General features: G+C 40.2%; 1 protein-coding gene and 1 pseudogene across 2 annotated transcripts; one reads left to right on the forward strand and one right to left on the reverse strand.

Annotated features, from left to right (window-relative positions):
- Positions 1–27,390: 27,390 nt before the first annotated feature.
- TNFSF4 (TNF superfamily member 4) lies at positions 27,391–50,731 on the forward strand. Of its 2 annotated transcripts, none has more exons than XM_003410988.3 (3): positions 27,391–27,779; positions 45,239–45,290; positions 46,780–50,731. In XM_003410988.3, the coding sequence occupies exons 1-3, from the start codon at positions 27,627–27,629 to the stop codon at positions 47,127–47,129; spliced, it is 555 nt and encodes a 184-aa protein (XP_003411036.1). In that variant the 5' UTR covers positions 27,391–27,626; the 3' UTR covers positions 47,130–50,731. The 2 variants fall into 2 exon arrangements, 1 of the variants encoding a protein (XP_003411036.1); XR_010319399.1 differs by lacking the exon at positions 27,391–27,779 and adding an exon at positions 28,276–29,522 and having other exon boundaries at positions 46,780–46,835.
- A 16,332-nt stretch (positions 50,732–67,063) lies between these two features.
- On the reverse strand, positions 67,064–68,037 carry LOC100669568 (serine/threonine-protein phosphatase 2A 55 kDa regulatory subunit B delta isoform-like; annotated as a pseudogene).
- Positions 68,038–72,089: the final 4,052 nt, after the last annotated feature.

Here is a 72,089-nt window from a genome sequence, read left to right on the forward strand (position 1 = left end):
CATGGTGCAGGACTGGGCAGTGTTTCATTCTGTTGTACACGGGTTGGCTATGAGTCAGAACCAGCTCGACGACACCTAACAACAACAACAACAATGACAAAAGAATTTAAGTTCAGGGGGGTAATGATGATAAGAGTTAGAACACTTTAAGATCGGGAGAAAGAAAAGTATTTATGGAATTTAGAGTTTGGCAAGAATGCATGTTAAAAAATCAGTTCCTACTCTTACAGGACCATCTAGTCTAGTGAACTCTGGTAACATGCCAAAAATTCTGGTTCAAGGGCAAGGGGAAGCATGCATGCTTGTAAGAGAGAAAAGTAGATTTAAATTTGTCCAGAAATGAGAAGAAGAAAGTTAATGACCAAAAGAAAATGTGGGGATTATTCATGATTTTTCATTTTCAATGAATTTTCCATTTCATTGTCTATAAAAATGGAGAGTTGGTGGTAATTTAGAAGCCAGGAATGGCCTAGAGAAGATGTGTATGTGTGAGAAAGAGAAATTTCTGTTTCTCTTGTGGGATTCCTCTTTCAAATGTTGGGGCACAGGCAGGAGAACCTCAATAAATAGTCAGCCTAACTCAGTAGTATTTAACCAACTTTTTTACCATTTGGCTGGTACTTCCTTGTTGCAAAGGAAGTGTGAAAGTTGGTTACAGTTCTGAAAGTTGCTTACTGTCTCTATAGAAAGGAAAATTACAGCCAGGACTGGCAGGAAACAGAACTGGAAAATAAAGTACTGTTTAGGCAGGAAAGACAAGAAGTGTTAATTACTGTTTTTGTTAGGTGTCCTTGAGTTGGTTCCAACTCATAGCGACCCTATGTAAAACATAAGGAAAATACTGCCCAGTCCCACACCATCCTCACGATGGTGGCCGTGTTTGAACCCCTTGTTGCAGCCATTGTGTCAGTCCATCTTGTTGAGGGTCTTCCTCATTTTCACTGACCCTCTATTTTACCAAGCATGACATCCTTCTCCAAGGACTGGTCTATCCTGATAACATGTCCACAGTATATGAGACATGTGGCTGCACTTTTTCCAAGGCAGGTTTGTTTGTTCTTCTGACAGTTCATGGTATATTCAATATTCTTCACCAACACTATAATTTGAAGGCATCAATTCTTCTTTGGTCCTCCTTATTCATTCATTCCTTATTCTTTCACATGTATATGAGGTGATTGAAAATACCATGGCTTGGGTCATGCACACAATAGTCCTCAAAGTGACATGTTTGCTTTTCAATGCTTTAAAGAGGTCTTTTGCAGCAGATTTGCCCAATGGAATACGTCATTTGGTTTCTTGACTGCTGCTTCCATGGGCGTTGATTGTGGATCCAAGTGAAATGAAATCCTTGACAACTTCAATCTTTTCTCCATTTATCATGATGTTGCTTATTGGTCCAGTTGTGATTTTTTTGTTTGTTTGTTTGTTTTTATCTTGAGGTGCAATCCATACTGAAGGCTTTGTTCTTCATCAGTAAGTGCTTCAATTCCTCTTTGGTTTCAGCAAGCAAGGTTGTTTCATCTGCATATTGCAGGTTGTTAATGAGTCTTCCTCCAATCCAGATGGGGTGCTCTTCTTCATATAGTACAGCTTCTCAGATTATTGCTCAGCATACAGATTGAATAAGTGAGGTGAAAGTGTACAAACCTGACACAACTTTCCTGATTTTAAACCATGCAGTATCCTCTTGTTCTGTTTAAAGATTGCCTCTTGGTCTATGCACAGGTTCCTTATGAACAGAATCAAGTGTTCTGAAATTCTCCTTCTTCACAGTGTTATCCATAACTTGTTATGGTATGCATACTCGAAGGCCTTTGTGTAGGCAAAACACAGGTAAACTTCTTACTGATATCCTCTGCTTTCAGCCAAGGTTCATCTGACATCAGCAATGATGTCCCTTGTTCCACACCCTCTTCTGAATCCAGTTTAAATTTCTGGCAGTCCTCTGTCAGTGTACTGCTGCAACTGTTCTTGAATGCTCTTCAGAAAAATTTTAGTTGCATGTGATATTAATGATATTGTTCCATAATTTCCGCATTCTGTTGGGTCACCTTTCTTTGGGATGGGCACAAAAATGGATCACTTCAGTCGGTTGGCCAGGTAGCTGTCTTCCAAATTTCTTGGCACAGACAAGTGAGCACTTCCAGTGTCGCATAGGTTTGTTGAAATATCTCAGTTAGTATTCTGTCCATTACTGGAGCCTTGTTTTTCACCCAATGCTTTCAGTGCATCTTGGACTTTTTCCTTCTATACCATTGGTTCTTGACCATGTGCTGCCTCCTGAAATAGTTGAACATTGACCAATTCTTTTTGGTACAGTGACCGATTCTTTTTGGTACAGTGACCCTGTGTATCCTTTCCATTTTCTTTTGATGCCTCCTGCATCGTTTAACATTATGCCCATAGAGTCCTTCAATATTGCAACTCGAGGCTTGAATTTTTTCTTCAGTTCTTTCAGCTTGAGAAGTGCCAGGCATGTTTTTCCTTTTGGTTTTCTAATTCCTGGTCTTTGAACATTTCATTACTTTACTTTGTCTTCTCAAGCTGTTCTTTGAAATCTTCTGTTCAGCTTTTATTTTATCATTTCTTCCATATACTTAGCTACTCGGTGTTCAAGAGCAAGTTTCAGAGCCTCTTCTAACATCCATTTTATTCTTTTCTTTCTTTCCTGCCTGTTTAATGACCTCTTGATTTCTTCATGCATGATATCCTTGACGTCATTCCATAACTCTCTGGACTTGGGTCATCAGTGTTTAGTGTGTCAAATCTATTCTTTTTTTTTTTTTACCTGTACAATTTTTTTTTATTAACTTTTATTAAGCTTCAAGTGAACGTTTACAAATCCAATCAGTCTGTCACATATAAGTTTACATACATCTTACTCCGTACTCCCACTTGCTCTCCCCCTCTTGAGTCAGCCCTTTCAGTCTCTCCTTTCGTGACAATTTTGCCGGCTTCCCTCTCTCTCTATCCTCCCATCCCCCCTCCAGACAAGAGTTGCCAACACAATCTCAAGTGTCCACCTGATATAATTAGCTCACTCTTCATCAGCGTCTCTCTCCCACCCGCTGACCAGTCCCTTTCACGGCTGATGAGTTGTCTTTGGGGATGGTTCCTGTCCTGTGCCAACAGAAGGTCTGGGGACCATGGCCGCCAGGATTCCTCTAGTCTCAGTCAGACCATTAAGTTTGGTCTTTTTATGAGAATTTGGGGTCTGCATCCCACTGATCTCCTGCTCCCTCAGGGGTCCTCTGCTGTGCTCCCTGTCAGGGCAGTCATCGATTGTGGCCGGGCACCAACTAGTTCTTCTGGTCTCAGGATGATGTAGGTCTCTGGTTCATGTGGCCCTTTCTGTCTCTTGGGCTCTTAGTTGTCGTGTGGCCTTGGTGTTCTTCATTTTCCTTTGCTCCAGGTGGGTTGAGACCAATTGCTGCATCTTAGATGGCCGCTTGTTAGCATTTAAGACCCCAGACGCCACATTTCAAAGTGGGATGCAGAATGATTTCATAATAGAATGATTTTGCCAATTGACTTAGAAGTCCCTGCAAACCATGGTCCCCAGACCCCTGCCCCTGTTCCGCTGAACTTTGCAGCATTCATTTTATCCCGGAAACTTCTTTGCTTTTGGTCCAGTCCAATTGAGCTGACCTTCCATGTATTGAGTGTTGTCTTTGCCTTCACCTAAAGCAGTTCTTATCTACTGATTATTCAATAAAAAACCCTCTCCCACCCTCCCTCCCTCCCCCCCTCGTAACCACAAAAGTATGTGTTCTTCTCAGGTTTACTATTTCTCAAGATCTTATAATAGTGGTCTTATACAATATTTGTCCTTTTGCCTCTGACTAATTTCACTCAGCATAATGCCTTCCAGGTTCCTCCACGTTATGAAATGTTTGACAGATTCGTCACTGTTCTTTATCGATGCGTAGTATTCCATTGTGTGAATATACCACAATTTATTTACCCATTCATCCGTTGATGGACACCTTGGTTGCTTCCAACTTTTTGCTATTGTAAACAGAGCTGCAGTAAACATGGGTGTGCATATATCTGTTTGTGTGAAGGCTCTTGTATCTCTAGGGTATATTCCGAGGAGTGGGATTTCTGGGTTGTATGGTAGTTCTATTTCTAACTGTTTAAGATAACGCCAGATAGATTTCCAAAGTGGTTGTACCATTTTACATTCCCACCAGCAGTGTATAAGAGTTCCAATCTCTCTGCAGCCTCTCCAACATTTATTATTTTGTGTTTTTTTGGATTAATGCCAGCCTTGTTGGTGTGAGATGGAGTCTCATCGTAGTTTTAATTTGCGTTTCTCTAATGGCTAATGATTGAGAGCATTTTCTCATGTATCTGTTGGCTGCCTGAATATCTTTTTTAGTGAAATGTGTGTTCATATCCTTTGCCCACTTTTTGATTGGGTTGTTTGTCTTTTTGTGGTTGAGTTTTGACAGAATCATGTAGATTTTAGAGATCAGGTGCTGGTCGGAGATGTCATAGCTGAAAATTCTTTCCCAGTCTGTAGGTGGTCTTTTTACTCTTTTGGTGAAGTCTTTAGATGAGCATAGGTGTTTGATTTTTAGGAGCTCCCAGTTATCTGGTTTCTCTTCATCATTTTTGGTAATGTTTTGTATTCTGTTTATGCCTTGTATTAGGGCTCCTAGGGTTGTCCCTATTTTTTCTTCCATGATCTTTATCGTTTTAGTCTTTATGTTTAGATCTTTGATCCACTTGGAGTTAGTTTTTGTGTATGGTGTGAGGTATGGGTCCTGTTTCATTTTTTTGCAAATGGATATCCAATTATGCCAGCACCATTTGTTAAAAAGGCTATCTTTTCCCCAATTAACTGACTCTGGTCCTTTGTCAAATATCAGCTGCTCATACGTGGATGGATCTATATCTGGGTTCTCAGTTCTGTTCCATTGGTCTATGTGCCTGTTGTTGTACCAATACCAGGCTGTTTTGACTATTGTGGCTGTATAATAGGTTCTGAAATCAGGTAGAGTGAGACCTCCCACTTTCTTCTTCTTTTTCAGTAATGCTTTACTTATCCTAGGCTTCTTTCCCTTCCATATGAAGTTGGTGATTTGTTTCTCCAACACATTAAAAAATGACATTGGAATTTGGATCGGAAGTGCATTGTATGTATAGATGGCTTTTGGTAGAATAGACATTTTTACTATGTTAAGTCTTCCTATCCATGAGCAAGGTATGTTTTTCCACTTAAGTATGTCCTTTTAAATTTCTTGTAGTAGAGCTTTGTAGTTTTCTTTGTATAGGTCTTTTACATCCTTGGTAAGATTTATTCCTAAGTATCTTATCTTCTTGGGGGCTACTGTGAATGGTATTGATTTGGTTATTTCCTCTTTGGTGTTCTTTTTGTTGAGGTAGAGGAATCCAAGTGATTTTTGTATGTTTATTTTATAACCTGAGACTCTGACAAACTCTTCTATTAGTTTCAGTAGTATTCTGGAGGATTCCTTAGGGTTTTCTGTGTATATAATCATGCCATCTGCAAATAGTGATAACTTTACTTCCTCCTTGCCAATCCGGATACCTTTTATACCTTTGTCTAGCCTAATTGCCCTGGCTAGGACTTCCAGCGCGATGTTGAATAAGAGCGGTGATAAAGGACATCCTTGTCTGGTTCCCGTTCTCAAGGGAAATGCTTTCAGGTTCTCTCCATTTAGAGTGATATTGGCTGTTGGCTTTGCATAGATGCCCTTTATTATGTTGAGGAATTTTCCTTCAATTCCTATTTTGGTAAGAGGTTTTATCATAAATGGGTGTTGGACTTTGTCAAATGCCTTTTCTGCATCAATTGATAAGATCATGTGGTTTTTGTCTTTTGTTTTATTTATGTGATGGATTACATTAATGGTTTTTCTGATATTAAACCAGCCTTGCAGACCTGGTATAAATCCCACTTGATCAGGGTGAATTATTTTTTTGATGTGTTGTTGGATTCTATTGGCTAGAATTTTGTTGAGGATTTTTGCATCAATGTTCATGAGGGATATAGGTCTATAATTTTCTTTTTTTGTAATGTCTTTACCTGGTTTTGGTATCAGGGAGATGGTGGCTTCATAGAATGAGTTGGGTAGTATTCCGTCATTTTCTATGCTTTGGAATACCTTCAGAAGTAGTGGTGTTAACTCTTCTCTGAAAGTTTGGTAGAACTCTGCAGTGAAGCCGTCCGGGCCAGGGCTTTTTTTTTGTTGGGAGTTTTTTGATTACCGTTTCAATCTCTTTTTTTGTTATGGGTCTATTTAGTTGTTCTACTTCTGAATGTGTTAGTTTAGGTAGGTAGTGTTTTTCCAGGAATTCATCCATTTCTTCTAGGTTTTCAAATTTGTTAGAGTACAATTTTTCATAATAATCTGAAATGAGTCTTTTAATTTCATTTGGTTCTGTTGTGATGTGGTCTTTCTCGTTTCTTATTCGGGTTATTTGTTTCCTTTCCTGTATTTCTTTAGTCAGTCTAGCCAATGGTTTATCAATTTTGTTAATTTTTTCAAAGAACCAGCTTTTGGCTTTGTTAATTCTTTTGATTGTTTTTCTGTTCTCTAATTCATTTAGTTCAGCTCTAATTTTTATTATTTGTTTTCTTCTGGTGCCTGATGGATTCTTTTGTTGCTCACTTTCTATTTGTTCAAGTTGTAGGGACAGTTCTCTGATTTTTGCTCTTTCTTCTTTTTGTATGTGTGCATTTATCGATATAAATTGGCCTCTGAGCACTGCTTTTGCTGTGTCCCAGAGGTTTTGATAGGAAGTATTTTCATTCTCGTTGCTTTCTAGGAATTTTCTTATTCCCTCCTTGATGTCTTCTATAACCCAGTCTTTTTTCAGGAGGGTATTGTTCAGTTTCCAAGTATTTGATTTCTTTTCCCTAGTTTTTCTGTTATTGATTTCTACTTTTATTGTCTTGTGGTCTGAGAAGATGCTTTGTAATATTTCGATGTTTTGGACTCTGCAAAGGTTTGTTTTATGACCTAATATGTGGTCTATTCTAGAGCATGTTCCATGTGCACTAGAAAAAAAAGTATGCTTTGCAGCAGTTGGGTGGAGAGTTCTGTATAAGTCAATGAGGTCAAGTTGGTTGATTGTTGTAAGTAGATCTTCCGTGTCTCTGTTGAGCTTCTTACTGGATGTCCTGTCCTTCTCCAAAAGTGGTATGTTGAAGTCTCCTACTATAATTGTGGAGGTATCTATCTCACTTTTCAATTCTGTTAAAATTTGATTTATGTATCTTGCAGCCCTGTCATTGGGTGCATAAATATTTAATATGGTTATGTCTTCCTGATCAATTGTCCCTTTTATCGTTCTGTAGTGTCCTTCTTTATCCTTTGTGGTGGATTTAAGTCTTAAGTCTATTTTGTCAGAAATTAATATCGCTACTCCTCTTCTTTTTTTGCTTATTGTTTGCTTGATATATTTTTTTCCATCCTTTGAGTTTTAGTTTGTTTGTGTCTCTAAGTCTAAGGTGTGTCTCTTGTAGGCAGCAAATAGATGGATCGTGTTTCTTTATCGAGTCTGTGACTCTCTGTCTCTTTATTGTTGCATTTAGTCCATTTACATTCAGCGTAATTATAGATAAATAAGTTTTTAGTGCTGTCATTTTGATGCCTTTTTATGTGTGTTGTTGACAATTTCATTTTTCCACATACTTTTTTGTGCTGAGACATTTTTCTTAGTAAATTGTGAGATCCTCATTTTCATAGTGCTGGACTTTGTGTTATTTGAGTCGTTACATTTTTCTTGGCTTTTATCTTGAGTTATGGAGTTGTTATACCTCTTTGTGGTTACCTTATTATTTACCCCTATTTTTCTAAGTAAAAACCTAACTTGTGTTGTTCTATATCGCCTTGTATCACTGTCCATATGGCCGTTCAATGCCTCCTGTATTTAGTCCCTCTTTTTGATTATTGTGATCTTTTACCTATCGAATTCCATGATTCCCTGTTATGTGTATTTTTTTTTTTTTAATTAATCTTAATTTGTTTGTTTTTGTGACTTCCCTGTTTGAGTTGATATCAGGACGTTCTGTTTTGTGTCCTTGTGTTGTGCTGATATCTGATATTATTGGTTTTCTGACCAAACAATATCCTTTAGTATTTCTTGTAGCTTTGGTTTGGTTTTTACAAATTCTCTAAACTTGTGTTTATCTGTAAGTATCTTAATTTCGCCTTCATATTTCAGAGAGAGTTTTGCTGGATATATGATCCTTGGCTGGCAGTTTTTCTCCTTCAGTGTTCTGTATATGTCGTCGCATTCCCTTCTTGCCTGCATGGTTTCTGCTGAGTAGTCTGAACTTATTCTTATTGATTCTCCCTTGAAGGAAACCTTTCTTTTCTCCCTGGCTGCTTTTAAAATTTTCTCTTTATCTTTGGTTTTGGCGAGTTTGATGATAATATGTCGTGGTGTTTTTCTTTTTGGATCTTAAATGGGGTTCGATGAGCATCTTGGATAGATATCCTTTCGTCTTTCGTGATGTCAGGGAAGTTGTCTGTCAGCAGATCTTCAACTATTTTCTCTGTGTTTTCTGTTGTCCCTTCCTGTTCTGGGACTCCAATCACCCCCAGGTTATCCTTCTTGATAGAGTCCCACATGATTCTTAGGGTTTCTTCATTTTTTTAAATTCTTTTATCTGATTTTTTTTCAGCTATGTTGGTGTTGATTCCCTGGTCCTCCAGATGTCCCAGTCTGCATTCTAATTGCTCAAGTCTGCTCCTCTGACTTCCTATTGCGTTGTCTAATTCTGTAATTTTATTGTTAATCTTTTGGATTTCTACATGCTGTCTCTCTATGGATTCTTGCAACTTATTAATTTTTCCACTATGTTCTTCAATAATCTTTTTGAGTTCTTCAACAGTTTTATCAGTGTGTTCCTTGGCTTTTTCTGCAGTTTGCCTTATTTCGTTTGTGATGTCTTGAAGCATTCTGTAAATTAGTTTTTTATATTCTGTATCTGATAATTCCAGGATTGTATCTTCATTTGGGAAAGATTTTGATTCTTTTATTTGGGGGGTTGTAGAAGCTGTCATGGTCTGCTTCTTTAAGTGGTTTGATATGGATTGCTGTCTCCGAGCCATCAGTGGGAAACTAGTTTGTCCAGAAAATCTGCTGTGTCCAGTCCAAATCCCGGGGAGACGGTTCCCCAGCTGGGACGCTGCTCTCCCCGCTCCGAGACCAGTCACTGCCTCCCGGGGACTTTTCCCACCGGCTGCGTTGCCACGCCGCCCGCGCGAACCGGCTGGGCCCCCTCCTGGTGTTAGTTCAGGGGGGTGGAGCAGCTCTCTGTTCTTGTGCCATACCTGACTGGTACGCTGGCTCCAGGCTCTGAAAACAATCACTGCTTCCCCATATTAGTTCGTTCTCCGTCTCTAAATCTGTGTTTGTTGTTCAGGGTTCTTAGATTTTTGTGTACGTGATCGATTCACTTGTTTTTCCGTGTCTTTGTTGCAAGAGGGATCCGAGGTAGCGTCTGCCTAGTCCGCCATCTTGGCCCCGCCTCCTGTCTCTCAAATCTATTCTTGAATAGTCTCTAAATTCAGTATATACTTTGGCTCTCATGAATTTGTTCTAATTTTCTTCAGTTTCAACGTGAACTTTCGTATGAGCAGTTGATAATCTGTCCCAGAGTTCGCTCCTGGCCTTGTTCTGACTGATGATATTGAGGTTCTCCATTGTGTCTCTTTGCAGAGATGTAGTTGATTTGATTCCTGTGTATTCCTTCTGGTGAGGTACACACATACAGTCACCATTCATGTTGATGAAAAAAGCTATTTCCAATGAATATGTCATTGGTCTTGCAAAATTCTATCATGTGATCTCAGGCATTGTGTCTATCACCAAGGCCATATTTTCCAACTACTGATCCTTTTTCTCTGTTTCCCACTTTTCCATTCCTATTACCAGTAATTATCAATGCATCCTGATTGCATGTTTGATCAATTTCAGACCGCAGAAATTGGTCAAAATATTTAATTTCTTCATTTTTGGCATTAGTGTTTGGTGTGTACATTTGAATAATAGTCATATTAACTGGTATTCTTTGTAGGTTTAGGGGTATTATGCTATCATTGAGAGCATTGTATTTTCGGACTGATCTTGAAATGTTCTTTTTGATAATGAATAAGACACCATACCTCTTCAATTTATCATTCCTGGCATAGTAGACTATATGATTGTCCAGTTCAACATCGCTCATACCAGTCCATTTCAGCACACTAATGCCCAGGATATCTATCTTCAAGCATTCCATTTCATTTTTGACATCTATTTTTTTTTTTTTTAATTTTCCTAGATTCACATTTTGTTCATTCTAGGTTCTGATTATTAGTGGATGTTTACAGCTGTTTCTTCTCATTTTGAGTCCTGCAACATCAGCAAATAAAGGCCCCGAAAGTTTTATTTCATCCCCATCATTAATGTCTTCTCTACAGTTCTTCCTCAGTCATATTTTGAATGCCTTCCAACCTGAGAGACTCATCTTCAGGCACAATTATCAGACAATGTTCTGCTACCATTCATAAAGTTTTCATCGGCCCGTGCTTTTTTAGAACTACATTACCAGGACCTTCTTCCTAGTCTGTTTTAGTCTGGAAGCTCTGCTGAAACCTGTCCACCATGGATGACCCTCCTTGTTCTGAAATACCAGTGGCATAACTTCCAGCATCAGAGCAACAGGAAAGCCATCACAGTATGACAAACTGAAAGACTTGTGGTGGGAAGCGCTAACAGTACCAGACAAAGGATGGTTCATCCTGGGAGAGCTTAATGGAGAATGCAGAAATTTAACCAAACTATAATGAAGAGCAGTTTATGGATAGAAAGGGAGGAAGCAGAGGCAATTGTAGAACAGTGTGGCCAATTAATTGCAAGGGGGTGTCAAGGAACAAGGTGTGCAGAATGTCTAGGTTATAGGGAAGATAGGCCCGGATTGGACCAAGGTTTGAGTGGGAAAATTGACTTCTGTGGCCATTCTCTCTGTCTCTCTTTTTCTCTTGTGTTCTTGTGCTACACAGTGCTGCAAACCCACTCCTTGGTGCTCAGTTTAATTACATTACTCTTTTGTACAGCCTAGTGAGGAGTCAGAGTGCTGGTGGTGCTAACCAAAAGGTCGGCAGTTCGAGTCCAGCAGAAGCTCCTTGGAAACCCTATGGGGCAGTTCTGCTCTGCCTACAGGTCTCTATGAGTTGAAATTGACTCGATGGCAGTGGTCTTTTTTTTTTTCTTGGATTAGTGAGGAGTCACTGGGTGGCAAAAATGGTTAAGTTTGTTGACAGTTTGAATCCACCCAGAGGCGCCATGGAAGACAGGCCTGGTGATCTACTTCCAAAAGGTCACAGCTTTGAAAACCCACTGGGGTAGTTCTATTTTGCACATGTGGGGTCTCCATGAGTCAGAACTGGCTCAATGGCAACTAACAACAGTGAGTGAGAACACTGGTTTTAAAAGCAAACAGACCTCACTTCAAACTTTGGCTCCACCAGCTACCAGTGTGAGACCTTGGGCAGATTACTTAATCTCTCTCAGCCTTAGGTTTACTCATTTCTAAGGTTTTTGATGATTTAATTAGCTACCAAATGCAAAGCATCCAGCACAGAGTTTTCAAAACACTCAGTAAGAACAGCTATCATCATTGTATAGGGGTAGTGGTATTTCAGTGGTAGAATTCTCTCCTTTCATGCAGGAGATCAGGTTCAGTTCCCAGCCAATGCACCTTGTGTGCAGCCCCGACTTATCTGTCACTGGAGGCTTGCATGTTGCTATGATATTGAACAGGTTTCAGCAGAGCTTCCAGATTAAGACAACCTGGGAAGAAAGGCTTGGTGATCTACTTCCAAAAATCAGCAATTGAAACCCATGTGGGTCACGGTAGCCCAATTTGCAACTGATCATGGGTATGGCAGGATTGGACATTTTGTTCCATTGTGCATGACATTGCTATGAGTTGGTGCTGACTTGATGGCAACAAACAACAAGAAGAACATCGACATCATCATTATGTCCTACGTTGAGGCAATGCGTGCTGAGACCAAGGCAACAGAAGATTAAGTGTTGTAGCTGCAGATAGTCTTGAGTTCACATTCCAGCTACATCATTTCCCCTGTAATTCCCACTTTGCAGGGCTTTGGTGTGGATTACATAAGATCATGACTATAGTCTGTAGAACCCTGGCCTACCAGTAGCATGAAAACAAATCTTTTTCCCCACCCACTCTCCCCGTTTCCCCACCTTTTGTTTTTTTCTTTGTCCACCAGCATGTATCTTCTAGTCTTCTAATTTGTATTTATGAGTGGAATAGGACAATGGGCACTGACTAGGGTGACCAAGTCTTGGCTTCCCTGGACAGTACTGGTGTTTGCCTGTTGATGTATCATTATTATTAATAGTCCTTACTTTCACTTGCTAAGTGTTCCAGTTTGGACAATAAATTACGTTAATGCTACTTAGGGGTTTCTGCCTCCCACTCTAGCATTCTAGATGCCATCCCAGGCTGCCTTCTATGAAGAGGAAACCACCTGGGGGCTTCAGGCTGGGGCATATCCCTCCAGAGTCGCTGTTGTATTGACAGGCATCCCCCCAGGTAACCCCCTGGTTCACATTTTCTTCATCATCTGGGGGTGTCCAGGATTGACTGGCCTGCTGTCGTCTTCTGGGCACCACCTATTCTTTCCCTGGGGAGCTCTTGCTGAAACAAGACACAGTAGAGTTTCTCCCTTTCCTCACTTGTTTCCAACCAACGCACAGTTTTTCTGATTGTCTAGGTTTGTATGATGCATCCTGGAAAAAGAAAGAAAGGGGAACAAAATGATGCACACAGGAAAATCACAATTCTTTAAGATGTATTAAAAGTTCCCTAACCTTTTCCAGAGTATGAATAGAACTAGGGTTGGTCTTTCTTAGCCCTCTTCACTGATGCATCTCTTCTAGCAAACTTCTGAAATCCTCCTTGGCTTGATCTTCTCTCTGTTTTTCTTTTCTTGAGACTTTATTCAATGGTTTTTCCAATATCTTCTTTAGCCAAAAAGTTCTTGGTACTTAGTGGTTGCTCAATAAATATTATTTTCCAGAGTGGTAGCAAGCAACAGGAATGGACTGGAGAGGAACAAATTCCTGACAGACAGGTGGGGGGGAAAAAAAAAAGGCTGATCCATCCAGAATGAAACCAGGTAATAATATAATGAATGTAAATGTTTATTAAAATCTATGTGCCAGGTAATTTACATACATTATGTCATTGACATCTCACAGCAACCTCATGAAGTTAGGTACCAGATGCAATTATTGTCATTTTTTTTCAAATGTATTAATGAGGAAACCAAGGCTTACAAAAGTTAAGTAACTTGGTCAGTAACTCCAGGAATTCTTCCATCATCACTAGGAAGCTTGAGGCAAGCTGGGATTCAGACTCAAACAGACTATCTCCAGAGGTCTTGCTCTTAATCATTATGCTAGACTGTCTCCCCAGCCTGCAGGAGACAGGGACCCCACCCCAGATGTGTACCTGGAGAAAGCCTGACTGCTATGGGGCTGAATGCAGGGTGAGGTGGGTACCACATTTCTGGAAAAAAAAAAAAAAAGGCATCACACTTTGACTATCCATTTCTGCATGTCTTAGCATGGCCTTGCTTTTACGCTGCTTCCTCTAATAGCTTTTCATACCAGTCATAATGATCCCATCCTCATTTTATCTTTAAAAAGTATTGAAAAGGCACTATTTCTGGTGACCTTTTCGGAATGATCAACCCCTCCCCTGCCCCCCCAAATAGGCACTGATTTTTCACTGTTGTTCATTCTGGCCAAGGGACATGCCCTAACAGAGAAGAGATGAGTCAATAAATGTGCTCTTATGTGACAGTGTACACTGGGATGGGAGGGGGGCTGCAGCAACGGGTGGGAACAAGGTAGAAACTTTCCTGGCCCTTCAGCTGAAATCTCTCCTCTTGTTAATTTCTGAGAAGTTATTCCTCTGAGGTCAGCCTGGGAGAAATGCTCTGGAATACTCCTCATCTTTGTCTTTCCAGTATCAAGATCTCTACTGCCTGATTGTATGGGGTGTAGTTATATTTATTTCTTTTTTCACTGATGCAACTAACTTTCCCTGATTTAGGTTGGGACTTTTTCTCTTTGGTCATTTCACACCCCTTCAGTGGAGTTTTTATATCTTGTCTTTTGCCCCTGGCTTTTCCTTTACTTAGTCAGTCTTTATTTTAGGTTTCACTTAATGCTCCCCATGCATCTTCCCAGATGCCCCCTCCTTTCATGACTTTTAGATGTCAGAGAGTATCCATCACAGGCAATAAAGTTCTCCTTATGCTGTGCAACCATAATGATGAGAAGTTAAGACTTGGATGCTGGGGCGGATTAACCAGTAAGCAAGACACACACTGCTTTACATTAAACAAGGTACGCGTGGGTTTACTGGTGTTTAAGTACTAATTTGTAGTGAACAATTCCACATGGGTTTCGCTACATCGTTGATGTGGTGAAAAACAGATGAAATTGTTCACTACAGGTTAGTAAGTACACACAAGTAAACCCACGCATAACTTGCTTAATGGGTAATCCGCCCTGCTTGGGTCAGAAGTCGAAGGCCAATTGGAGGAAGGAAACACATGTCATAGTCATTGCTGTTGAGGTAATTCTGACTCATGGTGACCATTCTGATTCAATGTGTGCCAGACTAGAACTGTGCTCCGTAGGATTTTAAGTGTCTGATTTTTTTTTTTTTTTTCCAGAAGCCTTTCTTCCAAGGTACCTCTGGGTGGACTCGAGCCTCCAACCTTTTGGCAAGCAGCTGAGCGCATTAACCTTTTGCACCGCTCAGGGAGCCCAATACAAGTTCTAGACAGGCTCTTTCAGTTGGAGTAAATCTGGCAGTATAATCCTACTCTATTTCTAGCTTTAGAGGTGACTGACTATAATAATAGCTAACATTTGCTGAACATTTGTTAATATGCTATGCCACGTACCTTGCCTACTTCATCTCACTTAATCCTCACACAAACCCTGTGTGGCTATTATCGTTATTAATAGTTATTATTATTCTCATTTTCAAGAGGAGAAAAATCAAGGCTTAGAGAAATTAAGTGTCTTGCCAAAGCATCACACAACCAGTAAATGGGGATCCTAGCATTAGAATCCTGCAATCTTAAGCTCTGTGCTGTTGTGTAAGGGAAAATATCACATAGAGTGAGTTAGCCAAGTGTCCTTGTTAAAAAACCTCTTTGTGCTTTAGTTAAAAAGCCTCTTTGTGCTTTAGTTTTCTCATCTGTAAAATGGTGGAAATAAAATGACCCTCCGAGAATTACTGTGATGCTTAAATGAAGAGCTGTGCGAGACAGAGCTCTTGATTTGCAAACTGCGCCTACCCTACCCGTTCCTCCTCATTCTTCCCCTTCTTCTCAGTTAATGTCACCACTACACAGTTTCTCAGGTCAATGACTCAGAAGTCATTGTCTATTCCTTGATTTCCTTCATTTGCCTTATCTAGTCTAGTAAGTCTTATCGCAGTATCTCCAAAGTATATATGGAGTCTGATGATTTGTCATCATCTCCATTGCCCCAACCCCAGAAGCCAAGGCATGACACATCTTGCCTGGACTAGTGCCAGTAGACTCTAAACTGGTCTCCCTGATTTAACTCATGCCCCACTAATACTGTTTATTATTATTAAATATATTTTGAATATATTTAATAATTTTTATATTTTTAATATTTAGTGGTAATTAGTTCACCACACACAAGCCAGAGTGAACTAGCTTTTAAGATCACAAATCTGACATCACTCTTCTGCTGGAAATCACTCTCCTATTTGAAACCTTCCAATGGCTTTCCATAGAATCCATTGTCATATTGTAGCATGACCCAGAGTCTATACTCAGCCTAGCCCCGACTACCTGCTAATGTCTTGCCCCATCATTTGCTTCCTGTTAACTCCTGCCTGACTCCATTGTAGCCACTTTCTTTTCTTCAAACACGCCAAACTCTTCTCATATTAGGGCTCCTGTACTTACTGGCACTGCTGCCTGGAAAGTACTTCCCCTCTCTTTGTGAGGCTGATCCATGTGAAGGCTCTGCTCAAATATTACCTCCTCCAACAGGCCTTCAATGACACTTACCAAGGTGGTGACCCTTCTCCTCATTGTCTATATCATTACCCAGTAAGTTTATTTTTGGGGGGTGGGAGGCGTGTCACAACATTTAATCACTACCTGTAATTCTTTTGTCTGTGCACTAGTTTAAGGTTCCTGGGTGGTGCAAATGGTTTGCTGTCAACTACTAACCTAAGGGTTGGTGGTTTGAGCCCACCCAACAGTGCTGCAGAAGAAAGTCTTGGTGATTTGCTTCCGAAAAGATTACAGCCAAGAAAACCCTTTGGAGCATAGTTCTACTCTATAGCACACAGAGTCACCATGAGTTGGAATTGATTCAATGACAACAGGTTTTTGTGTGTGTATGTGTGTGTGTGTGTGTGTGTGCGTGTGCCCAAGTTTATTATCTGTTTTCTGCAACTAGAATGCAAACTCTAGAGTAGGGACTGTGTCTGCTTTTATTTCTTGAAAATAAATAGTTTTTAAGAATGAGTACTTAAATGAACAAAGTAAGCAAGATTCAAAGCTTGGCGTCTGGCACCTACCTCATGCTGTCAAAACAGCCCATCTCCTTTATCTTGTAGCTGCCCCTCAAGTTGTTGCCAAGAAACATTCTTCTGAGTCTTAAAATGCAACTCAGACAAAGAAGTTTTATCTTTGGAAGGAATTTCACTTTTTTTTTTTTTTTTTAACTTTTTTGCTAACTATTCGTTAGCAGTTTCTATCGCAAAGAAGCGTCATCTTGAACAAAATTTTTGTTGTTGTTTTGGTAAGGTGATCAAATGGCCTTTTGAGGTAAATCACTCATTTCCTTGGGGGAAGTCCAGGTGTTGTGAAAACGTCTAAAAGCAAGTATTTCTTACTAGACTATTGAGGAGTAAAACCCCCATGAGAACTACCCGTACCCAAAACCAAAAGCTAAACGCACTGCTGTCGAGTCAATTCCGACTCATAGCGACCCTATAGGACAGGGTAGAACTGCCCCACAGAGTTTCCAAGGAGCGGCTGGTGGATTCGAACTGCCAACCTCTTGGTTAGCAGCCATAGCACTTAACCACTACACCGCTGAGGTTTCCACCCACATGCAGGGAGAGGGAATTTGGATATAACACAATTGGCTGTTTGCGCCCATGCGCTGCTCAGCCCTTATTCTTAAGGGGAGTCCTGTTGCTCAATTTCTTTTTTGGTGGCAGTGGGAGGGCAGAGGAAGGTTAGAAAGTGACAATTTTATGATTACTTGGGACTTTCTCAGTTCAGCATATGGCCAGTTATATAAGTTGGATGTTTCTTACTAGGAGCCCTGGTGGTGAAGTGATTAAAGTGCTCGGCTGCTAACCAAAAGGTTGCCAGTTCAAACCAACCAGATGCTCTGAAGGAGAAAGATGGAAGCAGTCTGCTTCCATAAAAATTAAGCATTGGGAAACCTATGGGGCAGTTTTCGTCTGTCCTTTAGGGTTGCTATGAGTCAGAATCAATGTTTTAATATTAATTTTTTCATTATTCATCTACTGAAAGGCAATAAGTAAATGCTTTTTACCATTTTATTTTTCTAAGCAGTAATTCATAGAGCAATAGGAAAAATACTACTTTTTACTAGGCTTGCAATAAAGGAAGTCCACATTTTTTTTTTACACATTATTGTGGAGCTTTACTATAATGTGGAGTCCCTGGTGGCACAAACAGCTAAGTGCTCTACTGCTAATCGAGAGGTGGGAGGTCTGAGTCCATCAACCCAGTGGCGCTTTGCAAGAAAGGCCTCACAATCCACTTTCAAAGGATCAGCCTCTGAACACCCCATGGAGCACAGTTCTACTCTGACACACGTGAGGTTGCCATAAGTCAGAAAAGACTCAAACACAACTAGTTTTTTTTTTATTACAATGTAAGTGTTAGAGGTGGGTTGAGGTTTGGGGATGGGGAAGAAATATTAAAGGGAGTTTTTTTTTGTACGTTAGAGAATTTAGTCCCTCATGTCTGGGCTGGGGACAGGAGATGGGATCTTAGTGACTGGAGAGGGGAGTGTAAAAGAAGAGGGGACTCCTGAGTATAAGACTTGGGGTTTTATCATTTTGGGCACTGAGCTGACCCTTTCTCCTGGAAACTGCAAGGTTTTGGGCTCTTGGGTGCTGAAAGTAGTTATTTCTAGTAGCTGTGGAGGGAACCTGCCCCTGCTGACAGAGGTGACGAGCATCAATCTGGACCAATTTGTGGAGCATGTGAGTTCCCCCAGGGATGCCCAGAAATACCTGGGGATTACTCCGAGGGGTGGGATGGGGCTGTGCCACCACGTGAGTCAGAATCTATCTAGCCCGGTACTGCCCAGTAGAAATATATGTGAGCCACGATGTAATTGAACAATATCTAGTAGCCATATATACATATAAAGTAAAAATAAAGAGGTGAAATCAATTTCAACAACGCTTTACTTAACCTAATAGATCCAAAATATTATAATTTCTACATGTGACACTAGCCTATGGTGTGCTGGTAAAGCAGCAATTTGGAAAAAAAAAAAAGCCCTAGTTTGTACTGTTTACCGATTTCCATGGTATAAAAACTCTCACCATGGTCACTCTCAAGCTGTAACAATGATACAAATAATGACAACTAACAATTATTGAATGCTATTTTTTTACTATGTGTTAGGTACTGTTTTCTCTCTACCTCTGTCTATATTTGTGTATATACATACGTCGTGGATGAGGAAATAAAAGCTGGGGGGTTAAATAACTAGTCCAATTAGAAGTCGCAAAGCTTTGATTCAAATATGGGTCTTCTGAGTCCTAGCCCAGAGTGTCAAGAATAATACCAAGATGGGATCAAAGAAGGACAAGGCGGAGCCATGGTAGCTGGAAAGGTAGAAGCAGAGAAGCATGAATGCTCTGAAGAAATGGCATGAAATTCTAGCCCTCAATCCAATCCAATGCATGTACTGAGCACAGCCATGAGTGGGTGCTGAGGGAGAGCAGGGACATGTGAAGATGAATGGGGTGGGTCTCTCTCCATCAAGGGAGACAAGCACATACATGTGTGGCTGACACAGAGCAGACCATGATCTTTGCTAAAAGCAGTGCCTAATCCATTTTCCCCAGACTGAGCTCAGAGCAGAGGGACAGTGGTATGGTGGAGAGCGGGGCTAAGCACTGGGACACAGTGATTTGGGGAATCTGGAGCCTGGACAATTCCTAGGAGAGCATTCTCTGGGACTTCTGGGTTAGAGATGAAGCAGGAAGTTGTGATATAGGTTCCAAGTTTAACCAGGATAAGTTGAGAATTGTGAGCCAATAGAGGAAGGACAGGGAGAGGAGCTGCAGCAGCACCAAAGAACAGCAAGAAATAGAAAGGAGAAGTCTGGAGAAATTCCCTGAACTGATCTGAAAGTTGCATTTGTGTGTGTGTGTGCGTGTGTGTGTGTGTGTATGCGTGCACACATGTGGTTTTTGCAGTTAGGGCATATCCCCAAAACTTATAAGTACCGCCTACCTTAACTTAGTTTCCCTCCAGTCAATTCCAACTCATGGTGACCCCATGTGTACAGAGTAGAACTCTGCTCCACTGGGTTTTCATGGCTGTGACCTCTCAGAAGCAGATTGTGAGGCCTTTCTTCTGAGGTACCATTGGGTGGGTTAAACCTTTCAGTTAGCAGCTGAGTGTGTTAATGGTTTGCTTCACCCAGGAACTCCAAAAAGTAGTGTAGGGAGTGAGAGATGCAGACTTCTTGCCATCCCACTTCAGTCTCTGATCAGAAAGAGCTATTTCATTCAAACATGTGGTAGAGCAATATTTTAGAATTAATAATCTATTTCTCCCCCAGGTTGTTTCCTTTTACACCTTGTCCCCACTTGGTTAATCTATGTTCATTATCTGGAGGGAAGGAATGAATGTGCTAGCACAAGGCAGAGGGAAGTATTCTGACCTTTGGGTTTCAAAAGCCCAGGCTCAGGGGAGAGCACAGAGGGTGCCTAGCAAACATAAAGATTTGGAAAAATGTTTGATGAGTAACTGCATGGTTTTCTTGTCGTGCAGAAGAAGTAAAGATCCCCTGGACTGGAGAAGGGCAGAAGGGAAGTTGAACGCATAGATGTAGGTAGGTCCCTGAGCAGGGAGAGCCCTGCCACTGCTGAGCACTGAGGAGGTAGGTGGGGCTTAAGATGCAAGATACCGTCCTGGAAGGAAATTTCTGGTGGCTTGCCGGGGATTTGCCCTCAGTCCCTCAGTCTACTTCAGCTCTTTCTCTCTCTCTCTTTTTTGGCTAATGTGTTAGCTCAGTGCTTTTCAACTTCATGTAGGTACAAATCTTTTTAAATGACAAATTCTGATTAGTGTCTCTTGTGCCTTTTCTTTCAGAATCAGTAAGAAAACCAGTTGCCATTGAGTTAAATTCAACTCGTGGCAACTCCATGCGTTTCAGAGCAGAACTATATGCCATTGGATTTTCAATGGCTGATGTTTCAGAAGTAGATCTCCAGGCTTTTCTTCCGTGGACTCGACTCTGGACCTCCCAATTAGCAGCCAAGTGTGTTTACCATTTGTACCACCCACGGACTCCAAGTAATTGCTTTTAGAATAATTACTATTTGAAGAAAATTGCCCTTTGGATACAATGAGAAAGTTCTATGTCTTGATTGTGATGGTGGTTTCATGAGTGTATATAACTGTCAAATGTCATCTAATTGTACACTTTAAATGCACATAGATTATATTCGATAAAGTTGATTTAAAAAAATTGCCTATGTTCTATTATGAATCAAAAATGTACTTAAAAATTTATGTATCTTGATACTGAGAAAAAAATTAAATTTGTGAGTGCCAGAAGTCTGTCTAGACATTTCCTTTCCATAACAGTGTGGTATTTTGCATGTATATTTCCACAGAGAGAAAAATTTTAGTGGGAGGTTGTGCCACAAATTTTAGAATTGATTATCATGCCTTCCAGTAGCTGTCAGTGGTCACTTCAAGATAGAATAAATACCACGCAATACGAAAACAAAAGGGGAAAGGATGACAAGGGAGGGGCTGATGAGTCTGAAACCCAAATGGAATATCACTGCAGAAAACTCCAGCTCATATTTCATATTTGAGCTGTTCATATTCATATTTGCATTTGAACAAATGCTGCACATCCGGTTTCAATGAAAAGTACACATTTCAGGTTTGCTAATCTTTCACATCTCAGATCAAAGTCCAGATACCAGGAGACTTCTGTATTCAATAATGCCATTTTCAGTTTTGTTTAGACTCTCATTCTTGTCTGGTCCTATAAATAGCATGCTTCAGATCTACCGCAGCAAAATCTTCATAGGAAGCCTATTCTGGCCCTGTGAATGAGTATAATACAGGACTCCTGATCTCAGGAACATGCCACATCATGGGAGAGACTGAAAAAGATATAAATATAATACCAGAGAGAGGCCCAGGGAAAGCTTAGAATCATAGAAATGTAATGGTGAAAGAGGCTTTAGTGGTCATTTGAAGAGAGATTTACAAATCTGGCTCTTATGGAAGCTTCTAGAAATATGGATTCATAAGGTCCCACTCCAAACCTACTTCGTAAGAATTTCCAGAGTGAAGGGATTAGTAATCTGAATCTTTCAAAAGCTTTCCTAGTGATTCTGATGACCAACTAGGCTTTGGGACCACTGATTCTTTCAATCCCCTGCCCAAGGCTGGAGTTTTTGTTTAGACTCTTCTGAAACACTGCAAGCTCACAACCTCACAAAGAAGCTCTTTATGGGGGAGACAGTGTGTAGGGTTTTGATCGTCAGAGATGGAGGCAGAGATATTTGAGACAGAGCAAACATCAGAAATAATCAGGAAATGCAGGGAGATAAGTTAGGAGCCCTGGTGGCACAGTGTTCAAGTGCTTAGATACTAACTGAAAGGTCAGCAGTTTGAACCCACCAGCTGTTCTGGGGGAAGATGTGGCAGTCTGCTTCTGTAAAGATTTACAACCTTGGAAACCCCATGGGGGCAGTTCTGCCTTGTCCTGTAGGGTTGCTATGAGTTGGAATCTACTCAACGGCATTGGGTTTTGGTTTTTGCTAAGTTTGGAGAGGAGCATTGGGGCTCCATCATAGAGTGACTTGAGAGCCAAGCTAAGGCATTTCGACTTTTTTCTGTGTGTGGTGGGAACCCTTGTTAGGTTCATGATCACCAATGGATTTAAGACAACTCCTAAAACAGAGGGATTGGAGATCAATGATAATGGAAGCAGGCAGAACACAGGAAGTTTAATTCAGGAGCTCAAGTGAGGAGTAATAGGACTTGGATCAGAAGCAATAAGAAAGGCAAGGAGGAGGAAAGTGTGAACTGTTTTGCAGGGATAGCCCTACAAAGCTTGACGACTGATGGAGGGCAGTGAAGAATCAAAGTGGATTTCAGGTTCTTGAGACCCTGGAGTGGTGAAACACTAACCAAGACAGGGACATCAGGATGAAGAGCAGGTTGAGAAGGCAGATGACAAATCAGACTTTTGACATTTGAAATTGTTCCCATCATCTCCCATATCACTCTATCACCTGTCCCAGAGCACAGCTTTGACCTGACTCCTTTTGTTTGTTCAGAAGCTGGCACAGAGTAAGTCCTCAAAATATTTGGTGAATGAGCAGCCACTGTCAATATTCTTTCTTCTCTGACTTAGTTTATTGTTGTTAGCTGCTGTTGAGTTGGCTCCAAATGCTGCCGGTCCTACACCATCTCCACGATCAGTGGCGGTTCAAACCATTGTGATCCATAACGTCTTCATTGGTTGGTTTTTGGAAGTAGATAGCCGGGCCTTTCTTCCTAGTCCATTTTATTCTGGAAGCTCTGCTGAAACCTGTTCAGCATCATAGCAACATGCAAGCTACTACTGACAGGAGGTGGCTGTTCATGAGGTGAAGTGGCCAGGAATCTTATTATTTTTTACTTAAATAATTGCAAGCCCAAGGGCTTCCCTATTGCTACATTTGAACTAGAACAAAGTGCCCTCTATGGGTTTGCTAATTAGAGAAAGTGTCTTTATCTGGGTGGATATGGCCCCTTACTTTGGGCTTGGGAAACAGAGCACAGCTTTGTGGAAAGATAAAGGTGCCCCTTCTTGTAGGAGGAAGCATCCAGGGCCAGAATGAAGATCTTGGAGAACCGAGTGCAGAGTTGGGATTTCCGATCCCATTCACTCCATCGGCTGGCACAGAATGCTCTGGGACAGTCTCCTGGCTGGTCTCCTTGGTCTCACCTTGCCAATTCTATTGCATTCAGCCAGAGTGATTTTTTTTTTTTAAGACATATCACATTCTGCTTAAACATTTCCATGTTTCCCCAGTGACTTCAGGATAAAGTCCAAAGTCCCTGACTTAAAACCGAAACCACTTTCATGACAGCTCCTTCTCAGCCTCTTCTCTGGTCACTCTTCTTCACCATCCTATCTCCAGATGCAGCTCCGCAAGTGGTTGGTGCACTTGCGACTCCCTTACTCTCTGTGCAGCAACCAACTACCTGGCTGCCTCTCTCAGATAGCCAGACTGTGTATGGTTTCTCTGAGGTTTACTTGAATTGATTCAAGGAAGCTTCGCTAACTCCAGTCTGACCCAGAGCCCACCTCCACACACCCTTCTTTCTGCAAAGCCTCCTCGGTCCCAGCACTTCCAGGCTAGTCTGCCTCCCTGTCTGTGACCTCCTTGAGCACTGATAATCTAGCTGGTCTGTGTCTTTTACTCCAGCACCAGTAGGTAGGCACTGGGTTCATGCTTGTTGAATGGAAAAATGACAACTTGACTCAGCAACACGTGAAAGGCATAGATTTTACTACCCAAAAAAAAAAAAATCAAGATTTCGCTGCTTTTTGAAAATGAGGTATTCTGTCATTTGACAAAGGTTTTATTTTCCATACTTTTCTGTAGTCTTGAAATGGCTATTCATTTAGGAAGTTAATGATCTAGGGGAAGATAATTTCTTTAGCTTATTTTACTTCCTGAGGCTTTATTGCAAGCCTGGTTTGCTCTGTCTGGTATGACCCGTTCTTTTCTTCAATTTCTCCCTTTTGGAATAGGAATATCTACCCTGTGCCTGTACCACCATTGTATTTTGGCAGCAAATAACCTGTATTCACAGGTCCACCAATGGAGAGGACTTTTGCCCCAGGATGGACCACAACCAGAGTTTCACCCATCCCTGATTTAGATTTAGAAGGTGAGATTTTACTCTTAGAGTTGATGCTGGAATGGGCTAAGACTTTTGAAGATGTTGGGATGGGGTATTTTGCATGTGGGAAGGACATGAATTTTGGGGGTCAGAGGGCAGACTGTTATGGATTGAATTGTGTCCCCTCAAAAGATATGCTGAAGTCCTAACCCGTAGTACCTGTGAGTGTGACTTTGTTTGGAAATAGGGTTTCTGAAGATGTTATCAGTTAAGTTAGCTTGAGGTCATCCTGGAATAGGATGGATCCTAATTCAATTTGAATAGTGTCCTTATAAGAGAGGAAAAAAAAACAAAAACAAAACACAGAGACACATAGGAAAGACTGCCATGTGAAGATGCACCTATAAGCTAAGGAATGCCAAGAAATGCCTCGAGCTACCAGAACCTGGAGGAACAAGAAACAATCTTCCCCTAAAGCGCTCAGAGAGAACACGGTCCTACTGACACTCTGAATTTAGACCGCTAGCATCTAGAACTATGAGATAATAAATTTCTGTTCTTACATGCTACCTAATTTGTAGTATTTTGTTACAGCAGTCCTGGGAAATGAACATATTATATCATGTATTTGATCTTTGTGAGATGCTTAAAAAATCAACTGTCCATTGATTTAGGGGATGTACTTGATCTCTTTAAAAAGATTTCAACTTGGAGGATAGAGGGCTCTGTTCACCTAACCAAAATAGAGATGCCATGAATGATCTTACTGATGGTGGTGTCATTTGTTCAAAATGCTACATCTGCCCAATGATGACCTTTGAAATGCTCATGTAAGCTATCAAAAGGTCTTGCCTGGAACTTCCAGCACAACTTTATTTATTTACATATCGAAGCAGCTGTGAGAATGTGTTCAATTAAAAAAAGAAACAGTTGAATTACAAAATATCACTTAAACTTCAACAAATCAAAAAAAAAAAAAAACCAAATCCAGTCCCGTCGAGTCGATTCCAACTCATAGCGACCCTGTAGGACAGGGTAGAACTGCCCCATAGACTTTCCAAGGAGTGCCTGGAAGATTTGAACTGCCAACCCTTTGGTTAGCAGCCATAGCACTTAACCACTACGCCACCAGGGTTTCCAAAACTTCAACAACAACAACAATAAAAACTGGTAGTAGGAGGCCAAGACAAGGAGATGGGGGGGGGGGGTGTGTCCTAGATGTGCATAAATTTTGGCATAGTTGACCTTGCGCTTTCTTGGGACGACACAAGAATGGAAATTCATTCTGCTGCATGGTTCTCATTGTCTATGGGGAAAAACAGTATCATTTTCTCTTCATAGAAACCACGGCATTAGAGGTGAGAAGGAATGCAGATCAAGGCAAAAGTATGTGCTTTATAGATGACTTTTTTTGTCCTTTTGACAGTCAATTAAAAATATTTCCCATGATTTTCATCAGTAATAGTTTTCACTATTTCTTTTGCAGCTCATCTCTACAGTTTCCGATAGTATTTTAGGCTCTTTGGCTGTGACTCTTTTAGTCATTTTTTGAAAATAAATGAGTAAATAGTTACTGATTTAATGTTTAGTTATGACTGTTAACTATTACACAAGAATTGGGCTGTGCACACTTTTTTTTTTTTCTCTTGTGGTCTTTCTCTTCACACCCTCACATCCTACTGTTAGAGGTACATAGCTCCTGGGAATAACTCTTTAGAGATAAGCTTAGACGGAGGCTTAATTTCCAGCTTTGGCTTGTATTCTATAATGTCGTGCTGTAGTTACCGTATCTGTCAGGTAAAAACTTGAACTTCTGAAGAGCAATGTGTTCTCCAAATGCAAGACATAATTACTGTAAAAAGGGTATTAATCCATATTTTAATTGATCCATATGGTAAAAGTGAATGTACTTTCCATTTCCCACAAATTGTTTCTCTTTTAAATATGCCTCATATCCATCTTCTAGGAAACCCTGGTGGTGTAGTGGTGAACAGCTCCAGCTGCTAACCAAAAGGTCACCAGTTCGAATCCACCAGGTGCTCCTTGGAAACTGCATGAGGCAGCTCTACTCTGTCCTCTAGGGTCGCTATGAGTCGAAATTGACTCAACAGCAACGGGTTTTATCCGTCTTCTACAAAATGAAGTTGCACATAACATCTCATATTGTTATATCCAAATATACTTCCTTCCGTTCTTTCTTTAAATATTTCTTGAGTGACTCTTGGGGCTGTAAGAGAGACAAACACACCCACAGAACAGGGGCAGATTCTATTTTAAACAGTCCCTACCCCGCAGCCCTATGTCATCCAAAGACAGCACTGCCTTCGTAATGCTGACTCCAGATATTTGCAGATTTGAACAAGCATTTTCAAGTAATTTCATCATACCTATCTTTATTTCAACAGTAAAGGACGAGCAGCGTCTATCAGTCGATTACTCCTACTTTTAAAGTTCTGAACCAGCTCTGACCTCAAGGAAAGGAACCACCTTCAAAGCTTATTTGAATCTATTCATTTGTTCATTCATGCAAAAATTAAGTATGAGGCAAAGGTAACATGTAGGATAGGGGAAAAAATCAGAATACTCTTCTGTTTGTTTCCTGTTCTGGCAGGTTTAAAACTAATAATGTAAAGTGTTTACTGAATTTGCCTCAGAGGATTAAATGAGGAAAAAGATTGCAAGTTTGTCTAGCACAGTGTCTGACACATAGTAGTTGCTTAACAAATAGCAGTTTGTTCGTTGCAATGTAATGGTCCGTATCTAGAGGACTCCTTTCTTTCTTCGTGATTTGCCATCCCATTTTCTCTTCTGTGCTTCAAGAATGGTCTGCGTGTGCTTTGTTTTCTGAATCTGTAAAATGGGTTCAATCCTTAATTACCTGGTAAAATGTAGGCAAGGATCTAGGTTGGCATTTTCCTTATATCTCTTCTCTAAGACACTTCAGGGTTGGATATATGAGACCCTATGTCAATGGACGATGATTTTTAGCTTTACAGGTGACCCACAATCCAGTAGCGGGCACAATGAGAAATTAAGAAAATAGCACACTTTTATCGTTGTCATTTCATGTTCACTCAAATCTAAACTGGAATGCCACAAAAACAACTCCCTGTTAGCCCAGAGGAAAAAAAAAAAAAAAAAAAGAAAGAAAGTAAAGGGGAAATTTAGATTAGTCACAAAGAAGTTCCCCCGCCTGCCTGCAAAAGCTGAAGCGTTAAAACTGAGAGAGTTGTCTCTGTTCTTTCAATCGCCTTTTATCTCTGGTCCTGGGACCTGTGTGTATTTTCTGATTGATACTCTTTGTTTTGCCTTCCTCTCCTCTTTTGTGGGGAAGAGGTTAGCCCTCCCCCAGGTTCCCCTTGCTGCAGCTTTTATCTTCCCTGCATCCAGATTGTGAAGATGGAAGGGGTCCCACCTCTGGACGAGAATGTGGGAAATGTGCCAAGGCTGAGATTCGGGAAGAACAAGCTCTTGCTGGTGGCCTCTGTGATTCAGTGGCTCGGGCTGCTGCTGTGCCTCACCTACGTCTGCCTGCACTTTTATACTTCTCAGGTAAGACGCATTGCCGGGCATATTTATTCCCTCCAGCTCCTGCTAATGGCAGCTCTAACAGCTGCAGTCACTTGGAAATGATCTGATGCCAAAATTGTGAGAGGTGGTTCCCTCCCCCCCGCCCTTAGCAATTGTAAAGTGTGGTCAAACACCCTTCTGTCTCTCCTTTCCTTCCTTCTTTTCAGTGGTGGCAGTGGCCCGGCAGAATGGAGGTAGGGCAGGGGCACTACTTTGAGATTATTCTCTTTTTCTTTGCAACTCAAGGATCCTGGCATTCCTTCATGAACTTGATTTCGAATCACTGATGTACTTGGTTTATCCACCTTGCTTCTAGTGTGTCTGATCAGGGAATTAATATAAAAAGGAAATTAAGGACCGGTTTCACTTTTCCATCATATTAATAAACTCCATATATATAAAAGGAGATTTTTTTTTTAAGAATGACCAAAATATCAATATTAAATCTTTTTAAATAGCTTAACCTGTACATTTCAATGGCAGGGGTGTGTGTGCGTGTGCATATGTGTATATGCACATGTTGAAACATTTAGTCCAACAATGAAATCAGATATTGTTTCTAACAGTCTGTCTCTATCAATCACAATGTAAAGACATCACTTGGTATTTTTTCCAGTATGTCCCATACATCATGCAGTGGGAGGTCATTTTTCTAGTATTTTTCCCACTTAATTAAGATATTCTTCCCATTTTTCCTTCTCTTTATTCTAGTCCCATGCATCCTCCTTTAATATTATTTCTCTCTTATTTGTTCAGATATACAAACATTACTAGGTCTTGAAGGAAGTTCTTGAGGGCAGGAGACTCCACTGAAAAGAAAAAAATCAATATTCAAGTTCCCTTGTTGGAGTTAGATAATTCTTGTTTCCTGGCTGGCTGCTTTGGGGTTGGAAAAGTCTCTTCCTGGTAGAAGTCAGACAGTAGGAGCTTGTCTTCCTGATGGCCCTGTCCCAAACTGGCTACCCCAGAGTAAGGCAGGACAAGACGAGCAGAGTGCTGCCAGATGTCTGGTCATGTCTCTGCCCACAGGAACTGAGCGTTTGCAGTGCAAGGAGGCTGGTGGGACTTTGGTTGTGACCGCAGTACTGCGGTGAGTGCTTGCGTCTACAAACTACAGGTGTAGCGGGGTCATGCTCCCATCTCTAGACTGGTTAACCCGGCCACTCGCCCATCCTCAACTCACCACTCCACTCGTTGGCTGCTCTTAGTGCAGAACCGTGGGGGGCGGTGAAATCAAAGTAGGCTATTTGAGGAGAGGGAACGCGGGGAAGGAGTAACATGTCCGTGGCAGGATGCGCGGGGCAGAGACCGGAATTGGGCTTTTCCGAGAAGAAAACAAACACCGTAACCTAAAATAGAATAGCTGGGTGCATTCACCAGGTCTGGGAGCTTTAAAGCGTTATTTCAAACAACCACAGTGTTACATACTTCCTTACACCGTGGGATGATAAAACGACAGGACAAAAAGGCTAACCAATTGCAGTAGGGCTCTGAGCAGAAGGGAGCAAAATGTGAAACATAGATGTATCATAGCCAGCTGGTGGCAGGGGCCGCCCACGGAAGCTTGATGCCCAGGGGGTACTGAGAGGGAGAGGCGTCCCTTCTGGCAAGTCGCCCATCAGTTTTGTGACGGCGCTGGAAAAGAAAGCTGAGTGCTGGCTTCCAGGACTCTAGAACTCAAGATACACCTCTGGAAGAGAATTAGCTTTTTCCAGGAAAGAACAGGCAAGTTTTGCAGAAATGGAAGCAAAGAGATACGAGGTGCATTAAAACTTTTTGCTGAAGAAACTTGTTCTCATGTACTGGGGATACAGAAATATTTCTGGCCCAGATAGATGAAATTCTTCACTGGGCATTAACTTAAAAATCTTTTATTTTTTATTTTTTGCTAGACTGTTTTAGCTAACAATTTTTCAGAATGTTATAGGATCCAAGGCAACACAATGGGTCTGTATATTTAATGACATATACTTTATTACGGGGCAGGATAGCACAGACTGGTTGCATCTGTGCTTCTTGGAACTTCGTCAGATACGAGTGGTGTGTGTGTGAGAGAGAGCGAACGAGAGAGAGGTGTCATAGAGTATCTGCTGAAAAAGGGGCACAGACTGGTAGCCTTTTCAAGCCCACCTACAAGGCTTGTTGGAATTTCAGTTGAGGGATGGGGTAGGTGGTGTTGATGGTAATGAAGATCAACCCTCTGTTGTTTTAAGAAGTGTGTCTCGATGATGTGTGTAGGGGTCAAGTAGAGTTAAAATGCTCATTGTATACCTATTATCCCCTCTATTATAGGAAAAAGGTATTTGGAAGATAATAATGCTTTTTTCCTTATTTCTTACATTTTATTTTTAGCCTTATAAAATAATTGTCTACCTGCATGGCTCTGTACAAATACAGATAAAGCTATTAAACTCCACTTAGCTGTCAGTTTTCCAGTCAATTTACTTAACTAACCTTTGTTTTCTCATCACTGGGTTAAAGTTTTATTTAGATATGTGGAAAACAGAAGCTTTCATTTTTGAGATGCCAGAAAGAAAAAAAAAAAGGAGAAAAAAGACCCTATCCACCCTCATAGAGGGAAGTGAATTATAATTCACTTCCCTCTTTAGGCCTTGAAACCCTGGTGGCGTAGTGGTTAAGTGCTACGGCTGCTAACCAAGAGGTCAGCAGTTCAAATCCGCCAGGCGCTCCTTGGAAACTCTATGGGGCAGTTCTACTCTGTCCTATAGGGTTGCTATGAGTCGGAATCGACTCGACGGCAGTGGGTTTTTGGTTAACATGAAATGGTTAGTTCAGATGGTCCGTAAAATATCTTCCAGCTTAATAACTTGTAAGTATGGAGTTTATATATACGTAGAATGGGTATGAAGATTTGAGAAATACAAAAAATAAATGAGCAGTTCAATAGATTTTTGTGTATAAATCTGTGGGTTTTCCTGGTTCTTAACAAGGAACTAGGGGAAATAAAATTTGCACACATACATTAATTTATATACTACGTACATATCTAAACAACTTATTCTGAGTTGACAACATATCTTGCTTAGAAAGAGGGAAGAAGTTATCACCCTTCAAGAATATCCATGACACAAGTTATAAAATTAACTGCTTTGGTTAAACAAAAACAGTATACAGTGTTTGGATATTTATTGGGCCTGCAGTTTAAAGTAACCGGCTTCTAGTTGTATCTGGAACTTTAGCTGCAGAACAAGAGCAAAAAAGAAAAAAAAAAAAAAAAAAGAAGGCTGACTTATAAGGTGAAAAAGTGTTGTAAATTTTTTCTGTGAGCCCCTGGGCTGTTGACTCATGGTGCTTTCAGGATCTTTATCACCTTAAAATTATAGCACTTTATATATGTCAGTGCTTCTGGTGAGAATTCTTCAGCTTATTCTGCTGTTATATGTATATGTACATTCTCATACTGCTTTACTGCTGGAAAAAACAGAAATGGAAGTGCCTGGAAAGCAAGTTGACTGGTTCTGTGTCAGTGACAGCCAGAATTAGAATTCACGTGTTCTTGAGAAGATTCAGGCTATAACTTGGACCTTTTTTTTGGTATTATTTTGGAGGAGAAAGAGAAGCTTGCCTAACAAATCTTGTCTCGGATTAGTTCAATTTAGGTGTCTCTCCCTGTAATCTGTTTTTAAGAAATTCTTTTTTTTTTTTTGAAATATATGCAAATAAGATTATTTCAAACACAATTGAATTTGTATTTCATAAGCAAATCTGTGGGAATTAAAAAGAAACATCTGAAGTATTGAACTGATTTCTCACAAAGTATTTTGAGGCTCTTAAAAGAGGTATTAATGAAAATGTGTAAAATTGTTGCATATTTGAGCAAGTATTACCTACCCACTGCTGTTGAGTCGATTCCAACTCATATGGCCCAATAGGACAGAGTAGAACTGACCTATAGGGTTTCCAAGGTTGTAAATCTTTATGGAAGCAGCCCGCCACATCTTTCTCCCACAGAGCGGCTGGTGGGTTCCAATGGCCGACCCTTCAATTAACAGCCTAGTTCTTTAACCAGGGCACCATCAGGTCTTCTGAGCAAGTAGTAGGCAGAGGTTATTTACAGATTAGGAAACAGAAACCCAAAAGGGTGAGTGGATTGTTCATGATCACATACGTAGTTAATTAGAAACTCCTGACTTCTAGACTAGTGTTCTTCCTGTTAGCAATTAAAAGTATCCTTTCTCAAATTCATTCCATTGAGTTTTTACTTGGGCGAGGTACCATTTGAGGCATTGGAGACACAAACATGCCTTCATAATATAAGGCTTTTGAACTCTTTGAACTCAGTCCTGTTGCAGAAGGGGGGCAGACATGTTCAAGGTGCGATGGGAAAATGAGAGGAGAGCAGGGGAACTCTTAAGTCTTCGGAGAGTCAGAAAAAGCTGGAGGTGGGGGGAGGTAATGCTTGAGCTGATAGTAGAAGGAGGAATAGAAATTCTTTAAATAGATGAGAAATAGGGGTGGGTTGGGGGCAGAAGGCTTTCTAGGCAACAGCAAGTTATTCAAAATGGCTGGAGTAGAGTGTTCATGGGAAAAGTAGTGGAAGAAGACGGTGAAAACCTAGGCCAGGACAGATTACAAAGGGTCTTGTATGTTATGCTAAGAGATCATACTTCATTCCATTCTATGCAAAAAAAAATACAAAGAAAATGACGAAAACGTTGCTTCTCCAAATTTTGCTTTTGTTATCCCGTCATATGTTGGCAAAGACAGAAAGTGAACCTAATTTCATACGTCACTAGGGGGCACCACAGTAAAACTAACCATTTTCTGGCATCTTTTAAAAGCGCTGTCCTTTTTCCCCCTGAGGAAAAAAAAAAAGAGGAGTTAGGATTAAACAACTTTTCTCAGGAAATCAATTGCCCATCCACACATAAAAGGATGAAAAACATCGGGGGTGAGGGGAGGGCCCTAATAATTTTTCTGGAGCCCTGGTGGCGCTGTGGTTAAGAGCTGGGCTGCTAACAAACAGGTCGGCAGTTGGAATCCACCTGCCGCTCCTTAGAAATTTTATGTGGCATTTTTACTGTGTCTTATAGGGTCGCTATGAGTTGAAATCGACTTGATGCTAAAGGGTTTGGTTTCTTTGGAATATTGTTTCCTATTTACACAGTAAATATTTAATAAATAGAAAATCTAGACATACATTCTGACCCAAGTACTCACAATAGAACAGAAAAATTTGGATGTGGATCATCCTGGTAAACATCCACACATACAGACACGAACAGAGGAGAGTTGAGAAGGCAGCAGGAAGGCTCTTGGTATAGACCTAGGAATAGAATCTCCCTATTAAGCACTCATCTACTAACTGAAAGCTTGGCAGTGTGAACCCACCCAGAGACACCTTGAAAGAAAGCCCTGGTGATCTGCTCCCAAAAGATCTTAGCCTTGAAAACCCTATGGAGCACAGTTCTACTCTGCAACACCTGGGACTACCATGAGTAGTAATTGACTTAACACTAATTGGATTGGTTGGTTTTTGGTACTTCTCTGATTTCAGCCTGTAGCTATCAGCACGGAGCAGGCCCAGCCTTGAATAGGGGCTCACACCCCTGCCCTTCCAACTCTGTTTTTTTTAATAGTAATTACTTTCGTGTCCTTCACCCTCAGAGTCCCTGAAGGGCTCTCCCTGCGTGAGGGATTCTCCCTTCACAGAAAATGAAAGTCAATATTCTGGAGCCCTTTGGGTTGGAGGACCTGTGTACAATGTTGATATTCCTATTTAGTGAGTGAAAAAACCAGAGTTACAAAGTAGAAAGGTTATTTTCCCACAGTCATAGATGAAATAGGAGCCCTGGTGGCAAAATCGTTAAGTGCTCAGCAGCTAACCAAAATGTCAGTGGTTTGAACCCACCAGCTGCCCCAGGGGAGAAAGAGGTGGCAGTCTGCTTCTGTAAAAATTTATAGCCTCAGAAATACCATGGGGGCAGTTCTGCTCTGTCCTGTAGGGCCACTGTGAATCAGAATGAAATATGAGGTGGAGTTTGGGACAAAACCCAACTCCCCAATAACCTATGCTTTGTATAATTTGTTTGTAACCACCCATGCTTTTGGTATCTACATCTTTTCAGATGAAGGTATTGAAAAACTTTCTTATACCAAAAACAAACAAACAAAGAAAAAAAGTCTCAGACTTTGGGGGAGTCACCGAGGTATAGAAGAGAGTGCACTGGACCAGGAATCAGAGGATTCTGGTCCTGTCCAGACTTTTAGCTTCCCTGGAATTCCCTGAGTCTCAGTTGAATTATTTCCAAAATTGAAAGTGGGAGTGGGGGTGGTGGATAATACCATTCCTATATATCTTATTTGTCTGTTGTAGGATCAAAAGTTGTATTACAGAGCTTTGTAAACGTTAAGAAGAGTATTGTTAATCAGTAACATGCTTCCATTGTATACTGCTACCAAAATGCTTACCTTGGAAACACACACACATGCCATAACTCATACCTCAGAAAGCATATCATGGTTAAGCTTAATCTTAAGTTTACGGACCTTGATTTCTCTACTGTCATTCTTAGGACTAAAAAAAAAAGCTTTGGAATAGTTCTAACATTCTGAACATAGATTTCTAATGAAAAGCACGTGGCTGCATAGAGGAGGAAGAATGAAGGAGATAATTTATGAGGGTATGAAGCATTCTTAGACTCTGTGTCTGCTTTTTAGGTTGTCTGGAAAGTGGTCCAGAGATCTAAGACTACAAACTTAGAACACATGGCTGAGCTATCTCTCTCTCTACTTTGAAATATTTCATCTAGTTGTCAAATGACTTACTTGGCTGACAAACAGGACAGAAAATTATACTCAGAAGAGGCATATGGTCTGGTGGTCCCTGTTCCACAATACTAGAAACATTGGGGATATGACTGGGATAGTTTTACAATTCTTTCCTTTTCTGTGGACTTCTCATTCGGAAGCCACATTCCGAAACCGTCGAGTCGACTGCGACTATAACGACCCTAGGTACAGCAGAACAAAATACTGCCTGGTCCTGCGTAATCCTCACAATCGTTGCTGTGTTTGAGCCCATTGTAGCCACTGGGTCAGTCTGTCTCATTGAGCATCTTCCTCTTTTTTGCTGACCCTTTACTTCACCAAGTATGAGGTCCTTCTCCAGGGACTGGTCCCTCCTGATAACATGTCCAAGACAGTTTTGTTCATTCTTCTGGCTGGCCCCGGTGTATTCAATATTCTTCTCCAATATCCAATATTCTTTGACTGCACACAATAGAACTGCCCAAGGGTTTCCAAGGCTGTAATGTTTACAGAAGCAGGCTGCCACGTCTTTCTCCTGTGGAGCTACTGGTGGGTTGGAGCCACTGGGCCACCAGGACTCCTCGAAGTGCACCTTAGGTGGTCTATTAATTTGAAAATATCGGTCTAGCTCTGATAGCGTGGAAACACTATTTATAAATACATCCTGAATGACAGAAAGATGGACAAACTCAAACTTTAATTCTTCTAATACTAATTTATTAAGAGTATAGAAAATCTTCATTGCCAAAGTATTGAATTGCGCACCTGGCGAACTGAGGGGTACAATAGTTTAAGTGACGTAGGCACGGGGCTGCGCTCCCCTGCTGGCAGCCAGGGCCTGAGTCTAGAGCACCAGAGAAGCAGAGTCAAACAAGATCAAGATGAAAATAACAATGTTATAAACAACTCTGAAGCAATATCAAAACAGTCATCAATAGATAATATAAAAACCTCATTGGATTATAAAATAAGTCATAAAACACTTTATGTAATTATGTAATTTAGAATACAGTTCGAATTGCTTGTGTGTTGGGTGCTTAATGTTTTCAGCTTCCAAGACCTCTGAGAGTCTTAATCTGGGCTTGTGTATGCTCACTGGTATAATGAAGACTAAATGTCTGGTGTCTGGGAATGCAGAGCTTTTTTGGGGGGATGGGTAATGCAGGGGGAAGGTTGAGTGGTATGAATGTACTGGCAGTAATAGTTCCTTGTTTTTGTGGCACTTTTCCTTACTTCTGTCCTCACTTACTCACTGTTAACAAACTTGGAGGAAGATTGGACAGATATTTGTGTGCGGTTTTACGGATGAGGAAATTTGAAACATAGAAACTTCCCTAGTTCTGCACAGAAAATTCAAGATCAGAAATCGAGACCAGGCCTAAATTCCAGGCCGTCCTTATTCTATTACACTCAGCCTTGATGTCACGACTCTGAGCTTTAAGAATGTTCGTTGGCTGTTTTTAAAATTTGCTTTCTTTTCTGACATTTGTTCCTTTATGAAAAACTGGGGAAAAGATTTATATGAGAGACTTTTTTTTAAAAGAGATTTGAGTCCACTTACACAGATGTAGATAACATGAGCCGTGACACTTTGACAACAGTATAATACCTTAGAGGCTATTTGTATAAAACAGTCAGAGCATTGCATGTGTGATATATTCATAGAAAAGGAAGAAGACCTGGATTCTGGCACTGATTTCATTTATTCTCTTTGAACTTTATTTTCCTTTTTGTAAACAGTAAGGCGATTAGACTATATAATCTCCCAGGACGTTTCTAGTTCTATTATACTCTGATTCTAAGAATTATTTCTACGTCATAGTATGATTAGCACACTGTATGCAAATAACTACTCAATCACTTATTCAACAGTACGTATGGAGTGCCAGCCAGCTGCCAGGAACTGAGAGAACAATGATAAGCAAGATGGACATAGTCCTCCTTGCCCTCCCAGAGCTTGTATCCCAGTGGGAAATGAAGGCAGATGAAAGCAACAACATAGTATATGATTAGTGCTGAATAACCAAGGGGCGGGGATATAGTGCTTCAGTGCCTAGGGCCTTGGTACCTAAGTTGTTTTTCTGTCCAGCAACGGGAAGCTCCACAAAAAGCTACCTACCAGCTTCAATATTAGTTTCTCAATTGGGGTTATAAGGAGCATACTTTTCTTTTACGTGCAGCCACTTGGTTTCCCTTCCATTAATCAACAGAAAGGCTTTAGCTTAAAATGTCATCATCATTGTCACCAGCAGCAGCAGCAGCAGCAGCACCATCATCCCACTGCTATCCTGGGATGGTTTTTACAGTTATTAGCCTCAGTTCGTACCAGAGTGAATGTTCAGAATTATTTAGGTGTCTTGATGGGAGCTGTTTAAATGCAAATGAGGTAAGAGCTTCATTGCAGACACACTCTAGGGATAATCTTGATTGATCATTAACCACCAGAGGAACCACGTGGGGAGGAGGAGGTCTGCTGCTCTTGTTATAGCAGAGGAGTCTATTGTGTTGAAAAAGTCTTCTTTCAAACCTTACTGCCCAATCCATTGGGGTTTCCCTTTCTAATAGTGTGATTTGTCTAGTCTCTGAAATGGAAGGGATCTTTAGACATTATTCCAACCGCCTTAACTGAGGCTGGATAATGAGAAGAATTAAGGACTGAGGTAGCAAAAGGACTTGTTCTTGTCCAAGACCAGAACCAGGTGTCCCTGCTCCCAGCCTAATGCCTTGTTCACTGTACTAGCTTGACTTCCTAAAGCAATGGTCACTTCTTTTTATATAGCAAATGAGATGGGCAATGAGTGACTTCAAATGGAAAAATATTGACTATAATAATTCTGCTGCTTCCTTTGTACTCAAAGATGAATGGGGCAATTTAAAAAGCCTTGAGAAATGTGTGGTGCAGCGTAGAATCAGCATCAGATGTTATGTGACCATGCGATCGGTGGTTAAACTCCAGGTGTAGCCTAAGGGGCTAAACTCTATCTTTGTTCAGAAAACATTTATTTACTGAGTGCCATTATGTTTGAGGCATGGCAGGTTGTGGGGTGATGCAGTGACTACGTTGTAAACTTATTGTTCTAGATGCTTAGAGACTAAGCTGGTACAAGGATATTATGGTGGAGACTTCCCCAATCACTGGGGTGAAGAAGGGATTTCTCAGAACTGTTTTGGCAGACTTCTTTGTCAGTGTACTTTGAGTACTTCCCCAGTTAATATAGGAAGGGAAACCCAGCTATATGAGAATATTCTCTCTAAGGATATAAAGATTTTGGTGCTTTGGGTTCATCACATAAGTTTGAAGGTGTGTTCATGCTGCATGGATGATTTTGGCTAATTTGGTTGTTTACATGAATACATGAGTTTCTCCTAGGAATCTGTCAACAACTGAGCATTAGGGACAATGAATCCACAGTTTGTTTTCTGAGATAGAGAGGAATGGGTCTTTAAATGGAGACCTCTGACGGAAGACTCATATAGCCATTTCTAAGTAGATTTGACAAGAAGGGTGGACGTGGTTAGAAAGAGGACAGTATTAGATTGAAGAGACTGTGCCTTGGAGAGGAGGGTGGAGGTTAAGAGAGAAGTTGCAACCAAAAGGAACTGGCAGGAATGATGAAGAGTAGAGATGGAAAAAGAGAAGGTTTTGGATATTAATTAAAACAGATTTTCTTTGGGTTCATTAATCCCAACAAATTCTTTATTTAATGAGGTTTTCAAGGTAACATAGTATCTTGTCTGTGAGAAATAGAACTTTTGGGATAAGGTTTTCTGAGCATGGAGGACTCCCTGGCCAAAGAACCAGGGTTTGCTCTTTTTTCCTGTTTGTTTCTCTTTCTCCCTGAGTGGGGTTCTGAAATTCCTTGGTTAGAAGGGGGGGGCCCATAACTTTGTGAAGGGCAGTTTCCGTGGAGAACTGAGGACACAGTAAATCCTAGGGAAAAAAATCAATCTTCTTAGCTACTGTAGTGGGTAAGTGTGAAAAATTCCATCTTCTTTTTCAGAGGCCGCTTGAAATATACCCTGGGAGCTCGTGAGATGTGTTTTCACCATCTCTCAGATCTCTTCTGATTGACATGAAGCCCAAAGTGGGGAGAGGAGAAGCCACATCCTAGCAGAGGCTCATGGTGAACTGGGGAGTCCCCGTCACAGATCTCTTTCCCCGCCATCCTCCACTGACTAACTCCCTATTCTCACCCCCTCCCAGGACCTTGACATTGTGGCCTAGTATCAAGTGAGGAAAAGCAAGGCCCACATAATGAATGCAGAGCCCACTTCCTGGTTTCATACTTGATGTGTATCATTCCCTTCTGTCTCAGATTGCCCCTCCAGGACAAATGCTAAATGAGTACAAAGTGGGCAACCCCATGCCACATCCCAGTGAGTCTGAATTGGAAGCTCACACTCTCTAAAGATGAGCTTTTAAAACAAGTATCACATACCTTCTTGAGTACACAGTACTGGCTACTGGCAAAACGGCAGACATCAAATATTTCCCAGCAATGTTCTTAGAGAGCTCAGAGCTTGAGGCACTGAGAGGGGCCAGAAAAGGACCTAATAAGACTCTTCTTTGCAGTTCTTGCTTGCAGCCTACTTTGTAATCATCCATGGGTCTGCTGCCCCTTGCCAGGACAGCTGTATCTAATCAGAACCAAGTTAATGATTTTGCCAACCTGAACTATACAAATGACCCTATGGGGTTGGCTGAGGAGCTCTTTCTGGAGGAGAATTTTTGGGCGTTTTAAGATATATTTGAGTATTTTGAGAGCGATCCAAAAAGTGATAACTTCATCTTGTCTAGTACTGATGATGAAAATAATTCATATTAATCTTGGACTCTCAGTTGAATGCATTTCAAGAGATTCTTTACTCCTAAGATAGTAAAGGATAAAGAGGAGACACATTATCATAAAAAGAGTCCTAGCCTTTGATCAAAGTCAAGTTAATACCTGTTGGTTCCTGAGCAAGTTCTGAACAATGATTCTCATTTTCCTGTCTTTAAAATAGGTAATTATTACTCGTGTTTCAGGGGTTGTTTTGGGCAGCAAATGAGGTAATGGATTTGGAAGGGCCTAGCTCAGTAAATGCCATGTTTTAAGTGCTCAGCAAGTTCTTATTCTTTTTCTTAAACACATAAAGCATGGTCCCATTTCTAGACATTTCCTCCAGCTAATTATGTTATGCCTTTTGTTTATCTGGGTCTTGTGTTTTTCAACACCTAAGTCTAAATCTTTCCTTCCTGGTGAATCTTTCTTAGCTGCCACAGCCTACGATGACTTTTCTACTCTCTGAAACAGTATGACACGCATTGCCTATGGACACTTCTCATTGGGCATTTATCGAAGATTACCTTTATCTTTTTAAGTAGAGGGACACTTTCCCTGACTGGAGTATACGTTTGTTCAAAAAGAAGGATTGTGTGTTCTCTTCCTTTGTGTTGCCAGAGTTAAGAGTAATACCTGCGACAATAGCAGGTACTCAATAATTGTTGATGCTTCTGCCAACCAAACTACTGAGTAATATGACAACCGTATTATTCAGTGAACCGCTGAATAATACTTCCAGTAGAGCAAACATTTCTTGAGTGCCAGCTTTGAGACAGCTATTGCACAGGGCATGGAAAAAGATACATTCCCTGGATTCAAGCCTTTGGGAGTTCACAGTGTAGTGAAGTGATTCTCAAATGCTGAACTTTGAGTACCTGTAAAAATGCGGATTGCTGGGTCCACCCAGACCTTTTGAATCAGAGTCTCTGGGAATGAGTCATTGGGTCACTGAGCCATCTGCTCTTTCTACACATTTTCCGGGAGATTCTAACGCACATTAGAATTTGAGAACCATCAGGCTGGCAGACCTTTCCATTGCATCATCAGTTGCTCCTAGATGTGACATATGCTCATATATGAAGTGCCTACTGGGTGTTCAGTTGTTCCTGTTTTCTTGGCTTCTTGTATGACAGTCCCTCAAACTCAGAAAGGAAGCCTGGACTCTGGCTTTCCCCATGTATTCTCATCATGAGGTCATTGTGAGACTGCCGGGTGGCCAGTTCAAGGCAGCTTCTTCTCTTCTTCAGGACTGGCGCTGAAGTGAATACAAGGAATGGGATGTTACTCTAGTTTTCATATCACTTTCTCCTCAATTCAAATTTGCACTGGAAGAATAAAAATTACTTTTGTGGTATAAAGAAAAGTGTACCGAAGTGGAGGGCAGGAGCCAAATTCCTACAATTCTACTGGCCTTAAATTCCTCATTTGTAAAATGTAAGATTCAACTAGAAGATGTTTTCTTTTATACACTTTCATGCTTCTGAGACCATCTCATCAAACTTCAAGTTGGACTTTGATTCTGGTGTAGAGACTTATGGGAGGAATTTACATTTCACCTTTGACAATGGTGTGGGCTCTTCAGACTTTCCAGTTTGAAGCTGCTTTATCCTATAGCTTGTACTCACATAGAAGCCTTCCTGGGCCTTTGATATTTTCCGTTTTGTTTCAGTATTTTGAGAAGACCTTGGGATTTTGCTTTTCTTAGTATACAAAAAGTGTGTCTGTACATGAAGGTAATTTTCTGGTCATCTTTCTTATGAAGCCCAGATCCTTTGGTACTATTTTTTGGGATCATAGAGACCTAGAGGGCTGATATTTTAGGTACTTGATGATTTTGGCAATTTTTTTTATTTATTTCTTCATTCTATAAATATGTAAAACTTACATAGTGTTGTTGTCAGTTGCTGTCATGTTGGCTCCAACTCATGGGGACATGAGTATAACAGAACAAAATGTTGCTCGGTCATACACCATCTCCAGCACTGTATTGGACAGTAATGTTCTGTTGTGATCCATAGGATTTTCACTGGAAGTAGATCTCTAGGCCTTTTTTCCTAGTTGCGCTTAGTCTGGAAACTTGGCTGAAACCATCACCATGGATGACCTTACTGGTATTTGAAATATTGGTGGCATAACTTTCATCATCATAGCAACATGCAAACCAACACAGTAAGACAAACTGACAGATGGGTGGTGGTACATAATGTTACGTAGGATAAATTGTGAACATGACATGGATCTTATCTTCAATGTACATATAGAGTAATAGCTGACGTTAATCAACTCCTTACAAACTTCGAGACAGGGTGCTGAAAATTCATATACATTATCTCATTCAATCCTCACAATAATCCTCAGAGATACAGATTTTTGTTATCTCCATTTTTCATATAAGGAAACTGAAGATTAGCAAGGCGATGTAACTTTTCCAAGGCCACACAGCTAAGTCTGGTGGAGGAGATGAGGAATGTATCCAATGGCTGTATTATAAATCAGTAGGTGGTAAATGCCATTAGACTTATTCAAAATACTTGCTATGGGAGTACAGAAACCAAAAATCAGGGATTTGATTTAGGCCTGGAAAGTAGTAAGAATTTGATCGGCAGAGACAGATAGAACATTCTTGGTGGAGACAACAAAGGAAGCAAGTGGTTTCTAGTGCTTACCATGTGCCAGGCAAGGGATAGCTAGAACATTCTTGGTGGAAAGAACAAAGGAATCAAGGTTTATCAGGTGCCAGATGAGCTGGTTTCACATATGTTATCCTCTTTAAGCAGCACAGTCATCTCCTGGGAGATCCCAATGACAGTACGTATTATGCCTTATTTTAACAAGTAAGAAAACTAAGCTCAGAAATGGCATATAACATTTCCGAATTCACAAAATTGGAGAAGTCCGAATCTGAACTGAATCTGACTCCAAAGCCTATGCTATTTGTCCCATCCTGCCAAGCCCTCTATCCAAAGACAAGGAGATTAAAGCGAATAATTGTCTAGATCGTAAGACAGGGAAAGGATATGTATGGCTGTAAAGCCTGACAAACAGTTTGGAGCCAAACCATGGAAGGCCTTGAATTGGGCACTGTGGGAGTGTTTCTGGGCAGTGGGTAGTCAGCATGAGATAATCAGGTGTGGAGGGTAAGTGGGGGAGTGGTAGCAGGGCAGGGAGTAAGAGGAAGGACCATGTTTTTCTACTTTAGGACATTACCTAGATTTGACAGCATTGATGCCAGTGAGAGACTTTTGAGAATATGCAAATTTCTACCCCCTGGTGACCTTCAGGAAAAGGAACAAGGAGGCCTGAGGCTGAGTTCCAGTAGACCAATCGAAGAGAGGAAGTCACATGTGCCTTTGCTTTCTGCCTGTCAACATCTTGGTCTCAGAGGATGTCAGCTTGGCCACTACCGTCCCTATTTTATCAGGGCCCTTTAGAAGTTGGGAATTTTTTTAATTTTCAGAAACTTTTTGGAGATTTTTGTAAAGCCAGTCAAATAATCTCAAGGACTTTGAAGATCAGGGAGCTTGAAGTTAACTGGGAGATAAGAAAGGACTCCCGTTTTTCTCTTGTATTAAAATTGACTCAAAATTGCAACTTGTTGTTAGTTGCTGTTTAGTTGGCTCTGACTCATTGTGACCTTATGGATAACAGAACAAAATGTTACCCAGTTCTGTGCCATCTTCATGATCATTGGTGTGTTCGAGTCCATTGTCGTGTCTGTTGTATAGTGCCTTCCAATCCAGGGAGCTCATCTTCCAGCACTATATCTGACAATATTCTCTTGTGATCCACAGATTTTCATTGGCTAATTTTGGAAGTGGGTCACCAGGCCTTTCTTCCTAGTCTGTTTTAGTCTGGAAGCTCTGCTGAAACTTGGCCACCATGGGTGACTCTGCTGGTGTCTGATATACTGGCAGAATAGCGTCCAGCATCATAAAAAAAAAAAAAAAAAGATGCCGTTGAGTTGATTCTGACTTACAGCGACCTTATATCATAGGGTCATAGCATGACCAACATCGTAGTAACATGCAAATCACATGCAAATCACCACCAGACAACAAACTAACAGACGGGTGGTAACACGTTGGAACTTATAAAATCTAAATCATGGAAAGTTAATGCTGAAAGAGATGCTTGAGATCTTGTAGTAATTTTTAGAGATAAGAACACTGAAGTCTAAAGAGGGTGTGTAACTTGCCTATGATACACAGTATCTGGCTGCCTGGTATTAGAACTCAGGTTGCTGGATGCTGAGCCCTGTACTCTTTGTGCTGCCCCACAGGCTGCTTCTGACTTTAACAAGGTGGCGATTCATGCTGACCCAGAGTCAGGGGATCATTTATTTACCCAGGGGATTATGGTGGGAGGATAACATGCCTTCTGAGAGATCTTTCTCCAGAACACTGCCTTAAGCGCAAAGAACACTAATTCAGCTGACACAAACAATTCACAGAGAGGAGAGAGCCAAAGATTCCCATTTTAACCCAAGTCAACATATCTTTCCATGTGCTGAGGATATTATGCCAATGTGGGTCCTGAGGCCAGCCACTGGCCTCAGAACTGCTGTGCCTTCTTCCTACGCTGCCCGTTGGTTTCGGCTTGGTAAGGCTGGGACTGTACTTATAAGGGAAGTAGGGGTTTCCTCATCTGTGTGGGCAGTCCCTAATGGGATCCTCTTGCTTGCGGCTACTAGTTAGTGTGCCAGGAAGAGTGGGAAGCAGGGATTCCACTCTCTAGAATATGTAAACAAACCCCTCACCGCACCTTTGGTCAGGACAACTCGCCAAAAATAACTTGGGGGAGGGACTGCTGTCTTGGCAGGCACAATAAGCATTGCTTTTTGTTTTTTTCTATCTCTTTTTTTCGTATGCGATATAAATATATGGCACAACATTTTTAAAATATAAAAAAGTAGACCATGAAAAGTAAGGGGTCTCTCCCACTCTTGACCTCAAGGTTCTAATTCCTGTCTCCAGAGGCAACTTTTGTGACCAGTTTCTCATGTATTCTTTGAGATACAGTCAATGCCCATACAAGCATTATTCTCTTTTTTAAACACAAATGGGAATATACCGTACACATGATTTTGCTCTTTGCTGTTTTTACTTAGTATATCTTGGAGTTTGCTCCATATTGAATTTCTTTGTTATTTAAGCCAACACATTACTATAGGCGTTTTATCTATTGTTTCACTTCCTTTCTTGCTGTTGAATACTCACTTGGTTCAAATTGGATTTTCCAAGCCTTTGAAGAGAAGGGGTAGATCCCACCTAAAGAAGAGCTACACCCAAATAAAGTATACTCTTAAGGACTGGACCAGTTTTTATTGCCTGTGTTCCCTGAAAGTAGGACCGCCTTATTCCTATATTACAGTAAATGAGCGAGTAACCAGGAAGCTTCTGGAATTTACTCTAAGTGCATTCTGGGATTCTGTGGCTATGACGGATTGATTGGTCAGAAACTTCTTCATGAGGAGAGCTCTATGACTGAATGGATTTTTTAACAAGATGACTTTTCAGTGCTCTGTTATTCCAATATGGGAAATTGGGGCTGAGTGAGTCAAAACAATATACTAAAGAATGTATTGTCTGGCAGAACTGAGGACAGATCTCAGATGCTTGAGTAAAGGAGCGGGATAGTCTTAACAGATATTATAGGAAAGAAAGATGAGTGGCTGGGAAGTGTGGGTCTAAACTTCACAGGAAAAATAGTCTTTTGTCAAGTTCTTGTTTAGTGCAAAACCCTTTTGGAATTTCTCTGTATGGGCCACCGGATTTCTGCTTCATTGTCTATGCCTTGCCAGTTCCATGTGTTCATTTTTTCTAAAAAGAAATTTTTTTTCTCCCTCAGGTGCCACCAGCTCAGTATCCTCCAATTCAAAGTATCAGAGTACAGTTTACCAGTAAGTATTGTCAAAAGTTTAATGAATTCATGTTTTTAAAAGAATCTTCTCTTCAGGCTCTTACTTTTCTCCAGAGTACAAACTTTCTCCCTTCTGCTATGGAAGCAATATATTCTGTAATTGTTGGAGTTCACCTTGTTATTTTCATTAGAGACAAAGAGGGATGGATAAAGAAGAAAAGGAGATTAATTAGGAACAAAATATATGCTGGTCATTGTGCTAATTACCTTATATGCCTCACTTAATTTTCCTAGGAACATTTTGAGATAGGAATTATTCCCATTTTTCAGGTAAGAAGACAAAGGTTTTATTTCCTACAGATCTGTCTGACACATCATTTCCTGATAATTCCATTCTAGGACAAATTATACCTTAATGGGGTTGGGGGAGGCTCTAGACATGAAGGCAAGTTGATACTTTACCTATCAGAAGAGCACTGTTTAGATCTATGATTATACCGTGACAATCATTGGTGGTTCCTATATGAATATTCATATGTTGATTAAGTCCTCCTGAGCCTGAAGTGAAGTATATCCTGCCCTCCATAACTGGTCCTTATCTTTAATTCAAACTATGCCCTCAGGGCTTGGTATGAAGCAAGAATTATTGAATTCTAGCCAGCAGTGGAGACCTATTTTTTCCCATTACTGAGGGAAATGGGCCAAAGCAGGGAGTCCAAAACGCAGTTGCTTGGGCATTCAGGATAATGTTGGAGCTGATAGAGAAAAGAAATTTTGGCTTTTTGGCTTACACTTAGATTGAACTGGCCCCACACAAATCTATCAAAGTCATTACTCTGCCTCCTCCTCCTTCTGTTCTTTCTCCTATAATGGTGACTTTTCCCAAGTTACCTAAGTAGCACACACACATACGCACATACACTAGCAATAAGGAGGTAGCAGTGATATGTGAAGCTGTATTGTTAGGCTTAAGTGACTGCTGGCCAAGGCCAGTAGTAAACACTGCTGTAAGTCCAGTGTCCAGGACATGCGAAAGATTTTCACTCCAGGGTCAAGTGGAGGGAGGATAGAGAATGGGTAAGAACTGTTGCTTCGATTCAAGCTTCTAAGTAGCAGGGGTGTGCAGACTCAGGACAAGGGACACTCCTGTTACTCTTTGACATAGTCCATCCACTGAGCAAGAAAAGAAGCACTGATATCGCCAGTGCCTCCTGGTTCTAAGAAACCAGGAAACCTCCAAGCTCTCTTTCCTGACTGTTGTGACAATTGCTATAATCATTTCGCTCCCAACTCAGCCATACATAAGACTCCCTTGCCCACAAGAAGCATCAGCTTTTCTTCCTCTTCCATTTCACAGATAAAACAGGCTCCAACCCATATGTAGATACACAGTGCTCTCTTGCTTTCACTCTTCTCAATGTCTTTCCCTATCACTTTCTTCTCACCTGACTAGTCATATTGAAAGGTTGCTTCCCAGTGCTGTACTTAGGAATCATTCTTTTTTTCTTCTTGCCCCCTCCCCTCCCCAGGGTGTGATAACGAGAAAGGTTTCATCCTCACATCCCCAAACAACCAGGAAACCATGAAGGTGCAAGACAACTCCATCATCATCAGCTGTGATGGGTTTTATCTCATCTCCCTGAAGGGCTACTTCTCCCAGGAGGTCAGCCTCAGCCTTTTATACCGGAAGGGTCGGGAGCCCCTCCTCCCTCTGACCAAAGTCAAGTTTATCGACACTGTCACGGTGGCCTATCTGGCTTTCAAGGACAAAGTCTACTTGAATCTGACCAGTCATAATACCTCCTGTGAAGATATCCAGGTGAATGGTGGGGAACTGATTCTCATCCATCAAAATCCTGGTGAATTCTGTGTCCAGTGAGGATCTGATGGCAGCACCTAAGCCAAACACCAGCATGAAGCCAAGCTGGGGGTGGACAGGAGACTGATCTTCCTTGTGAGTGGAGGAGATGCCCCAGCCTAGCACCCCCATGGCCACAGGGGATATGACCAGAAGCAGATGACCCCCGCTTCTCAGGGATATTTAAAACTTCTTTGCATACCGGTTAACCTTATTTATCCTAATATCTTCTAAATCACCTAGCCCTTCTCCCCATGAATGCCTGGACCCCATTGAGCACCTTCGTGGCAATGAGAAAATAAGCACCTCTTCCTCAAAGCACATTGTTGTCATTGGTCAGGAAATCATCATAATAAACTCACTTCATTAGAAAAGACACTCAATGGCCATTTGCTGGAAATTCACCATCTGACCTTGTCAAAATGAAGCGGAGCAAGAAGGGTGTTTATGAATCTGCCAAAGGTGATGTGGACCAGCCCCTGGGAGCCAAAGCTACCTGTCAAGGTTAATTGGTCTCAGTTTGCATTTTGTCTAAATACCTCTCCATTTGGCAGAGTTCAAAAGGAAAATCAACTTGCGAACAGCTCTCAGGACTTGATAAAGATATCTGTTTAAGGAATACTCCGTGCTCTTTTTTTTTTTCCCTTTACTACTTTGCTGTCCCTGCCTCCAAACCTTCTTAATAGAAACTTCCCCTCCAAGAACCATCAGGGGACGTGATGCTGTGTAAAGCCCAACTACTGACTTAGAGCAAATCAAGAGGGAATTTTCTAAACAGGGAGCGAGATAATTTATTGCAAGGTTATCTTTATCACACAGGATAGCCGTGATACTGGACCTCTCATGGTGAAAGGCAATAGGAATTTAAGCATGTAGTCTGGGGAGGAAATGCATTCCTTACTAGAGATAGGCAAAAGCACACATACTCGTCGTCCTGTTTATGCTGAGATAACACTCTCAGCATCATGCCTTGTACACATATACCACATTGCTATTGTTGTTAGTTGCCGTCTAGTCATTCTGACTCATTGTAACCCCACAAATGTAGAACAGAGCTGCTTCGTAAGGTTTTCAAGGCTATTTTCAAAAAATGATGCGATTTCTATTAACAAATGCAACTTTGTGTCAAAAAGCCCTAAGGAGCTACTGTACCTTAGGAAAGATAATTCTGTCTAGAGATAGTAGAATTCCATATCTGATCTCACATTGATAACTAAAAATAGAGAACCTGTAATTAGCCAATAGGAATACCTGGGTGGTGCAAATAGTTAACATGCTTGGCTGCTAACCAAAAGGTTGGAGGTTCAAGTCTGCCCAGAGGTGCCTTGGAAGAAAGGTCTGGCGATCTACCTCCAAAAAAAATCAGCCATCGAAAATCCTATGGCTCACAATCCTACTCTGACACACACGGGGTTGCCACGAATGGGAATCAGCTAGTTGGCGACTAGTGGTAATCAGCCAATACTAAGGCCTCACGGAACAGGATCCCCTTACACTTAGCTTAAATGTTCCCTTTAATTTGAAACAGTTTATCCTATTTATGCAGTCCCTGGGTGGTGCAAACAGTTAAGTGCTCTACTACTCGCTGAAAGGTTGGTGGTTCAAACCCACCCAGAGGTGCCTTGGAAGACAGGCCTGGTGATCTTCTCACAGCCTTGAGAACCCTATGGAGCAGTTCTACTCTGCACACATGGGATTGTCATGAGTCAGAATTGACTTGACAGCAACCAGCTAACAACAACAAATCATATTTATGGTGTTATGGATGAACGTGATTTTTTTCATAACTCAAATTTATGGATGATTTATAAGTTCTGTAAGTGCCAAAACTTTTATAAATTTAAATTTATTGATTAAAAAGAACTTTTAATTATAGCAAATGCTTCCCTACCGTTTGAAATAGAGTGCATGACACATAGTTGAGTCTTTCTGGATGATTCTCTGCCATCATAGTTATTGTGCTATGCTGCAATGTTGTGATGTCTCCAGGATCTACAGAAAGGTGGGGGCTGTTTGCCTCTACACTAAATGGCCCCAGTTACATTTGGGTGTTTTGTCAGCTTGAGACAGTTTCTTTTATCTCCTCTTAAGTGTCCACCCCCAACGATATCATTCTTCTATTTTATCCATTATGGAGAGAAGCTAAATAAAAATGCTAAATCAAAAGAACCTGAATAAAAAATATAGTGTGTAATCTACACATAGCCAAGCTCTGGGTGGCTATCAAGACACTCAAATATTCATAATAATAGCTAAACATTTCTGGAGGGCCTACGCCTTGGCACTGAGCTGGATGCTTTACGTTGATTATTCTGAGCAAGAACTTTGTAATGTCTGTCTTGGCTACTCAGAGAATTTATATGCACGTGTGTGTGTCTGTGTGAGAGAGAGAGAGTGTGTTTGTAGTTATTTACTTCTTTGTTATTGAGTATTGACTGTATTCTACAGAATTGAAGTTACTCAGTGAGTGATATCTGAATAAGTTAAGGTTTGTGACTATAGGTAATATTTAAGAAAATGTATGTTTACTTTTTTAAGTTTGGAATTTCTGTCTTTCTCATGCATGTGCCCGTGCCGGGTCTAAGCATAACTATTCTGTGGGTTAAGTTTGTCTTTGGCACCATGGCCCCACCTCACAGGCACCCAGACCTTTTAGGCGTGCCTGGCCTCTTTTTGCATGCTGACCTCCTTCAGCCACTCAGGGATGTTTCTGCCATGCGCCAGCCCTACTCCCCCACCTTCCAGCCCATCAAAGCATGCATATTCTGTGTCAGATTTCCTTTAAGTTGTGTCCTCCAAAGGGGTAATTAACTCTTCTTTGGATATGGCATAGTCGTGTACAAGGAGAACTGAGTAAGAAGGCAGGAGATTTGAGTTCTAATTTTGACTCAATCACAAACTAGCCAGGTGACCTAGGGCACATAATTTCCATTTCCTGGATCCCAGTTTCCTCTTGTTAAATGAGAGCTGGACCAGGGGACCTTTAAGCCTCTGACATTTTGGAATCTTGTGCTCAAAGGGCTGGCTGTGAATGCACGTATTAAATTTCTATATACTGGTTGCCATGATTCAAGAGGTATAAGCTTCTCTTTTTACTACATGGGATTTTTTTTCCCCCCTCTAACAAGCTAACACCTTCCCTTCGTCTTCTTGGTGATTCCTTCGAGAGCAGTTGCCAGTTACTACTTAGTGACTTTTTATTTAGAGAACAGCTGATTGGAATCCAGCCTTGGTCCAAATCCTAATTTGTTTTTAAGCGTATTGGGCAGGTCCCCTAATTCTAAGCCATAATTTTGTACTTAGTGCTTTCCTGGTTCTCAGAGAGTATTAATATTGATATTAATAATATAGCTAATAATAATATTGATATTTACATGGAAATAAATAAAAGATCTTGGAATTCACTGCTGATTAGTGTTGGAGTTTTTATTTATCCTTCTCCACCTTCTGATTAGCATGAGTAATGGGGGAAGAATGAGACAGGCTTTCTGATTTACCTCCTGCCTTCAATTTTCGACATCAGAGCTATGTCCAGGTGAAGGACGGCAAAGTCCATCTCTGCTTTTGATGGAACATTCACTGGAAGTCTCCAGGGCCATGGCTCAAATAAAATTCTACCATGCCCTGTTTTTTCCTTCCAGAAACTCCATGGGGCAGTTCTACTCTGCCTTATAGGGTCGCTATGAGTCGGAATCGACTCAATGGCACTGGGTTTGGTTTTGGTTTTAAGGGCTTCTTGCCTCATTTCTTACCTTGGGATAATGATTTGAGCATTAAGTCCCTTCTCCTTAGTAGTAGTTACATTTCCAGTTTTGAGAAGAAGCCAAAACTCTTTTATTTTTTTATTGAACTTTAGATGAAGGTTTACAGAACAAACTAGTTTCTCATCAAACTGTACGCACATTTTTGTATGACATTGGTTAACAACCCTGCAACATGTCAACACTCTCCCTTCTCAACCCTGGGTTCCCTATTACCAGCTTTCCTGTTCCCTCCTGCCATCCAGCCCCTGCCCCGGGACTGGTGTGCACCTTTAGTCTTGTTTTGTTCCCTGGGCCTGTTCAGTCTTTGGCTGAAGGGTGAACCACAGAAGCGACCTCGTTACTGAGCTGAAAGGGTGTCTGGGGGCCGTAATCTCAGGGTTTCTCCAGTCTCTGTCAGGCCAGCAAGTCTGGTCTTTCTTTTTTAATAGAATTTTGTTCTACCTTTTTCTCCAGCTCTGTCTGGGACTGTCTATTGTGATCCCTGTCAAAGAAGTCAGTGGTGGTAGCCAGGCACCATCCAGTTGTGCTGGACTCTGTCTGGTGGAAGCCGTGGTAGTTGTGGTCCATTAGTCCTTTGGACTAATCTTTCTGTTGTGTCTTTAGTTTTCTTCATTCTTCTTTGCTCCTGAAGGGGTGAGACCAGTGGAATATCCTGATGGCTGCTCACAGGCTTTTAAGGCCCCAGATGCTACTCACCAAAGTAGTATAAACTACGGTATACCAATTGAGCTAGATGTTCCCTGAGACCATGGTCCCCACAACCCTTAGCCCAGCAATTTGGCCACTCAGGCAGTTTGGATGTGTCTATGGAGCTACCATGACCTTGCCTCGTAGAAGCCAAAACTCTTAATTGGCTTTTATGGTATAGTTTAGCAACAGTGATCCCTGGGTCACCTTTGATACTGTTGATGACCCTCTCCTTCAAACACTCCTTTTCTTTGGCTTCTTTGACTTCATCCTATTCTAGTCCTCTCTTTCTCTCTCTCTCTGCTCTTTACCTTTCTTGGTCAGCTCCACCCCTCCTCTTACTCTGTGCAACTCTTTAATGCTGACGTTCTTCAGGGCTCCACCCTTAACCCTCTTCTTTCTCTACATTAGATGCCACAAACTGGCAGCCAACAGGGTACAATGTGACCTATCCTTGTGTATTATTTGTTTGTAATGTTGAATTTAGTTCCTGACATTTAAACGTTTGGATATTTCAGGCTTCCTTGGGAAAAAACAGTAGATCTGGTGATGCTGGGCCCAATTTTGGCATGGCAACAACCATCTCGAGTTGAGTGGTAGCTGTTCCCTTTAGGACAGGCTGTATACTCTCCATTTCCCTAGTGTTCCAAACACTAGTGCAATGTGCAAATGTGCTTACAACCAACTCACTTCACTCATTTGCTGCGTGGGCCTGAGGCATTTGAGTTTGTGATCTTTGTGCTATATACTTGCCAATATATTGCTTCGTATGCTTTCAGCCACTGCTCATACACCAATGATTTCTAAAAACATCCTCCAGCCCAGGTATCTTCCACTTTGGTGCCATATTTATTGAGATCATCTGATTTATTAGTAATAAAATACTATTTGTTGAGTGCCAGGCATCATAGTGGCATTTTTATATGGATTTCATATTTTTATCCTCCCAACAACTGCTTGAGGTAGGTATTATTATTAATATTTAACACATGAGAAACTAAGACTCAGAGAGGTGAAGTAATTTGACCAAAGGCATGCAGCTTCTAAGTGCTGGAGCTGAGATTCAAGGCCAGGGAGAGCTGACACCAAAGACCATGCTCTTAATCACTGCTACCCTCCTTGGGTGGTGTAAATGGCTAATGTGCTCAGCTGCTAACCAAAAGGTTGGAGGTTCATGTCCACCCAGAGGCACTTTGGAAGAAAGGCCTGGAAATCTACTTCCAAAAAATCAGCCATTGGAAACCCTATGGGCACAGCTCTACTCTGACACATGGGGTCGCCATAAGTCAGAATTGACTCGATGGCAACCGGTTAACTAATTGGTTATCCTGCCTTTGGACAGCTCTACCACATGGATGTAATGGGTGTCTCAAACTCAGCAATAGAACTTCTAATCTTCCTCACCAGGCCCACCCCTTCTCCTGATTCATGTCGGTTAAATGCATCATAATCATTCCTGAAGCCAGAAGCCTTCATGTCATCCTATTTTCTTCCTTCTCCATGTCCCTGCCCACAAGGCTGTGTGGACTATGACTTCTATGACCTTTCGCATTAATTCTACTTTAGATTATTTCACTATGCAAACTTACTTGCCTCAGGGAGTTCTGGCCTGGTTCGGAAGATGATACACATTAGTTGAATGAATGAACCCACTGAACAAACAAAATGAGTCAGGATGCCATAGTGTAAAGATTTTGGAGCCCATTTTCAAATCTTGGCTCTGCCATTCACATCTGGTGATCTTGGGCAAGTTTTTTTTGAACCACTCTGAATCTTATTTTCCTCATCTGTTAACTGGGGTATTAATACATACCTCCTGGGTTATTGTGAACATAAAAGAGAATTCATGTAGAGTGCTTAGTATATTGCCTGGAACATAGCTGGTATCAATACATAATTGTTGTTAGTTGCCATTGAGTTTACCCCAACTCCTGTGACAATAGAACAGTGTTGCCCAGTCCTGCACCATCTTCACACTCATTGGTATGCTTGAGTCCACTCTTGTAGCCACTGTGTGTTTTGAGTACCTTCCAACCTAGGGAGCTAATTTTTGGAAGTAGATTACCAGGCCTTTCCTCCTAGTCTATCTTAGTCTGGAAGCTTCACTGAAACTTGTCTACCATGAGTGACCCTGCTGGTATTTGAAATACTGGCACATAGCTTCCAGCATCATAGCAACACACAAGCCACCAAGGTACAACAAGGTGACGGTTGGGTGATGGCAATACATAATAAATATCATTAATTTATAAAAGTCATTTACTCCACAAGGCAGAAAGTAAGTGCCAAATAGAGTTTCATGTATAAAAAGGAAAAACAAAAAAACCCCAAACCTGTTGCTGTCGAGCCTATTCTGACTCACAGCGAACCTACAGGACAGAGTAGAATTGCCCCACAGGGTTTCCAAGAAGCAACTGGTGGATTTGAACTTCTAACCTTTCAGTTAGCAGCCAAGCTCTTAACTACTGTGCCACCAGGGCTCCTTTTTAAATATAGAGGATAAATAGAATTTATCAGGCTTTGGGGAAGGAGTCTAAATTCTTGCCAATGCCATTTTTCGCTTTGACTCCATTCATATGAACACCTGATTCTCTTGTCAGTCAAACAAAAAGCTTTGAATTACTTTCACTGGAAGAGAAATAGCTAAAAGTTAGAAGTTTTTTTTTTTTTTTAACACTTTTGGCAAAAGATATACACAGAGGTGGAGCCAACATGGCACTATAGACAGAAGTACCACACTGTCCCACCACAGTAAAGGCCCAAAAAACTAAGTAAAACAGAGACAAACATCAATCCTTGAACCCTAAGTGTCAAATGAAGAGATAAAGAACTCAACCAAACACTAAATGGAATAAGAAACTGACAGAGAACAGAGAGGGAAGAGAGATATGAACAGAGGTCCTCTATAGGTTAACACAGCACAGATTCACCATCTTGGACTCCTGTCAGAGATCAGCAGACAGGGAGTACAGGAAAGCAGTTTCACGGAGCACCCAGCAGGAGACAGAGCGTCCTGTAACCAGTGATACATGCTTTCCCACTCCCTACCTTTCCTCTCCCTGCTCGGCCTCCACCACTTCCCAGTGGGCTGAGCAACTGCAGCCCAGGAGGCACTCACTGGCTCTGTGCTGCATGGATTTGTCCCACCCATACCCACACCAGGCGGCTACTTCTGTACCATTTCTTTGTTGCTTTTTTTGGCTTTTTTTGGTTTCTTCCCTGCCTCTTACCTTCTCCCTCTCCTTTCTCTCGGACACCTGGCTCTGTGTGCCATTTTTGCTTCTTCTTGACAGGCTGTGAAGCGCTCTTTGGACTGAGGAACTGCTTCCCCAGTCCATGCTGCCACACTGGTGGGATCCCTGGGGCCTTTTTTGTTGTCGGTTGTTTTCTTTTTTCCTTTTCTTCATTTCTCAATTTTTTGTCTCTCTCTACTTACCTTCTTTTCCTGTCTCCTGAATACCATCTCTGCCCCTTCTAGCCAGGTTGTACTGCACGGCTTAGAAGCCAGAGCCACTTCTCCGGTTTGCGCAGCTGCGTCGGTGGGATCCCTGGAGGCCTTTTCTTTTTTTTTTTTAAGTCATTAATTTTTACTTTTTGTTTTTCTTCATTTCTCAGTTTCTCATCTCTACTTTCCTTCTTTTCCTGTCTCCTGAATACCTGGCACTATGTGCCACCTCCACTCCTTCTAGACGGGCTGTGCTTTGAGGCCTGGGAGCCACTTCCCTGGTTGCTGGTGGGATCCTTGGGGGCATTTCTTTTTTTTTTCTATTTTAAAATATTTATTTATTTTTCTCCTGTTTTTCTTCATTTCTTGGTTTCTCATCTCTCCACTTCAATGGCAGTCTCCCTCAGCACTTTTTTTTTTTTTGGCTCCTGTTTCTCTCTCTTCTTTCCCATAGGCACATTAGCTCCACACATCACAATCTCCACTCTCCCTCCTGCCTACCTGCACTGTGTGCTGAACATCGCACCCCTGAGCATCAGAGGCATGACCTGTTGGAACATGCCCTGCACTGACTGCTCTGTTGGCCCCAGCATGTGCCACAAATAACCCATCAGAAATGAGGACTGTAAAAGTTTTATTTCTTATTTTGATGTGACTATTTTTTATTTATATTTATATATACATTAGCCAATTTTTTCCTTCTACATTCCCATTCCTCTGCCACTAATATAACATGCATTAATAGTAGTTAGTTTTACATCTTGTATTTTAAGTTACAGGATATCAAAGGGCAAGTGTGACTCAGCTGGAAGAGGAATGGACATCATCCAAAAAAAAAAAAAAATCCAAAGATGGGTAAAATAAATTTTTATCTTATTTGGAGGAGAGGGTTAACATGCTTTTGGTTTTACAAGATGTATTAAACCTGTTGCCATCGAGTGGGTTCTGTCCCATAGCCACCCTATAGGACAAAGTGGAACTGCCCCATAGGGTTTCCTAGGCTGTAAATCTTTACAGGAGACTGCCACATCTTTCTTCTGTGGAGTAGCTGGTGCACTTGAACCACTGACCTTTCAGTTAGCAGCTGAGAGCTTTGAACTGCACCGTGTGGAAGCATCATTTCACTATTGTCTTCATTTGGAATTAAATATGATTAAAGAGATTTGTAAGGATGCCAAGCTGACAAGAAGTGAATTTTAGTAGCTTAGTACAAATTCAATATAACTAAGCTAGAACTATAATTCTTTGCATTCTCTTCCCTGTTTGGTTACAGGGAAAACTTTGCATGGGATTTGGAAGGTGGAAGTTAAGAATCAGGCATTTTTACACTCTGGAGGTTGGAGTACAGTGCCAGGCACATGGCAGTTCACACACATTGCTGGTGATCTGCTGGCTGACCTAGTTGTTGTAGGGAAACACCTAAACACACAGCTCCTCTATTTCCTTTTGTGTCTCCTCATTCAACTTCTCCAAATTCTGGGCCAGGCATGTGTGCAGCTCTGTGGCAAAGGTGTCCAATTTCTCTTGCAAGTCACCGGTGTCATTAAAGTTGATGGTGCTTAGAGACAGATGTGGGCTCCAGTTGGTCTTATTGAGTTCCAGTGTTTAAAAGAAAGTGACAATAATGAAAGCAGGCAAAGAAGATCCAAAATACAAGATAATAGGGGTCCTTAAAGAAAACCAGTATAACAGAGTGCTAAATACTCTAATTCAGAAAACTTTTCTGAAATTAAAAAATATTTGAAACCACATATTGAAAATACAGAGTACATACCTGAGAATACTGATCCTGAGTGACTAATATCAAGATACCCATATACCCGTTGCTGCTGAGTCAATTCCGACCCATAGTGACCCTATAGGACAGAGTAGAACTGCCCTGTAGTGTTTACAAGGAGCAGCTGATGGATTTGATCTGCCGACCTTTTGATTAGCAGCCAAGCTCTTAACCACTACGCCACCAAGGCTCCAAATATACAGTACAGTAAAATTACTGAACTTCAAAAAAAGAAAAAAGAGAAAAAAATCCTTTGGGCATCTAGGCAAAAAGGTTATCATCAGACTCTGACAATAACCTTGAATCAGTTTCTTGTTGCTTCTGTAACAAATTACCGCAAACTTGTGGCTACATTCTCTAATAATGTAAAAAAAAAAAAAAATTATTTTTTTTAATAATGTAGGTATAGTATAACTCTAAAAATGGGTGAGGGGAGATGGAGACAGTGTATTAAAAAATGTATTTTAAACTGTTCTTCCTAATTGCATTGATGGTGGATACATTAGTATTGTTATTCTGAAGTATGATGTGTGTAATGTGGAATAGTGTAAATGAGTAATTATAAGATATTCTAATTTATCATCCCAATGTACTTGCAAACTAGGATTCTTAATGTGGAAGAAAGGATATAGAGATACAATACCAAGAGGTTAAATGCAAGACCTTGTAGTCCTGAATTTGAACTGCAAGTAGCACTATGAACTCATGAGATATTTTGTCTTAAATATGTATGTCTAAATATGTGTGTGTGTATGTGTGTTTCCTAACTGTACATTGAAGAGACCAAAAATAATGATGAACTGAGGGAATCAGCTACCCTAATGCTCAGATCGTGGTCTTGAAATTGTTGTTGTGTAGTTAGTTGCCATCAAGTTGGCAACTCTCATAGCCATCTAGTGCTGCTATAACAGAAATACCGCAAGTGGATGGTTTTAACAAAGAGAAGTTTGTTCTCTCACAGTCCAGTAGGCTAGAAGTCCAGCTCCAGGGGAAGGCTTTTTCTCTCTGCCTGCTCTGGAGGAAGATCCTTGTCCTCAGTCTTCCCATGGCCTGGGAGCATCTCAGCACAGTAACCTCAGGTCCAAAGGACTTGCTCTACTCTTAGCATTCCTTTCTTGGTGGTATGAGGTCCCCATGTCTCTGCTAGCTTCTCTCTTTTATATCTCAAAAGAAATTGGCTCAAGACATTATCTAATCTTGTAGATCTCATCAATATAACTGCCACTAATCCATCTTAATACATCATAGTGATACGATTTACAACATATAGAAAAATCACATAAAGTGGTGGAAACAATCACACAATACTGAGAATCATGGCCCAGCTAATTTGACAGACATTTTGAGGGGATACAATTCAATCCATGACAGCAACTCAATGCACTCAGTGTATTCTTTTATGTGTAAAATAATGAAACATTGCCCCATCCTTCCTATGCCATTCCCATGACAGTTGGTATATGTGACTCCATAGTTTTCAGTATTGTATCAAGCCATTTTATTGAAGGTTTTCCTCATTTTGTTGACCCTCTACTTTACCAACCATGATGTCCTTCTCTAGAGATTGGCCTTTCCTGATGACACGGGCTCCTTAGAAATGAGGATGGTGAGATTTCAGCTTGCTTACATTGAACAAATCATCAGGTGTTGAAAAGCTACTAGCCTATTAAAATAACCTGGAGCTTCTTGGAGAAATGTCTGATTATAGGTCTGGAGCAGTAAATGTACAAGATGAACCTAGAACATCTTATCATATCACAGACTAAAGAAGTTATCAAAGACTACTAAAAATCATATCAAAAGACTCAGAACTCAACTTGAGGAGGCTACCATTGGCCAATGACAAGTAATTTTGAGGTTCAAAAAGGGTAGTAACTGAAATTAACTATAACCTCTCATAAATGTTTTAAATCCATGAGTTCATTTTGATATTAAAAGAAGCTAATCGGTCATTTTCAGAGGATGATAGGGAGCCAACCATCTTTATAAAAGCACGGCAACTAATAAGTGAAAAAAAAATAGAATTAAAATATCATCATTTTACTACCTGTAATGAATGAATTTTAATGAATGAATTAATGGCACCACTAGGCAGTGAGCATCAATTGTTCCTAAATCCAGGCATCATGTGCCTTCAGACAAAACAAAACACAAAACCACCTATATCAGGGACTGGCAAACTTTTTTTGTAAGAGATCAGACAGTAGATATTTCAGGGTTTGTGGTCCATATGGTTTCTGTCCCAACTTCTCAACTCCGCCTTTGTAGGGTGAAAAAAGCAGCCACGGATGGAACTTAAACAAATGGGTGTGTCTATGTTCTAATAAGACGTTATTTACAAAATCAGTATTTAATCAATAGACATTAGTTTGCCTACGCCTGAACTATAGTCTTGCTAAAGGGATTGAATAAGCCTCTAGAACCAGCTGTCCATTTGCAGGAAATACAAAGGATAGAGAAACATAACTGCATCGTGATTAAGCAATTTGCAAAAATCAAATTATGGGAAACTATACAGGTCAACCTGTCAGGTTTCTTCAACAAATAGATTCTAAGAAAAGTAAAAGAGATAGAAAGGAATTCTGTAAATTAAGGACTTGGGGTATTTTTTTCGATGGGCAAAACTAAATTCTTGAGTCTGGAGATGCATACTTGGGTGCAAACTATAAAGAAATGCCTGGAAGTGATAACTATAAAGATCATCTTCCCCTTATAGATCTACAAGATCAGCTGTGTCAACACTCAAATTTCCACATATGTGTGGATCTGATTTCAGATTCACTGTTGTGTTCTATTCATTTTTTTTTTTTTTGTGGTGATATCACACTGTCTTAATTACTATATGTTTTAATTTATAGTGTCTTTTTAACATCTTATAGGTGTTTCCCTTTATGTTTATTTATTTTTCCTGGAGAGGGTGTTGGCTATTCATGACCCTTTTATTCTTCCAGATACATTTTAGAATTTGGTTGACAAGTTTTATAAGATAATAACAACAGCAATAATGACAAAACAAAAGTCGGTGGTGATTTTGATTGGAACTGCATGGGCTCTATGGATCAATTTTTTGGGGAGAGTATTGACAGTTTTATAATCTTTTAATTTCAGGTCTATGAATATATAGGATTTCTCTTCATTAATTTAGGTCTTCTTTAATTTTTTCAATAAAGTTTTATGTTTTATTCATAAATATCTCAAACATTTTTGTTAGTTTTATTCCTAAGTATATTATACGTTTTTTGCTATTGTAAATGGTATCTTTTCATTGTTTTCAAAACATTTGTTGCTGGCATATAGAAATGCAGTTGCCATTTTAAATCAATTTTGTTTACAGAAATCTTGTTAGTCTTTGATCCTTCAAATTATTTATTTGTGGACCATTTTGGGATTTCATCAAAGAATCTAATAATACCAGTTGTTATTAACAGCATAATAACTACTGGTAGAGTCCGAAAATACCTAGTGTTAATGAGGATATAAAACAAGCAAAACTCTTATAAACTGATGGTAGGAATGTGAATGAGTATTCTTACTTTAGGAAATAACTTGGCATTCTCTTGTTGTTAACTGCTGTGGAGTCAACCCCCAAACCAGGGTTCCTTGCACAACAGAACAAAAAGCTGCTTGGTCCTATGCCACCCTCATGATTTGGGTGTTGTCAAACTGTTGTGGTTCATGAGGTTTTTATAGGCTGATTTTCAGAAGTAGATCTCCAGGCCTTTCTTCCTAGTCCATCTTAGTCTGAAAGCTCTGCTGAAACCTGTTCAGCATCGTATCAACACACAAGCTTCCATTGACAGATGAATTGGGGCTGTGCAAGAGGTGGATTGGCCAGGAATCGAACCTAGGTCCCTAAAAGGCGAGAATTATACTGCATTCTAGTTTTTTTTTTTTTTTTTTTTATTACTTATACTTTTTTTCCCTTGTCTTTACTGGCTACCATAAAATGTTAGATAAAAATAGTGACAGTAGGCACCTTTATTTTGTTTCTAATTTTAAAGGGAATGCTTTTAGTGATTCACCATTGTGTATGATATTTGCTATAGGTTCTTTGTAGGTACTTCTTATCGCATAAAAACATTTTCTTTCTAGTATAATTAGGTTACTTTTTTTTTTAATCATAAGAAGATATTCAATTTTCTTAATCTTTTGCATCTATTGAGATAATTTTTTTCTTCTTTTACCCACTAATGTGGTAAATTGTATTAATTTTCTGATGTTAAACAACTTTCAGTAAGGAGGAAAATCCAATTTGGTCATAATTTTCATTTTCATCGTTGCTAGATTACATTTGCTAATATTTTGTTTGTTTTTTCAAGTTAAACGAAATTTGCCATACTCTTTGAATCAAAATATGTAGAATCCCATCTTACTAGAACTGCTTTTTCTTAAGGGATAGGGCTAACTAATCCCTTGACAACTCTATTTCATATCTCAGAATTTATGAATTATGATACAACAATATACAATATAAGAATTAGTTTTATATTAAAATAAATGTACTTTTAAGTTCTAACTTTTCTTAATGTGAACCAGAGTGACATTCTATTACATTAAATTAGGCTAATGACAGACATTTTGTTTTTCCGTATTTATTATCATTGAAATTAAAAAAAAAATTTACTGTCCAGTTGATTCTGACTCATAGCGACCCTATAGGATACAGTAGAACTGCCCCACAGAGTTTCCAAGGAGTGGCTGGTGGATTTTAACTGCTGACCTTTTGGTTAGCAATTGAGCTTTTGACCATTGCACCTGGTGTGTAAGCCCCAGGTCTTCCAATCTCCTTCAGCCACACCCACACACCCACACCCACCCATCCACCCACACGATTTTGATTCATTTTTGAAATTCCAGATAAGCAGGTTCCCACCATTTTAACATTTTTACACCTTTATGTTTTTTGTCTTGAGAAAGCTGGATACTTGATATCAAAGATTTTACTTTTAAAATAAACCACCAAGAAACTGATGACATCACATAATAGTTAAAATAGTTTAATTCTGCTGGTTTGAAATGAAATGTGAAGCTCACCATGCCTGTAACTTTAGCAATATTTAAAAATATATCTTAGCCCAAAGTATTTTAAAAAGATTTAAAAAAGAAGTACATAAGTATTCAGTCGTAGTGAATTTGAGGCATACGTTAAACCAGATGCTAATTTCTTAGCAGCAATTTTGTTAAGTACTTTTTGCAATTTTCTTTCACAGAGAGGGTTTTAGAAAAGGCTTTTCCCAAATCTTATCAAGTGTATCAAAACCAAAACCAAAACCAAATCCATTGCCATTGAGTTGATCTCAACGCATAGCGACCCTATAGGACAGGTTAGAACTGCCCCACAGGGTTTCCAAGGCTGTAAATCTTTACAGAAGCAGATTGCCACATCTTTCTCCCATGGAGAAGCTGGTGTGTTCAACCTGCTGACCTTTTGATTAGCAGCCGTGTGCTTAACCACCGTGCCAGCAGGGCTTCTATCTAGTGTATTGTAGTATTTCTAGAGAAACGAAAAAAAAAAGAAAGACTTAATATTGCTAATATGGCAATACTACCCAATTGATCTGAAGAGTTGATGCAATTCCTATCAAATTCCAGCTAGCTTATTTTCAGGTATTGACAAACTAATGCTAAAATTCAGGTAAAAACTCAAGGGACTCAGAATTGCCAAAATAATCTCACAAGGGGAAAAAAAAGAAGAATAAAATTTGAAAACTTATACAAAACTACAGTAATCAGACAGTGTGATACTGGCATAAGGATAGACCTATAGATCAATGGAATAAAAAACAGAGTTCAGATATTAACCCTTACATATATATACAGTCAATTAGCTCTTCAACTCTTCAAAAAGAGTGACAAGATCATTTAATGGGGAAAGAATAATCTTTACAAAAAATGGTACTGGGGGAAGACAACTGGACAGCCACATGTAAAAGAATGAAGCTGGATCTCTATCTCACACCATATACAAAAATTAACTGAAAATGGATCATCAATCTAAATGTAAGAGCTAAAATGACAAAAGTCTTAAAAGAAAACAGAGGCTAAATCTTCATGACCTTGGATTTGCCAATGGTTTCTTTGATATGGTATCAAAGACACAAGCAACAAAAGAAAAAAATAGATAAATTAGACTTCATCAAAATTTAAAATCTTTGTGCTTCAAAGGACACTATCAAGAAAGTGAAAAGAAAACACTAAGTAGACAATAGATAAGTGGTAACTTTCATGAAAGGTAAGACAGTACACAACACTGGGGAAGCCAGCACAACTTGTACAAGGCAAGGTCATGGAAGCTCCATAGACACATCCAAACTCCCTGAGGGGCCGAATTACTGGGCTGAGGGCTGTGGGGACCATGGTCTCTAGGAATACTTAGCTCAATTAGCATAACATATTTTATAAAGAAAATGTTCTACATTCTGCCTTGGTGAGTAGAGCCTGGGGTCTTAAAAGTTCATGAGTGGCCACCTAAGGTACTCCACTGGTCTCACCCAGTCTGGAGCAAGAACAATGAAGAAAAACAAAGACACAAGGGAAAGATTAGTCCAAAGGACTAATGGACCACAACTACCACAGGCTCCACCAGTCTAAGTCCAGCACAACTAGGTGGTGCTCAGCTACCACCACTGACTGCTCTGACAGGGATCACAATAGAGAGTCCCAGACAGAGCTGGAGAAAAATGTAGAACAAAATTCTAACTCACACACACACAAAAAGACCAGACTTACTGGTCTGACAGAGACTGGAGAAACCCCGAGTATGGCCCATGGACACCATTTCAGCTCAGTAATGAAATCAATCCTGAGGCTCACCCTTCAGCCAAAGATTAGACAGGCCCATAAAACAAAAGGAGACAAAATGGGCATACGACCTGGGGGCAGGGATGAGAGGGCAGGAGGAGACAGGAAAGCTGGTAATGGGGAACCAAAGGTTGAGAAGGGGAGAGTGTTGACGCATTGTGGGGTTGGCAACCAATGCCACAAAACAATATAAGTATTAATTGTTTAATGAGAAACTAGTTTGCTCTGTAAACCTTTATCTAAAATACAATAAAAAAAACTTTTTTTTTAAACAAATACATTACTAAAAAAAAAAAGCAAGTGAAAAGACAAAAAGCAGAATGGAAATACATATTTTAAAATCGTGTATTTTATAAAGGATTTACATCTAGAATATATAAAGAGCTTTTACAACTCAATAATAAAAAGATAAATACCGGATTAAAAATGAGAAAAGGATCTGAATAGATATTTCTCCAAAGAAGGTGTACAAATAAGTATATGAAAAGAAGCTCAACATCATTAGTCATCGGAAAAATACAAATCAAAACCCAAATGAGATACCCACCTCAAACCCATTAGGATACTATAGTAAAAAAGGCAGATAATAACAAACGTCGGCAAGGATGTGAGAAAACGAGCCCTTATACACTGCTGGTGAGAATGTAAAATAGTTCAGTTACTTAGGAAAACAGTGTAATGATTCCTAAAAATGCTAAATAAAATTTAAGCATTTGACTGTAATTCAGTCCTAGGTATATACCCAAGAGAAATGAAAACGTATCAGCACAAAAGGTTGTACAGGAATGTTTATAGCAGGGTTACTTATAATAGCCAAAAAGCAGAAACAACCCAAATGTCCATCAAATAACGAACAGACAAACAAAATGTGGTATACCCATACAATGCAATATTATTCAGTCGTAAAAAGAATGAAGTACTGATGCATGCTACAACGTGGATGGGCCTTGACAAGAAGCCACGCATAAAAGACCATATCATAGTTTCATTTATATAAATGCCCAGAATAGGCAAATATAGAGAGACAGAAAGTACATTTTTGGTTGCCTAGGGCTGGGAGTAGATATGGAAAGGGAATGGAGATTTGGGGGTGATAGCTACAGGTTACAGGATTTCTTTTTAGGGCGATGAAAATGTTCTAAAATTTTATTGCTATATGGCTGCACAACTCTGAGTACACTAAAAACCACTGAACTGTACACTTTAAATGGGTGAGTTGTATGGTAGGTGAATTATATCTCAATGAAACTGTTACAAAAAAAGTCATGGTTCTTTGAGCATAGATAAATTTAGTGTTTGAAGTACTGCACATATTCCACTGTTCTGCCAATTAAGGACGGAAATATTTCAAACTGTTCCAAAGAATATTCCTGTATAATTTCATTATACACAATAAAAAGATGATTATAGTTTGTTATTTTTATTAGGTGGTTACACCATGAGGTGTGATTGTAGATACAGCAGGTGGGCATGTGAGAAACATGATGGCTAACCCCAGTCAGGCCCCATCTGAGCATCAGTGGTTAAGCAACCTGAAGCCAGGTGAAGACAGAGAAGGTATGTGGCTAGGTAAAACACAACATATATTTGAGGCCTCAAGTATTATGGCGGAGAAAGGAAAAAGATTTGGAGAGTAAGACAGAAGCATATTTGACAACAACTTTTCTCTTGAAAGTTAATTTTTGGATCTATAGGAAATAGGGGCCCTGGTGGTACAGTGGTTAAGAGCTTGCCTGGTAACCAAAATGTTGGCAGTTTGAATTTACCAGCTGTTCCTTGGAAACCCCATGGGGCAGTTCTCGTCTGTCCTATAGGGTTGCTATGAGTCAGAATCAATTCGACAGCAATGGGTTTTTTGTTTGTTTGTTTTTTGGAAATAAGGCTCAGGATAAATAAATTTATTTTGAATAATAGCCTTCAGTGAGCACTATCCACTCAATTCTGCTTTGAGTGGATTTTTCACCTGAGTGGTTATAACTCATGTCTCACCTCACTAAAGAAAAAACTACACTGTGGAATCAAATCAGCTTCTCTCCTTTACTGATGTTGTTAGTTGCCATCACATTGGTTCTGTCTCATAGTGACCCTATTACAATAGAATGAAATACTGCCTGGTCCTGCGCCATCCTCACAATCACTGCTATGTTTAAATCCACTGTTGCAGTCACTTCGTCAATCCATCTCATTGAGAGTCTTCTTGTTTTTTGTTTAACCAAGCATGATGTCCTTCTCCAGGTACTGGTCCCTCCTGATAACATGTCCAAACATATGACACAAAGTCTCGCCATCCTTACTTCTAAGGAGCATTCTGGCTGTATTTCTTCCAAGATAGATTTTTTCATTCTTCTGGCAGTCCACGGTACATTCAAAATTCTTTGCCGACACCATAACTCAAAGGCATCAATTCTTCTTCGGTTTTCTTTATTCATTGTCCAGGTTTTGCATGCAAATTAGGCTATTGAAAATGCCATGGCTTGGGTCAGGTGCGCCTTTGTCCTCAAAGTGACATCTTTGCTTTGTAACACTTTAAAAGAGGTCTTTTGCAGCAAATCTGCCTAATGCAATACGTTGTTTGACTTCTTGACTGCTGCTCCCATGGGCCTTGATTATGAATCCAAGTAAAATGAAATTCTCGATAACTTCAATTTTTCTCTGTTTATCATGATGTTGCTTATTGGTCCAGTTGTGAGAATTTTTGTTTTCTTTATGTTGATGTGTAATAAGGCTGGACTCTATAGTCTTTGATCTTCATCAGTAAGTGCTTCGAGTTCTCTTTGGTTTCAGCAAGCAAGGTTGTGTCATCTGCATATTGCAGGTTGTTAATGAGTCTTCCTCTAATCCTGATGCCACATTCTTCTTCATATAGTACAGCTTCTTGGATTATTTTTTCCACATACAGGTTGAATAAGTATGGTAAGAGGAGAATAGAACCCTGATGCATACTTTTCCTGATTTTAATCCGCATACTATCTCCTTGTTCATTTCAAACGACTGCCTCTTGTTCTCTGTACAGGTTCCCCATAAGCACAGTTAAGTGTTCTGTAATTCCCATTCTTTGATGTGCTGTCCATAATTTGCTGTGATCCACATAGTCAAATGGCTTTGCATAATCAATTAAACACAGATAAACATCTTTCTGCCATTTTCTGCTTTCAGCCAAGAACCATCTGACATCAGAGATGGTATTTCTCATTCTACATCCTCTTCTGAATCCGGCTTGAATTTCTGACAGTTCTCTATTGATGTACTGCTGCAACCATTTTTGAATTATCTTCAGCAAAATTTTACTTGTGAGTGATATTGTGATAGGCTGGGTTCTCTAGGGAAGTAAAATCTCTGAAGTGTACATGTATGTATATATATGTATATGTATATATTCATAATGTTTTCACTGGAGAGTTTTCAGAAGTAGACTGTCAGGTCCTTCTTCTTAGTTTGTCTTAGCCGGAATGCTCCGCTGAAACCTGTCCAGTATGGTTGACCCTGCTGGTGTTAGAAATACGAATGGCATAACTTCCAGCATCACAGCAACATGCAAGCTACCAAAATATGACAAGCTGACAGATGAATGGTGGCCTTTAGCTATAAACAGAAGTAAATGCGTCCCTGCTTTTAATAGAGAGCAACAATGCACTTTCTTTTATAGAAAAATGACTGGACTTAACTGTGTGTTAAGACTTGGTTCTCAGCTTAGCTTATTTAGTTGATTTTGTCCTGGAATATGAACAAATGACTGGTGGCAGATATAGCAAAAATATTCTCCATTGAGTGGCTAGCCTCGTGAAGAACCTTCTTATTGAAGTTCAGAGTGTCAAGGAGTACTTTTTTTCTTTTATCACCTGTATATACTTTCTGGGTCTTTAAAATGTTTTCTCTTGAAGTTTCCAATGTAATATCCCTTCCTGTATTTCTAGCAAACTTTAAAACAAAGTTGTTGTTTGACCCAGCCATAATGGTACTATTAGAACCATTTCAGAAGTGCTCAAACTTGTCAAGAATGTAGTCATTTTCATACAGAGAAGAAAGCTTATTTTGAAGAATCTCATAAACCAGATATGTCTCAACAGGCCTATTTTCCATATTCAGGTCTCTTACTTTAACTTGTCACCATTCATTGACCACTATGACTAAGTTTTACATCATATATGGAAGAAATTGTTTATGAAAAGAATAATCTGCTGTTGGAATCTCTGGGTTCTTAAAAAAATTTAGAATGTGTGTTTCACAGCCCTGAAAACCCGTTTCACAAAGTCTCCAAGTTCTTAGTTATCACTTCATGTCAGCAATGTAACATGTCTACGATGTTAACATTTCTACCTGTGCTTTCTAAATGCCATACATTAATTCTAAAGTTATCTGCAGAAAGATGTGTTCAGAATCATTACTTTGTTGAAATGAAATTTATGCAATGTATGTGTGCTTTTGCAAAATTTCATGAGGGCTTGCTTCTATCATAGGAACATGGGCTTCAATATTGGGATCCCTAAGGGCTATGAGTCAGAAATGACTTAATGGCAACAGGTTTGGGTTTTTTTCTTTTCTTTTTTTTGGTTTAGGGCTGGAACCATGGAGGCAAAGTGGTTAAGAGCCTGGCTGCTAACCAAAATTTTGGCAGGTTAAATCCACCAGGTGCTCCTCGGAAACCCCATGGGGCAGTTCTACTCTGTCCTAGAGGGTCGCTATGAGTCGGGATCAACTTGATGGCAATGGGTTTTGGTTTATATTTATTTAAAAATACAAGATTGGAAGCTAACACTCTCTGTAATAACAATGTTGCCAATTTCTTTTTCTAACCCCATGGGTGTATTCTTTGGGGTCTAGCTTCTACCTTTTTTTGTAGATCTCCTTTTAGAATCTTCACCTTGGGTGAGCCCTAAACTCTGTCTCCTGTTCCCTCTACTCCCTCTGGTCATCAAAACAGATGCTCAAAGTCACTAGGGTTCAGCAAATGACTCTAGAATGAAAATTAGACCTACTTCTCTAGCTTCCTGCTTTCTTTTGGGTTTATGTCTGAGGATTCTCTGTTTATAATCATCTTACAATGAAAACAATTAAAATATCTTATCTGAAATTTTCAATTGCTTTTAATGGAGGGTTATTCAGGCTAAATAGGAAGCCATAGCATTGAAAATAGAAGTTCTTGGCCTAATCTTTGCTTCATACATTTAGGAAACGGTACTACTTTTTATTGGTCATACCCCTTTCCCACTTGCCTGATTCAATACCTTTGTTCTTGCTGTTCTTTTCTGCCAAAATCACCTTCCCCTACCTCAGTATCTTCCAACCCTACTCATTATTCAAGTTTCAGCTCAGACAAAACTCCTCCATGCGATCTTTAATTCCACTAGGAAGAAGAAGTCTTTCCCTTTCCTTGAATTCCCATTACACATCATGTACCTCATTTATGGTACTAATTGCCTTCTATTTTAGAGGATGATTTGATGAAAGTTTTTTTCTCAAGAACCTTGAAGATGAGCTTCTCATCTTCAAACACATAAAGTTCCCCAAGAGTTTTTTTTTCGTGTGTGTGTGTGAATAAATAAATGATTTATCTTGCAGATACCTAGCTGGTATAGAGATAGAACATTGATATTGTTAATCAAATTCTTATACTGGGCTGACATTTTCTCTTTCCCAAAGTGATGTAACACCTGAAGGATAGAGTATTCCCGTTAATAATATCTCTTCGTTAAATAGAGAAGTGTTCCTTCTGTAAGCTCAGGTCCTGCCCCCTGGTGACTCTCTTTTTGGTTGATAGCACTTTTTTTTTTTTTTTTTAACCACTACTAGTTGCCATCAAGTATATTCTTACTCATGGAGACCCTATGTGTGTCAGAATAGGGCTGTGCTCCATAGGGATTCCAGAGGCTGATTTCTCAGAAGTAGATTTCCAGGACTTTCTTCTCAGACACCTCCGGGTGGGACTTGAACTGCCAATCTTTTGATTAGCAGCCAAATACTTAACCATTTGCGCCATCGGCTTGCAGTGTGGAAATAGCTCCCAAAGTGCCCATGATCTTACTGTTCTCTGAATGTAGTTAGTTCTTATTATATAATTTGTTAGTCAAGCCTCATAAACCATGATTATCTACACACAAAGAAGCAATTACATCATTAATAATTACCTACCACAACTTCCTTATACACAGAACAAGGTACCTGTAACAAGGAAGCTGTAGTATTCATTTTGAATCTGTAGCCCAGTCATTTGTTTACAACACAAGACATTTGTGAGAGAAGGCTGCAGCCAGCTGGTCTTAGACCAAAAAAAAAAATGACTTTCTGCTGGCTTGGCAGATTATCCTGTGAGTTTAGTGTCAAATGAAAACTGAACTCATGTACCATCCAACAGGCACCTTGGTGGAAGAAATAAAATCTAGCCAATGAGCCTGGAAAAAGTTATATCCCAAGTAAGTCTAGACATGAAGACAGTTGGGCCCAGGTCCACGTTCCACAATGTCTGGCTCTGAACTAATAGTTTTTTCCATAAAGTTAAATAAGATGAGAATCTCTCTCAAATTAGAGTAAATTTCTTCATAGGACCTTTGCCAGACATTCCCAATAGGCTAAGCGGTGGCATAAGGTGGACTATAACTTTCTAAATGAAAGCTTCTTCCTTGGGATAGAGGGTGAGGGGCTGGAATGGCCATTGGAAGCATCAAGAAAAGGAACAAGGGAATGAATGCAAGTGAGGGAGAAGCAAACACAAAGCAGCATGAAGGGCAGAAATCAAGGAAAGGACAATATAAGTGACCTTAAAGAACATAGATTTACACTAGAGATTTATTGAACTTGAGGGCATATAAAATGCAATGTACTGAAACAAATATTTGTTCCATTTCTTTCGCCATGTGCCCAACACTGTACAAAACGTTCTAGGATTCTAGGAAGTAGAAAGGCTGCAGAATAATATAGTTGGTATAAAGCATCCAAGATTTGGAATCAATGAAAACTTGAGTTTAAGCTGGGAATTTACCACCACTTAATTTTTTTTTTTTTTTATCAGCTTTGTCCTTTGGTTAATTACTAAACTGTAGCCCCTTCCCCTCTTATACCTTCCCTCACATTGCCATCCTTATAGGTTGTTGTTAGTTGCAGTCAAGTTGGCTCCGACTCATGTGTACACCAGAACAAAATGTTGCCTGGTCCTGCGCCACCTTCATGATCGTTGGTATGTTTGATCCCGTTGTTGTGGCTATTGTGTCAATCTTTCTCACTGAGGCTTTCCCTCATTGTTGCTGACCTCTACTTTATCAAACACGATACCCTTTTCTAGGGATTGGTCTTACCTGGTGATGTGATTCCTTATAAATAGGGGTAATGAAACCTACCTCATTGGATTGTTGTGAGGATTACATGAGGTACCAAACAGTTCGCAATTCATGATGTTTTGAAGGTGTTTAATAATTTTTAGTTACTATCCATACAAACAGCTGTCTCTGTTTTATAGGATCTTATTATTTCACAGAAGCAAAGACATGAAAACCTCTAAAGGAAGTAGAGAGAGACACGAGTTTATGGTTTTGCAAGCAAAATGAATAAGCTAAATGGAGTATCTTATATTATTAGCGAACAGTGAAGACTCCATGTCCTGTATGAAGTGCCAAGCCTGTAGCTTTTTATTATTGAAAATGCTATGGACTTAAAGCTAAAAAACAAACAAACAAAAAAACAGACATTGGTTTACAAATGAGAAAACTAAGTTTTACAATAGTAGAGACTATGCGCTTATAACTAAATCTGTTTTATTTTCTTTCTTGAACTCCCAGTCACCCTTGCAGTTAGGTGTGGCCATGTGGCAGAGTTCTAGCCAATGGAATGTGAGGTGTGGCCCATTCCACTTGAAGTTCTCTATGCACTTCTCCTATCTGCCTGGATATTGACCTCAAGGGCAAGTTGGGAGCCTTCTTCAGCTTGAGTTTTTAAACAACAAACTCTTTAGTTACCAATAAGGAACATCTGTTTGGGCCAAAGTAGCAAGAAATGCCCAGTATTTTAAGTCACTGAGATACAGAGATTTTTCTTTTACAGTAGCTAACATTGTCTTACTAATATACTTGGTGAGAACGAGAAATCGACTATACGTAGAGCCACTCACCAAGTTTATAATCTCAGAGCACCAAGGAATCATACCATAAATCTACTTTCTTCTTTTTCATACCTTCTATCTTAGTCTGGAAGTGCTGCTGTAACCTGTTTAGCATCATGGCAACATGCAAACCTCCACTGACAGATGGGTGGTGGCTATACATGAGGTGCATTGGCCAGGAATAGGTGAGAATTTTACCACTGAACCACTATTGTCCCCCCTCCCCCAACCTCATTTAACCTAACTGAAACAAAAGAAAAACCCTATTTCCAAGTAAGGTCACGTTTATAAGTACAGGGGTTAGGACTTCAACATATCTTTTTGGAGACACAAATCAATCTATAACAGTGGATGAGGTTTGTCTTTGGTGTCAACAAAGACTTTACTCCTTCATGCTCATTGTTTTCTCCTGGTCTCA

Source organism: Loxodonta africana, chromosome 25 (assembly GCF_030014295.1).
Source record: "Loxodonta africana isolate mLoxAfr1 chromosome 25, mLoxAfr1.hap2, whole genome shotgun sequence".
NCBI classification, from domain to species: Eukaryota; Metazoa; Chordata; class Mammalia; order Proboscidea; family Elephantidae; genus Loxodonta; species Loxodonta africana.

What these genes read in the sequence shown, in the direction of transcription:
- TNFSF4 (XM_003410988.3), top strand. Translation starts at nt 27,627, where the DNA reads ATGGAAGGGGTCCCACCTCTGGACGAGAATGTGGGAAATGTGCCAAGG. An exon ending in TGCACTTTTATACTTCTCAG is followed by an intron (nt 27,780 to 45,238) that starts GTAAGACGCATT and finishes TTTCTCCCTCAG; the next exon opens with GTGCCACCAGCTCAGTATCC. An exon ending in TATCAGAGTACAGTTTACCA is followed by an intron (nt 45,291 to 46,779) that starts GTAAGTATTGTC and finishes TCCCCTCCCCAG; the next exon opens with GGTGTGATAACGAGAAAGGT.